Below are 70,319 nucleotides of genomic sequence, written 5' to 3'. Positions count from 1 at the left end.
AAAGATTCCCGGCATCCCCTATAGTCCCCAAAGCCAGACAGCAGTAATCCCTGAGTGCCATCTGGGTGTGACCCCCCAAAAAAAAGGAGTTGAATAAAGCCCAGGACAGAAGTGGCCCCTCCTTCACCCCCCACAGGACTTGAGGTTTCTGCAGGAAGCTGCAGGCGCTTCCTCTGGGACCCTGTACCCGTGGGAACGCTGAAGACCCTGGGGGACCAGCCCCAGCACGTCCAGTTCAGTCCAGCCCAGCCCAAGGGAGTGTGTTCAGAGCTCAGGAGGAAGGCAAAGGAAGCCAGGCCTTGGGGGCAGGAAGGAAGCTGAACTCCAAGATGGGGTGCTGCTGGTGGGGTCTAAAATTGGGGCTGGAAACCAAGCACCCCCCACCCTGAGGACAACCCAGTTCCACTCCCTCTGCACTGCATGACCCCCCCATGTTTGCACCATTGGTTATAAAAGATCTGGGGCACTTGGATGAAGGAGTGGGTGTGGGAAGGGGTGAACCTGCTTTCCTAGGAGGCTGGGAACAGGGGAAGGTAGAAGCATGAGCAGCAACTTGGGTTTTGGTGGGGGATTGTCTGTTTGGGGGCCACACAGGCCTAAGCTCAGGGTTTACTCCTGGCTGTGCTCGGGCTTCACTCCCAGTCGTTCTCAGGAGATCCTATGTGCAAGGCAAGTGCCCTCCCCGCCCTGTGATCGCTCTAGCCCCCAACATCAGCGTGGAAGAGGCCAGCCCTGCTCTGTTCCTCATCCCCTTTTCCAGGTGAATAAGCAAACTCTTGGAGACAGTGGGGGGCACGTAGTCGTGAGAAGTCCTTGTATGTGTGGGGGGAGGGGGTTGGGACCCTCCTCAGAACAAATGGGAGGTGGGGACCTGGTTGTCTCTCAGCTGCTGACAAAGGGGTGCTTCAATATAGGGGTTCCCTTTCCCACTCCAGGGGCTTTGGACTAGGGAAGTTTCCCTAGTTTGGGGGGCAAGCTGCACCAGGGTCACTCCCCGCTGAGTGGGGTTTGCCTTGCAGAGCAGTAGAAACTCCAAGAGTTGGCACATGACCCCCCCCAGTATCAACATAACAGACCAAGCACCTCACTTTTCCTGTCCCTCCCCATTCTGAGTCCCCTCCAAAAGCTTCTAAAGCCCCCCCAAAAATCCCAGATGTTTTTCCACATGTAAGACACTAGGAACCCGTTCTGGACCCCAGCATGGGCCTCATTCTCCCCCCATAAGCCGGTCCCCAACAGATGTTGGGGAGCAGCGACCTTTCCCCAAATTTGGGGTCCCCTTCTAGAAAGCGCTTGTGCCAGACCCGTAAGGGGGTCCCCCCTTCGCTCTAGTGGCCGCCGTCCCCAATTCCCCAGTGTCGCCCTGTGCCAAGGAGCATCTCTAGCCACTACATGACCCACGCACGGACCACGGACCCCGCACCCCGCAGCCCCCCAGCGCCCCACTTGCCTGCAACCGCCGGGGCGCGCCAAACGGGCAGACTCCAAGTTCCACCGGACCAGCCACCGCTGGGGCCACCCCCCCCGCTTAAAAGGCGGTAACTTGACCCCACCAAGACGCCTCCCGATTAACCCCTTCGGACCCAGGACTGCCGCACCGCCCCCCAGCCCTAGGAGCACCCCCAGGGCTGGGTGGCACCTCCGATTCCCCCGCGAGGCCCTTTCCCTCTCCAGACCGCCGCCCCGGGGACCCCGACACATCTGGACGTCCACTTCTGGACGTCCACATCTGGACTGCGCGGACCAGCTCTGGGAATGGGGTGCAGGGAAAGGGTCCCCCTTTTTGATCCGAAAAAAAAAAAAAGAAGTCACCTACGTGTGTCCCCAAGTGAAGGTCCTGGGAAACTGGCGCTGGAACTGGGCTCAAGGATTTACAGTTAGCCCAGAGGGCATCCCAGCTCGGGGATGGGCCAGATTGCTTCTTCCCTTGCTTCTGGGCTCTGGGTCCCCCTGCCTTCCACTTTTGGGGGCCCTCTAAGGCATCCCCAGTCTCCGGGGGAGGGGGAAATTCCCACCGCCCACCTTCCCTTCCCCTTGGAAACTCCTTACTAAAAATTCCTATATGGAACTTAAACTCCCTTTGGTAGCAGCACCTCATAGGATCTGGGGGAGGGGAGGACTCACTCTTTGGAGGAGGGGGTTGTTCTTGGGGGTCCCCTCCCGTAGCTGCTTCCAGAATCCCAAGTTGTGAAAGTACCTTAGGGGTTACTCTCCCTTTCTAGAACCAGGCCCAGTTCAGCTCTGTCCTGCCCCGTCTAGCCGGCTGGCTTTGGACTCTGCGTTCTTAATTTGAAGCTTCTTTCAAACTTCATTCTTTCATTTTCTTTCTTTTCTGCTTTGCCAGACTGGAACCCGGGGCCTCAGAGTAGCAAGAGAGGCTGCTGAGATGGTCGCCTTTTCGGCCAGGGCACTCTGGGTTTATTACTCAACCAGTACGGGGGGGGGGGGGGGGGGCAGCACCTCAGTAGCTTCTTAATTATGCTCTCTAATTTTCCTCTGATCTTCTGAAACAGGTAGTCATTGAAATGGCCAATTGTGTGCAGAGTAAGAGAAGGAGGAGCTGGGAGTCAGTTCCTCAAAGCTGGAAGGGTGGTTTCCCTCCCTCCCTCCCTCCTCCTGGTTGGCCTCCCTAAGGCTGACCCTCAGGCCAGGAACAAGCCTTCCAGAATCTTCCATCTAAGATTGTGGAAAGAGCTGGGGCTAGGAATGAAGGTCATTCTCTAGATCCATGAATGGGCTGGAAAGATAGCATGGAGGTAGGGTGTTTGCCTTGCATGAAGAAGGCCGGTGATTTAAATCCCGGCCTTCCATATGGTGTCCCCCCACAGCCTGCTAGGAGCCATTTCTGAGCATATAACTAGGGGTAACCCCTGAGCCTGAGCGCTGCCGGTGTGACCCAAAACAAACAAACAAACAAACAAAGGACCTCATTAATTCTGGCTGGTCCAGAAAATTAGTCATGGTGATAGTTGGAATAAGTGATGGTGGACCAGAGAGAGAGAGAGAGAGAGAGAGAGAACACAGGAGTTAAGGTGCTTACCTGCCAAGACACCTGCTTCAGTAGGCTTGTAAGGTCCCCAGAGCACCGTCAGGAGTGAGTTCTGAATGCTGAAGCAGAAGTTGAGCTCAGAGTAATGCTGGGTGTGGCTTCCTAAAAACCCAAAACAAATAATGTAAAACCAAACATCACTTAAGTAAAAGCTGGTCTTCCTGTAGGATAATACATATTACTCTGCTACCAAAAAATGCATATGTGAATGAAACCTTGGAAAGGTTTTCAGAAAATAAAATTCATCCTAGGGGGCTGGAGTAATAGAGTAATAGTCCAGTGGGAAGGGCATTTGCCTAACACACAGCAGACCAGGCAGGGTTGGATCCCTGCCATTCCAGAGAGTTCCCTGAGCACTGCCAGGAGTGATCACTGAGTGCAGAGGCAAGAGTCAGCCCTGAGTGCGAGGGAGCAAAAGAGAGAGAGAGAGTGAGGAAGCAAGAGAAAAAGAGAGATTGTCTCAAGAAAGAGAAAAGAGGGACCAGAGAGATAGCATGGAGGTAGGGCATTTGCCTTACATGCAGAAGGACAGTGGTTCGAATCTCGGCATCCCATATGGTCCCCCGAGCCTGCCAGGAGCGATTTCTGAGTGTAGAGCCAGGAGTAACCCCTGAGCACTGCCGGGTATGACCCAAAAACCAAAAAAAAGAAAGATAAAAGAAAGCTGTCTTCCACTATTATGGTGAAGGGCTGCAGTTTGGCTGGCTCCCTGGCGGCTAAAGAGAACCTGTTTGTCCACCAATAAAAGCCCTGCCAGGGAGGATGTGGCCAAGGGAAGGATCCCAGGTGTACTGCAGGCCCTGTTCAAAAATAAGCTGCTCTGGGCGGTGCTCGCTGTCAGACTTTATCTGTCTTCGGAAGCAAAAAGCAGTGGCCAGAATTATGCCCCACAGTGTGGGACAGGTATTGCATGTAGGGGCCCTAGGCTCACCCCACACCACAGAGAGAGATCCTTCAATAGAGCCCCACACATACTTACACACACACACACACACACACACACACACACACACACACACACACACACACACACACACGCAAAAAGAAAGGGGAAGAGGCCTGAACCATAGCACAGAGGTAGGGCGTTTGCCTTGCAAGCGGCTGACCCAGGGCAGACCTGGCTTCAATCTCCGGCATCCCATATGATCCCCTGAGCCTGCCTAGAGAGATTTCTGAACGCCGAAGGGTGTGACCCAAAAACCAAAGAAAAAGGGGGGAAGGAATAAATAATAATAAGAAGCGGAGCCAGAATGATAGCACATTTGCCTTGCATGTGGCAGAACCGGGTTCGACCCCTGGCATCCCATAGGTTTCCCCCCCCAACACCACCTGAGCACTGCTAGGTGCAGACCCCCCCAAAAAAATTAATAAAAGTAGTGCTAAGGAGCTGGCTCAGAGGACTGGGGCATTTTGTGGAAGCCCAGATTTGACCCCTGGTATTGGGTGATCCCCTGAGCACTCCCGAGAGAATCAGGAGTTTGGGGGGGGGGGGTTTTGGGTCACACCCAGTGGCGCTCAGGGGTTACTTCTGGCTCTGCACTCAGAAATTGCTCCTGGCAGGCATGGGGTCCATATGGAATGTCAAGATTCGAACCACAGTCTGTCCTGGATTCGCTGCACACAAGGCAAATGCCCTACCACTGTGCTATCGCGCTCGAGCTCCCAGAGTTATTTTAGATTGGGGTCAGGGGCACACCCAGGTCCTAGATCAGACTTAACCCTTAACCAACTCGACTCTAGACATCGCATGCACCCTGAGTGCTGCCACTTTTAGCCCCTCTGCTCCCCAAAAAGGTTTTCCAAGAAAGTGGGTGTTTCCCAAGAAGAACATGGGGCCCTTGGAGAAGGTTCCAGGAGAGCCCATAGACCCACGGATGAGTGTTTTTCCCTTGCAGAGGGGGATGGAGCCCAGGGCCTGGTTTCGACTGGCTCTAACCCAGAGTGGCTGGAGAAGGTTCCCTCCAAGGTCAGGGTAGAAAGGACACACCACCTCGTGTTACCCGCCTGGACCCAGAAGCTGGTGCTAAGGCATCTCTGAGGAACTGGGTGAGGCTGGGAGAAACCAAAAATGCACCCCAAAGTCTCAGGAGCTTTGAAGAAGAGGCTCTGGAGGCTGGTGTGGCCTTAAAATGTTCATTTACATGAGAAGAGATGGTTCAGAAAGTGCCAGAAGAGCCGAGCCTTCCCTCAGGAATAAAGCAGTGACCAACATCTGCATAACAAACCACCACCCCCATCCGCCTGCCCCCACTTTCTGCAGCTGCAGTCACTCAGCAGGCCACCGGACTGGCTATTTCAGCTCTTGTTTTAGCTCCCTTTGGGTTTGTTTGTTCTTGGCTTTTGGTTTGGGGCCACACTTGGCAGCCCTCGGGTTACTCCTGGCTTTGTGCTCAGAAATCACTCCTGGGGCCAGGGAGAGAGCATGGAGGTAAGGCATTTGCCTTGCATGCAGAAGGTTGGTGGTTCGAATCCCGGCATCCCATATGGTCCCCTGAGTCTGTCAGGGGCAATTTCTGAGCATAGAGCCAGGAGGAACATCTGAGCGCTTCCGGGTGTGACCCCGCAAAAATAAAAAAGAAAGAAATCACTCCTGGCAGGCTCAGGGTTCAAATGGGGTGCCAAAATTTGAACCAGACTTGGCCACGAGCAAAGCAAATGCCCTAGCCTAGCCCCTGTGCTATCGATTTAGCCCTTGCTTTTGTTTATACAGCATCCTTCAGGGGTCACTCCTGGTGATGTTTGGGGACCTGTATGGGTGGTTGGGTGGGGTTCTGCAGAATCTGGTGCCCCAGGAAGCAAAGCCCAGGTTCCTGCACTTTGAATGATAGTGGGGGCCTTTGCCTGGTATTAAAAAAAATATCATAGAAGGCCAGAGAGATTGCACAGTGGTAGGGTGTTTGCCTTGCATGTGGCCAACCCAGGAGGGACCTGGTTCAATTCCTGGTATCCCATAAAAATCCCCCAGCCTGCCAGGGACAATTTCTGAGCACAGAGCCAGGAGTAACCCCTGAGCACCGCTCTACTGGGTGTGGCCCAAAAAAACAACCAATAAATAAATCAATAAATAAAGTTAAAAAATATTTTAGGGGAGCCAGAGCAGTAGCGCAGAAGTAGGGCATTTGCCTTACATGCAGCTGACCTAGGACAGACCGGGGTTCGATCCCTGGCGTCCCATATGGTTCCCCAAGCCAGGAGCGATTTCTGAGTGCATAGCCAGGAGTAACCCTTGAGTGCCACTGAGTGTGGCTCAAAGACTAAAAAATAAAAAAATTAGGCCGGGCGGTGGCCCTAAAGGTAAGGTGCCTGCCTTGCCTGCGCTAGCCTTGGACGGACCGCGGTTCGATCCCCCGGTGTCCCATATGGTCCCCCAAGTCAGGAGCAACTTCTGAGTGCATAGCCAGGAGTAACCCCTGAGCGTTACTGGGTGTGGCCCCCCCCCCCAAAAAAATTCTAGGGTCCTTCATGGAAAACTGTGGAAAAAAATATTACGTTACCACTGAATCGAATGTTACCAATGAATCATTCAGACTAAGGCTTTAGAAATACTAGAGGTGTTAGAGTTATCATCTCTGAGTGGGAAGAACTTTTATTTTTGTTTTGTTTTGGGGCCATACCCAGAAGTGCTCATGGGTTACTCCTGGCTCTGCACTCAGAAATTCCTCCTGGCAGGCTCAGAGGACCCTATGGAATGCTAGGGTTGAACAAAGGCCCCTCCCAGGTCGGCCAAGTGCAAGGCAAAGGTCCTATTACTGTGCTATCAGTCCTATCACTCTGACTCCTGGGAAGAACTTTCTAAGCATTACATAAAAGGAGCCATGGGGCCAGAGAGATAGCACAGGGGTAGGGCATTTGCCTGGCATGAGGCCGACCCTGGAGCCACCCGGTTGGATTCGCAGCATCCCATATGGTTCCACAGCCTGCCAGGGGCAATTTCTGAGTGCCAAAGCCAGGAGTAACCCCAGAGCACTGCTGGTTGTGGCCCCAAAATCTATTAATCAATCTATTAATTGTTTTGTTTTTTAAAAAGGAAGGGGCCAAGGCCGGAGAGATAGCATGGAGGCAAGGCGTTTGCCTTTCATGCAGGAGGTCATCGGTTCATCCCGTTGTCCCATATGGTCCCCCGTGCCTGCCAGGAGCAATTTCTGAGCCTGGAGCCAGGAATAATCCCTGAGCACTGCCGGGTGTGACCCAAAAACCACAAAAAAAAAAAAAAAAAAAAAAAAAAAAAAAAAGGAAGGGGCCATAAAACTACTTAAAAACAAAAATCTTTGGCTCAGGAAAACCCACCCTAGGCAAAGCTAAAATAAAAAGTTTATACTGCAGGACTAGGCCCTATCTTGGTCTGATCTTTGTCCTTGTTTCTGAGCTGCATGCATTCCTCAAGTTCACTACACTGTTAACACTCCTGGCAGAAAAGAAATAGCCAGTAATTTTAAAGTATATGAGGCCGGTCAGAAAGATAGACAAAGGATAATGGGTGGTAGGATGTTTGCCTTACCTGCCACTTACCTGGGTTCGAACTCAGGCACCCTATGGACCCCTGAGCACTAACCAAGAGGAATTCCTGAGTGCGGAGCTAGGAATAAGCCTTGAGCATGCCCAGATATGGCCCCTTCCAGCACAAAAGATCAATATTAATAATGCCCACAGAGTGGGGGTCGGAGAGACAGCACAGCAGTAGGGTGTTTGCCTTGCATGCGGCCGATCCAGGACAGACGGTGGTTCAATTCCCAACATCCCATATGGTCCCCAGAGCCTGCCAGGAGCGATTTCTGAGTGCAGAGTCAGGCATAACCCCTGAATGCTATCAAGTGTGACCCAAAAACAAAAAAGAAACAAACAAAAAATAATGCTCACAAACGTTCGATGGGCGGGAGAAGAGACCAAGAAGCTGGAGAAGGGCTTTATGTGCAAGGAATTCTGGTTCGATCTCCAGCACCCCAGGATCTTCTGAAAACCTCAGGGAGCTATGGATCAAGGCTCAGGGTTGAAGAAGGCTTGGGGCGTGGCTACAAAACAAATCAAGCAAAAAAGCCCCAGCAATGTGATTATATTTTTAAGATAGAAAACAGTGCCAAGGATTAGATAAAAATTTAACAGAACAGGAAATCAGAAGAATCTCCTGCCTGTAAGAAACCAGGCATGGGCCCGGAGAGATAGCACAGCGCACAGCGGCGTTTGCCTTGCAAGCAGCCGATCCAGGACCAAAGGTGGTTGGTTCGAATCCCGGTGTCCCATATGGTCCCCTGTGCCTGCCAGGAGCTATTTCTGAGCAGACAGCCAGAAGTAACCCCTGAGCACCGCCGGGTGTGACCCAAAAAAAACAAAAACAAAACAAGAAACCAGGCACCCCTTGCTGCATTCTGGGATAAGATTTTGACACTGTGAGAGGCCAGAGTTGGCCCAGACACTGGCCAAGGGCCTGGGCAAGGAATTTTGTTGTTTGTTTTGGGGCACTGCTCTCGGGGCTTACTGTTGTCTCTGCACTCAAGAATCACTCAAGCATGGGATCTAACTCAGGTCAACTGCATGCAAGAAAAATGCCCTTCTCGCTGTGCTATTGCTCCAGCCCTGGGAAGGAAGATGAAGAGACCAATTCACAACTTAACCAAGGGGGTGCCAGAGACAAAAGCCCACACTTGAACCAAATTGGGGGAGGCCACACCCGGGGGCACTCAGGGATTACTCCTGGCTCTGCACTCAGAAGTCATTCCTGGCAGGCTCAGGGGATCATATGGGATGCCAGGGATCAAACCCAGGTCTGTCCTGGGTTGGCCACAAGCAAGACAAACGCTCTACCCCTGGGCTATCTCTCCAGCTCCTTGAACCAGATTTAATGTCACATTATGGTACCCCATGTCCTCTAGAAGTGATTTCTTTTTTTTTTTTTTGGTTTTTGGGCCACACCCGGTGACGCTCAGGGGTTACTCCTGGCTATGCACTCAGAAGTTGCCCCTGGCCTGGGGGGCCATATGGGATGCCGGGGGATCTAACTGCGGTCCATTCTAGGCTAGTGCAGGCAAGGCAGACACCTTACTTCTAGCGCCACCGCCCGGCCCCGTGATTTCTTTTTTTTAATTTTAGGGTCTGGAGCAATAGCACAGTAAGTTTAAAAAAAAATTGTTTGTTTTCTGGGTCACACCCGGCGGCACTCAGGGGTTAGTCCTAGCTCTGAGCTCAGAATGTACTCTTGGCAAGCAGGGAGGCCATAGGCATAGGGGATGCCGGGAGATCTAATCCAGGTTGGCTACATGCAAGGCAAATGCCCTACCCTCTGTGCTATCACTCAGGCTTCACTAGGAGTGATTTCTGAACACAGAGCCAAGAGTAAACCCTGGGGCCTGAGAGACAGCATGGAGGTAAGGCGTTTGCCTTGCATGCAGAAGGACAGTGGTTCGAATCCCAGCATCCCATACGGTCCCCTGAGCCTGCCAGGAGCGATTTCTGAGCATAGAACCAAACACACACACACACACACACACACACACACACACACACACACCCCAGGGACCAAGTTACAGTGCAGCAAGGAGGGTACTTGCTTTATAAGCAGCTACCCAGATTTGATACCTGGTACCCTGGATCCCTAGAGTGCCCCGAGTACTGCAAGGAGTAATCCCAAAGTACTGCTTGTCTGACCCCAAAACCAAACACACACATAGAGTTTTCTAAACTCTTCATTATTCCCTTCCTGAAATTCACTTTAAAGTCCAGCTCAGATCTGGAGCGATAGCACAGCGGTTTGCCCTGCATGCAGCTGACCTGGAACAAACCCAGGTTCGATCCCCAGCATCCCATATGGTCCCCCGAGCCTGCCAGGAGCGATTTCCGAGTGCAGAGCCAGGAATAACCCGAATGCCACCAGGTGTGGGCCCCCCTCCAAAAAACACAAATAACATCCAGCTCACCTACTTCCCAAGGGCCAGCTATCTACAGCAACCGGGAGCTTCCCTTGCATGGACTGGAAACCCCAGTGACAAAAGACACCCCAAGAAGGCGCTGAGGAGACCACACAGTCTTGAGGCCCTGCTGTGACAGCATTCCCTTGTATTCCCTTGTTTCTGGAGGAATTCTTATCACCCCAACTCTGGGACCCTGGAAGTGTCCTGGGGGGAGACAGGGAGGGAAGATGGGGGTGAAAGGACTGCGGGTGGAACTCAGGGGGGGCCTCCCCACTTCCTGCAGCTGAGGCCACTCGCTCTTTCATTACTTCTCACTGCTGTTGTTTTCCAGAAATGAGTTTGGGTTTTGTTATAAAAAACTGATTAAAAACACATTTTTGGAAAAGAGAAATAAAGCAGCAGAGGACAAAGAGCAACTTGGAGAGCAAAACGGTACTGGAGAGGCAGGAAGTAGGCCTGTGGATGTGAAGCTGGCTCAGCGGGGTCCTGTGCCCCCCCCTCCAGTAGGGACAGCTGGACTCGGTGCCCAGCGATGGAATGAGCAAGCAGGCCATGGTGGAAGCTGAGCTGGGCTGACCGCTGACTTGGGCCAATCCAGACAGTCTGTCCCATTGCTCCCCTGAACCTCACCTTCTTTTTGTTGTTGTTGTTGTTGCTTTTGTTTTGGGGCCACACCCGGCGGTGCTCAGGGGCTACTCCTGGCTGTCTGCTCAGAAATAGCTCCTGGCAGGCACGGGGGACCCTATGGGACACCGGGATTCGAACCAACCCCCTTTGGTCCTGGATGGGCTGCTTGCAAGGCAAACGCTGCTGTGCTATCTCTCCGGGCCCGAACCTCACCTTCTGTACCTGCAAATGGGCTGAGTTTGCCCCATGCTCTCAGGGAGCCCCACTGCCACATGTAGGAATTATAGGGGGACCCACAGGTTCCTGGACACCATTGAGCTGTGAGCCGAGCAGAGAGCCAGAAGTCAGCCCTGAGCAACGCCAGGTGTTATCCCCCCCCAAACCAAAAGGCTTTCGGTTACTGACAACGGACAGACAGTGAAAGCTCCACGTCTGGTCACTGAGCAAGTCAAGCAGGTCAAGTTCCCAAGCCTCCCGGGGCCGACTAGGAGAAGTGCCAGGATTTTTATGTTTGTTTAGGAGCTGCACCAGGCGGTGCTCAGGGCTGACTCCTGCCTCTGTATTCAGGAATTATTCCAGTGGGTCCACAGGGACCATATGTGGAACCGGGGATGAAACCCGGGTCAGCCATGGGCAGGACAAGTTTGTACCCGCTTGTACCAATGCTCGGGCCTATGGTTATAGAGTTCTTGCTTTGCATGTGCTGAAAGTAAGGAGAGAGAGAGAGAGAGAGAGAGAGAGAGAGAGAGAGAGAGAGAGAGAGAGAGAGAGTGTAAAAGGGAGGGAGGGACGGAAGGAAGGAAGGAAGGAAGGAAGGAAGGAAGGAAGGAAGGAAGGAAGGAAGGAAGGAAGGAAGGAAGGAAGGAAGGAAGGAAGGAAGGAAGGAAGAAGGAAGGAAGGAAGGAAGGAAGGAAGGAAGGAAGGAAGGAGGAGAGAGGAGAGAGGAGAAAAAAAGGAAGAGAAAGAAAAAAAAGGAAAAAGTGGGCCAGGTGATAGCACAGTGGTAGGGCATTTGCCTTGCACACGGTCGACCCAGGATGGACCTGGGTTCAATCCCCAGCATCCCACGTGGTCCCCCACACCTGTCAGGAGCTATTTATGAGAGCAGAGCCAGAAATAACCCCTGAGCACCACTGGGTGTGGCCCAAAAAAAAAAAAAAAAGAAAAGAAGGAAGAAAGGAAGGAAGGGAGAGAACAAAAGAGCAAAGTTATAAAGGGAGGGAGGAAGGAAGAATGGAAAAACCAGAAAAAAATTGCAATTTGCATAAGGTTACTAGTCCCTGGTACCACACTGCAGCTGCCTACATTCCCTCATTCCTCAAACAGGCCAGGACCCACCCAGGGACCCCCAGTATCCCATAGGGCACCCCGCCAAGCCCTCTAGGAGTGGCTGTGATTCCGTAGACCTCTATGACAGGACTGGGGTGCAGGCCCAGGACACTAAGTGGGGAGGGCTAGGAGCTGGGGTTTTGGGAGTTCATGGATCAGGACCAACAGAAACCCGGATCCTGGGCATGCCTTGGGCCACTGTGCCTGTGACAGGAGCGTGGCAGTGACCCCGGCATGATTTCCTCCTGACTGGTTCTGACTGGCATCTGTGTGGGCTGCCAGGGCCAGTGGAGAGAGTAGGAAACTGGCTGTGGAGGGCCTTAGCACAGCCGGCCTTCAGACAGGAGTGGGCCCCCTCTACCTCCAGGCCACACTAAGAAAGTTCAAGAAAAGCTTAGTTTACTACTTGGCAGCTCCCATTCTGGCTTCCCAGCAAGAACAGGATTTGGTCCAGAGTGTGTAGACAATCAGTGGGGGTGCAGGGCCTGGATGGGGACCGGAATATGTCCACTGCCAGGTATTTGAAGCAGGGTCACCCCCACACAGCCTGGCATCTGCTCTGATGCCCAGAGCTCGAGCTTCACCAGTGGGTGGATATTTTTTGGTTTGTTTGTGTTTTGGTTTGGTTTTTAGGGCCACACCCAGCGGCACCCAGGGGTTACTTCTGGCTCTGTGCTCAGGGATCACTTCTGGTGGGTTCGGGGGACCCTATGGGGTGCCAGGGATCAAACCCAGGTAGGTTTCGTGTAAGACCAACGCCATCTCTGCTGTGCTGTGGCTCCAGCCCGAGTGGATATTTTGTCTTCATCTGGGGGACTCATCCCTGATAGTCCCAATAGGTCCTGCCTCTTCCTAGGTGTGGGGGAGTCCTCCTTGGCTGTCCTGTCCCCCATCTCTCTCCAGGCTGCTCCGATGGAGGCGGTGGGAGGCTGCCGTGGCCTGGAACAAAGGCTGAGTCACTGTGCCACAACTGGTGTGGGCAGCTGACCGTGTCATCCATGGGGGCTGTCTCCAAAAGGATGCACTTGGGTCTGGGGGGTCGTGAGGTTGGAATGAGTCACGTAGTACCCTGAGAAGAGGGGATGACCCCAGGAACGCTCACTGTGCCCTGCAAGAAACAGGAAGTGGGTCATCCCCAGGCCCCCTGACACTGACTGGATGCCGTGAATGTGGCAAGAAGCATAGCCTGGCCATTATGGCCACTCCCTAGATGTGGCTCGCTCGGGGCAGGCAGATAAAGGGATGTCTGGAATCTTTTTTTTTTGTTTTGTTTTTTTGGTCACACCCGGCGGTGCTCAGGGGTTACTCCTGGCCGTCTGCTCAGAAATAGTTCCTGGCAGGCACGGGGGACCATATGGGACACCGGGATTCGAACCAACCACCTTTGGTCCTGGATCGGCTGCTTGCAAGGCAAACACCGCTGTGCTATCTCTCTGGGCCCGGATGTCTGGAATCTTTTGTAAAGCTCCTTCAGCCCCACAGACCAGGTGCTGAGCTGAGCCCATCCTATGTGGAGTCCCGTGGGGATGGGGTTTTCACCTGTGATCTGAGGCAGTGAGGTCGAAGCCCCAGGAATCTGCTCCTCACTCAGGAAGTCCTCAGTAGAAAACTCCAGGGCCAAGGACCAGCCCCTACCCAAAACCCAGACCCTATCTAAATCCATTTCCCCTAAAAACAAAGAGGACTTCCTTATTATTATTATTATTATTATTATTATTATTTTCTTTTTTACTTTTTCGGGTCACACCCTGTGGCGCTCAGGGATTATTCCTGACTCTGCATTCAGAAATCACTCCTGGCAGGCTCAAGGGACCATATGGTATGGTGGGGATCCAATCCAGGTCCATTCCAGGTAGTCTACATGCAAGGCAAATGCCCTACTGCTGAGTTATTATTCTGGCCCCAGTGAGACCCCTTCTTATCTCTCAAGTGCCACATATCTGTTACTGGTGAGATTTCCGGGCTTGGTATCTGGGCAGCTAAGGACCAGGGGCTGATTGAGTTTACAAAAAATCAGGGGGGCCCCACAGAGTGATAGCACAGCTGAAGGGCATTTGTCTAGCATGGGGCCAACTTGAATTAATCTCCAGCATTCCATAGGGTCCCCAGGGCCTGCTAGAAGTGATTCTTGAGTGCAGAGCCAGGAGTAAGCCCTGAAGGTCTCAGTAAGAACCTGAGAATCGGGTGTGACCCAAAAAGAAAAAAAAGACTAGCAGGGCTGGGAGACAGTATAGAGGTGAAGGTGCCAGATCCACATCCATGGCCCCTGATCCCCTGGGTCCTGGGAGCTACCCCAGGAATGATCCTTGAGTGCAAAGCCAGGAATTCGCCCTGAACACTGCAGGTTGTGGCCTCAAACAAACCCAAAAGCCAAAAGCAAAGACAGATTCATGAGGTGCAAACATTTATACGTCGTCTCTCCAACTCTGGGAGAAACCCCCCAGGGCCTCCCACACTGTCGGGGTGTCCCGGGTCCCCAAGCTTAGACTCTCAGGCCGTTGGGCCCTGAACACAGTTCCCGGGAGCACCCACAAATAGAGAGGCAGGACGGCCCTTAGCAGCCTGCAAGCTCTTCTGTGCCCCGCACCAGTTTGGTCCCTGCAGGCATAGAGAAAGGGCACCCAGTGCTCCCTAATTTGGGGACTCAGGGTGCTGGACCCCAGGCTCAACTATTCTGAGGCTCTGGCTGGGCTGGAGTGGCGAAGATGGGGTGGGGTGGGGACTCCAGGGCGGTGCCCCATCTTCAGTCCTCAGACAAACTGTGACAGGTTGGGGACCTTGATGTTGAGGTCCCCAAGGTTGAGGTTTCGAGGGATGTCGGGCAGGTTGATGTTCTTCACGGCCGACACAGCACGCGCAGGCGCAGCTGAGAGACCACCCTGTGGGAAGAAGGGGTGTGAGAAAAATGAGGCGTTCAGAGAGATGACACAGTGAGGAGGGCATTTGCCTTGCATGAGGCCAATCAGGTTCAATCCCTGGCGTCCTAGAGAGTCCCCTGAGCACACCAGGTGTGGCCCAAAAACAAAAAATAAAACAAAACCCAAGGGGAGCAGAGTGGAGAAGGGAGGAAAAAGGGAAGGGTCTTTTTAAAAAAAAAAAAAAAAGAAGGCAGGGGCCGGCGAGGTGGCGCTAGAGGTAAGGTGTCTGCCTTGCAAGCGCTAGCCAAGGAAGGACAGTGATTTGATCCCCCAGCGACCCATATGGGCCCCCAAGCCAGGGGCAATTTCTGAGCACTTAGCCAGGAGTAACCCCTGGGCATCAAACGGGTGTGGCCTGAAAAACAAAATAAAAAAGAAGGGATATGGGGCTGGAGAGATAACACAGCGGTAGGGCATTGGCCTTGCATGCAGCCAATCCAGGATGGACAGTGGTTCGATTCCAGCAACTCATATGGTCCCCATGCCTGCCAGGAGCAATTTCTGAGCGCAGAGCCAGGAGTAACCCCTGAGCACCACTGGATATGACTCAAAAAAAAAAACAAAAAATAATTAAACAAATGAATAAATAAAAATGGGGGAGAGGAGAAAGGGGAAAAGAGAAAAAAGGGAAGCGAGGGAAAGGAAGGGAGTTAGGGGGAGAAGAGCCCATCCCTGTCCTGCTTCCTTCTGTGCGGCCACATGCCCACCTGATTGTGGTCCAGTCTGGGGCACGCAGGGCATGAGCTCTGAGCCCCGAATGGGGCAGGTGCCAACCCAGTTGCACAGCCCATCCCCAGAAGTGCCTGGGACACTGAATGCCAGGAGTTCCCTGCAGGGTCAACCTTAACCCAGGCCCAGTGCTGCCTCGGCCTCCCCACTCGGCCTTCGGTCCCACCACGCACCTCCGATTTCTCCAGGCGGTTCTGTGCCTCCATCTGCGCGACTATCTCGTTCATGTTGGTCTCCAGCACCATGCCCCCCATGACCAGCTCCTGCAGGATGTAGTGCACCTAGGGGGCAGGGAGGGCACCTTGGGATCAAGGACACCCCACCAGCTGCCAGTACCGCCTGCTATCCTGCCCAGGGAACACCAGCTTCCTGCCGGTTTGGAAGCCCCGGACCTGGGCGCACTTGGCTTTGCTTGGGCTCTGAGGTGTGAAGCAATGGCTGGTGCCCTCCATGCCAGCCTATGATGTTGGCCCTGGTTTCCTTACTCATTTATTCAACCACACCAGCATCCCTCAGAGAGTATAATTCCTCCTGGTGGTGCTTGGGGGACTCTATAGAATGCCCGGGAATGGTCGCATGCAAGGCCAGCGCCTTCCCCACTGTGCTATTGCTCTGGCCTCATGACTTCTGCTTTCAATTCTGCATCATGATGATAAAGGAGAAATCAATAAGTACAAAAAATCAAACTCCACTGTAGGTGGGGTCAGAAGATATGCCGAGGCCCGGGAGGACAAGGTCAGAAGTGGGGAGTGGAATGTTGATTACCATGGGTCACAATTATAGATGTGTGAACTTCTGGTAAGTCTGTTCTTTTCTTTGTTTTGTTTTTGTTTTTGGATCACACCCGGCAGCGCTCAGGGGTTACTTCTGGCAGGCTTGGGGGACCCTATGGGATGTCAGGATTTGAACCCACCGTCCCTTCTGCATGCAAGGCAAATGCCCTACCCTCCGTGCTATCTCTCTGGCCCCCTTTTTTCCCCTTTTTGGGTCAAACCCGCGGTGCTCAGGCCTTACTCCCTGGCTCTGCATTCATCATTACTGCTGGCAGGCTCGGTGGACCATTATGGGATGCAGGGATTCAAACCACTATCTGATCCTGGATCGGCTGTGTGCGAAGCAAATGCCCTACTGTTTGTGTTATCTCTCCAGCCCCAGTGGGTCTGTTCTTACATGAGTTTTTCCCTGGACCTGGCAGGAGGGAGCAATAGTCTCTGTCTCTGTCTCTGTCTCTGTCTCTCTCTCTCTCTCACAAGATGCATCTGCAGCCCAGTAGGTCTACCAAGCCCACCTCTACAAAGTGCAGAAAAGAGGGTGCACTAAACTCTGGGGTCCCTTAACAATGAATAACAGCAGCTGGAGCACACTCAGTAGTGAACAGGGACTGACTCCTGGTTCTGCGCTCAGGGATCACTCCTGGCAATGCTTGGAGGACCAGCCGGATGCTGAGGATCAAACCCAGACTGACTGACTGCGTGCAAGACAGCACCCTCCCCTCTGCGCTCTCGCTCCGTTCCGTTCCCACATTATGCCTTTACACAAATTTGCTTTTCTTGAGAAGACATTTATTCCCTGTCATTTCCCTGGCTCGGTCCTCCCTCTTCACCTCATTCTCTGTGCACGTTATCACCTGCATGACATGAGCCCGCGCCCGTGTCAGGGCACAGGTAGCCCCGGCATCCTCACATCTGATCTTTGGCAAACACAGTGACTCACAAGGGGTGAGCAAAGGTGCCTGGGAGCAGCGGGCCTCACCAGTTGTTCCCTGGAAACCAGAAGGAAAGATGGCCTCTCAGGAGCCAGAGAGATAGCAGAGCGGTGGGGCGTTTACCTTGCATACAGCTGATCTGGGAAAGATGGCCTCTCCTTCTCCCACTGACTGCAATACTGTTTGGGCCTTTGCTTGTTTGGGGGCACAACATCCTGTTGGCATTGGGGGGTGTCTACTCCCAGTGTTAGAAGGCGACTCTGCAGTGCTCAGGGTCCAGAGGTGCTGGGGATAGTCAGGTCTCCTGCCAATGAAGCAATTACTCCAGCAGTGTGAACCAGTTCCCAGCCACAATTCATTCATTTATTCATTCATTATTTCCTTCCTTCCTTTTTTTTTTTTTTTTTTTGGAGGGGGGAAAACCCAGTGGTGCACTGAGTTAGTCAGGGGTTACTCCTAGCTTTATGCTCCAAAATTATTCCTGGCAGGTTTTGGCGATCCTATGGGATGTTGGGGATTGAACCTGGGTAGGCCACGTGCAAGGCAAGTGCCCTCCACCCTGTACTAATCTCCAGCCTACAACCTATCTCCTCTTCTTTTTTTTTTTTTTTTTTTTGATTTCTGGGCTACACCCCAAAACCCACACCAAAAATGTTAATGCTCAGGGGTTACTCCTGGCTATGAGCTCAGAAACCACCCCCTTGGGAGATTGAACCTGCTGTCCGTCCTAAGTCAGCCAACATGCAAGGCAAAAGCCCTACCATTGGTGCCCACCGGCCCCTGTCTTCCTTTTTTTTTTTTTTTTTTTTTTTTAAATTTTTGGGTGCACTCCCTGTAGTACTCAAAGGATTCCCACCTGGTTCTGTGCCTCAAGGCTCACTCCTGGCAGTGCTTAGGGGACCCTCTGGGGATGCCAGAAATCAACACCTGGGTGGGCGTGTGCAAGGCATACAAATTCCCCACTTTGCTCTCCTTCTGGCCCCAGTGCAGACAACTTTTTCTAGTCCTCCTCCACCAGGCCTGGTTCTGGGTGTGTGGATAAGGAGTGGGGGTGGGGAATGGGGCCTAGTGGGGCCTCAAGACAGGTAGGTGCCAAACTCCAGAGGTGGGGAAGTGAATTCACCTGTTAGTCATCTCGCCCTGGCCCTCAGTTTTCACCTTCCCACTTCAATCATTCTGGAAAGAAGTAGAAGAGGGCATGTGTGGCTGCTCCAGCCCCAAAGTTCAGGGTCTTATCGAGGTTTGAAGCACAGGACTGCGGGGGTCTGTCCCAAGCCTCTGTCCATCCCTCATGGTGGTTAAAGCTATAAGGGAGCTGCAGAAGCCGGGTCCATGCACTCACCATGAAACCACGGAGTGGGCACTTCGCCAGGGGCCCTGCATGCCAGAGCCATCAGGATTTGTTTTGTTTTGTTTTTGATCTGTTTTGTTTGCTCTTTGGTTTGGGGCCACACCCAGCAGTATTCAGAGGTCATTCCTGGCTCTGTACACTCAGAATCATTCCTGCTGATGCTCAGGAACCTTACTCCTGGCTCTGCACTCAGAAAGCATTCCCTGGCAGGCTCAGAGGGATCCTCTGGGATGCTGGGGGATCAAACCCCAGTGTGAACTGTTGTGCTAAGCAAACGCCCCTCTCCCTTGTGCTGTCGCTCGGACCCCAGTACTGGCTGTTTTGGACCAACTTCCCCTTTGCTTTGCCCTGTTCAATGGAAGGCTGAGCTGCCCTAGCTGAGCCCACACAGAGGAAGTAAAGAGACTGGCCGTTCCCAGAAAGTTCCTCTGCCCCTGCTCTCCTCCCTATTGGCATCTCAGCCCCACACTGGTGGCCCTCCCCAGGGTGCTCCTGACTTCTTTCCTTCAGGCTCCTTCCTTCTGGGGACCAAGTGTTCCTTGGCTGACAGACCTGGTTGAGGCCTAACAGAGTGGGGGCCATCAGGACTCAACCCTACCCCCCGCCCCCAGAACTGAACGAAACGGGCAGCATCTGAAGAATTCCACCAAGCACCAGATCAAGTGGAAATCTGTCCCCCGAGAACCCCCAGTCACTTGACACCCCCAGCACCACGGAGACTGATGAGAGACTCATGACAGACGTGTGGGGGCAGCCAAGAAGGCTGAGTCAGCTCACGCCTGCGCTTCACCTGGGCCTTCCCCTCTGCCCAGTGTCTGCGGACAACCCCATCCCCGCATGCACAGAAGTGACACCCAGGGTCCAGAATGCGCCTCATCTTTTTTTTTGGGGGGGGGGGGGATTTGGGTCACACCCAGCAGCGCTCAGGGGTTCCTTCTGGCTCTTCACTCAGAAATCGCTCCTGGCAGGTTTGGGGGACAGTGGGATTTGACCTGCTGTCCTTCTGCTGTGCAAGGCAAATGCCCCTACTTCCATGATATCTCTCCAGCCCCTAGGTTCACCTCATCTTATTGTCAACACAAACCCCTTTTCTGGCTGGAGAGATAGCACAGCGGTAGGGCATTTGCCTTGCATGCAGCCAACCCAGGAGGGACCCAGGTTCAATTCCCGGCATCCTATATAGTCCCCCAAGCCAGCCAGAGTGATCCCCTGAACACTGCCAGGTGTGGCCAAAAAAAAAAAAAATCCCACATTTTGGGGGGAGAGGCCACACCTGACAAGACTCCAGGTTTACTCCTGGTTTTGTGCTCAGAGACGGACCCCTCCCCCTGGCAGGCGAGGTGGAGGGGGGTGGTGCTGGGGATGGCATCGGGGCTGGCCTGTCAGTCAGGCAAGCGCCTTAACCCCTGACACCCTCTCCGGTGCTTTCCCCAATAGACTTAGGAGTCACAAGAGTGTTCTGCACTAGGAGGAGGAAAACAGATAAGACGTGGACCCTGCCTCGTGGTGAGCATCATAAAGCACTATTAAATGATCCCTAATCAAAGGCCAGCCAGGTCCAGGCAACATGACCCAAGTACAAAAATGCCAGAAAGTTCAGATGAGGTTAGAATTTGAGTTGGGGTGTAGGGGGAGATGGTCCGAGGGGTCTTGGCAAGGGTCTGAGCAGGGAGGGGTACTGCCTTCACACGGCTGATCGGGGTCGATCCCCAGCATCCCGCAGGGTCCCCCCAAGCATCTGCCAGGTGTGGCCTGCCAAGCAAAAAGTCAGGAGTCCACCCCTGAGTATCACTGGGGCTAGGCCCCAAATTAAAAACAAAAACAAGGAGATAAAATCTCCTGACTCTGTCTAATAGAGTCAGCAAAGTTTAATCTGTTGCACCTCGTGTCTTCCTCAAGTTGTTGTTGCCCCACCCAGCCTGTGCTTGCTCCTGGTCTCTAGGCTAGGGGATCACCCCTGGCAGGATTGTTATGGGGGATCACATGGGGTGTTTGGGGAGTGAACCCAGGTCAGCTGTGTGCAAAAGCAAGCATCTTTTCCTCCTGTACTGTTGCTCTGGCTGTGTAAAACAAGTTTTTAAAACATGTTCTCATAGGACTATCCCTTCTGGGCTCCTGTTTCCTCAGTCTCATTTCCTGGAACCACCTAGAAGCTTGGCTTATGCTGGGTACACAGGAGCCAAGCCTTGTCCCTTAATGATGTCCTCCAGTTTGGTTTCCACCACCCTGTCAGCCCCAAAGACGGAGGTGGGTGTGGAAAGAAGAGGGTATTCCGGAGGTGCTGTGAGGAGCCCCAGACTCTGTTTACTAGTTAGATAATTTGGAAGAGACCCAGATGCCTACTTCGAAACTGCCGCTTCTTCCTCTAAAAGGCCAGAAATGTCAGTTTTACAGACCTGATGAGCTAGTTAGTCTAAGGAACAAATACAGAAACATGTCCAGGGCTGGGCCAGGTGTGGCCCCAAATCCCAAGCCCAATTGGTAAAAATAAAAGCCTTTTTTATCCAGACACAAACTCTAATCATAAATAATCAGGGATGGGCCCTGAGTTCTTTTTTTAAATCCAAGTAAACCATGAAATGCCATGAATGATAGATAAGGTAGAAAGAACGTAACCTGAGACGATGAAATCACAAGTATTACCAACAGCGGGAATCTAAGATATAATACAGTCCCATCCCACCACAAAGAGCCTCTGAAGTCACACATTAAAGTCCCTGGGGACCCTCTGCGCCCCAACAGAAACCCCCACCCAAAGGGGCAAAAGCATGTTGAGGGGTTCCCACCCCACAGCGAGCAGCAGAGGAACAAGTAGAAGACAAGGCTAAGACAGCTCCTCTGAGGTGGGCACTCCCAATGCCCTTACACAGCTTCAGGGCACACACTTCGAGCTGAGCAGGGAGGAAGGAGTCCTTAACAGGAACTGAGCCTGGAGGGGGTCTAGAAATGGGATGGAGGCAGGGGAGGGGCTCTGGATTCCACAGGCAGAGGGGAGGATGGAAATGGTAGGGCAAAGCAGAGAGGGATGTCCTGGGCAGATGAAGGGAGATGGGCCACCCTATACCCTATAGCCAGGCCCTGACCAGAACAGGAAGGCCCAAAACAGGATGAGGGACAGGGCAAAATGGCGGACAGGAAATCCTCCTTCCAGGATTGTCCACTCAGGACAGAGTGTCTAAGATAGAGTGCAGAGCTCTTGGGAGGAGGAGGAAAAGGGGGAGGTAGAAATAACTGAGGATTTATCAGCTCCCAGTGTAGAACCTGAAGCAGCAGACAGGGCAATCTCAGTGTTTACTGTGCCAGGCAATAAAACCACCACCCCTGGGCTCAGCGCTACCTCCCACGGCAAATGCAGTTCTCGCCAGCCTCCCTGAGCCCCTCTGTGCCACCATCTGGCCCTGTTCTGTCCTGGGCTCTGCTGACAGGCCTCAGCCGACTCTGTCCCTCGGACTCCAGCACTAGGGCATCCCACTGGGCTCAGGCTATGGCATGATAGGCCCTTGGACTAGGCCCCACACTTTTTTTTTTATTATCTTTATTTAAACACCGTGGTTGCAAATATGATTATAGTTGTATGATTACAGTCATGTAAAGAACGCCCCCCTTCACCAGTGCAACATTCCCACCACCAATTTCCCAGATCTCCCTCCTCCCCACCCCCCCACCCCTGTACTCGAGACAGACTTTCTACTTTCCTCATTCATTCACATTGTTATAAATTTCAGTGTAGTCATCTCTCCAACTGCACTCATCACTCTATGTGATGAGCTTCATGTCATGAGGTGCACCTACCAGCCCTCATCTCTCTTTCTCTGACATACTGTTAAAAATGTCTTTCATTTTTCTTAAAGCCCATAGTTGAGTGAAACCATTCTGCATCTTTCTCTCTCCCTCTGACTTACTTCACTCAGCATAACAGATTCCATGTACATCCATGTATAGGAAAATTTCATGACTTCATCTCTCCTGATGGCTGCATAGTATTCCATTGTGTATATGTACCACATTTTCTTTAGCCACTCATCTGTTGAAGGGCATCTTGGTTGTTTCTAGTCTGGCTATTGTAAATAGCGCTGCAATGAATATAGGTGTAAGGAAGGGATTTTTGTATTGTATTTTTGTGTTCCTCGGGTATATTCCTAGGAGTGGTATAGCTGGATTATATGGAAGCTTAATTTCCAGTTTGTGAAAGAATCTCCATATCGCTTTCCATAAAGGTTGTACTAGATGGCATTCCCACCAACAGTGAAAGAGTTCCTTTCTCTCCACATCCCCACGAGCACTGCTTGTTTTCCTTTTTTGTGATGTGTGCCGATCTCAGTGGCGTGAGGTGGTACCTCATAGTAGTTTTGATTTTTATCTCCCTGACGATTAGTGATGTTGAGCATCTTTTCATGTGCCTTTTGGCCATTTGCCTTTCTTCTTTTTCAAAGTGTCTGTTCATTTCTTCTCCCCATTTTTTGATGGGGTTAGTTGTTTTTTTCTTGTATAGTTCTGTCAGTACCTTGTAAATTTTGGATATTAGTCCTTTATCTGATGAGTATTGGGTGAATAATTTCTCCCACTCAGTGGGTGGCCTTTGTATTCTGGGCACTATCTCCTTTGAGATGCAGAAGCTTCTCAGCTTAATATAGTCCCATCTGTTTATCTCTGCTTCCACTTGTTTGGAGAGTGCTGTCTCCTTAAAGATGCCTTTAGTCTCAATGTCCTGGAGTGTTTCACCTACATGTTGTTCTATATACCTTAGAATTTCAGATCTGATATCAAGGTCTTTAATCCATTTGCATTTTACCTTTGTACATGGTGTTAGCTGAGGGTCTGTGTTCGCTTTTTTGCAAGTGGCTAACCAGTTGTGCCAACACCACTTGCTGAATAGGCTTTCCTTGCTCCATTTAGGATTTCTTGCTCCTTTATCAAAAACTAGGTGGTTATATGTCTGAGAAACCTTCTCTGAGTACTCAAGCCTATACCACTGGTCTGAGGGTCTGTGTTTATTCCAATACCATGCTGTTTTTATAACTATTGCTTTGTAACACAGCTTAAAATTGGGGAAAGTAATGCCTCCCATATTCCTTTTCCCAAGGAGTGCTTTAGCTATTCGAGGTTGTTTATTGTTCCAAATGAATTTCAGAAGTGTATGATCCACTTCTTTGAAGAATGTCATGGGTATCTTTAGAGGAATCGCATTAAATCTGTACAATGTTTTTGGAAGTATTGCCATTTTAATGATGTTGATCCTGCCAATCCATGAGCAGGGCATGTGTTTCCATTTCTGCGTGTCCTCTCTTATTACTTGGAGCAGTGTTTTATAGTTTTCTTTGTATAGATCCTTCACATCTTTAGTCAGGTTGACTCCTAGATATTTGAGTTTGTGTGGCACTAATGTGAATGGGATTGTTCTCTTAATGTCCATTTCTTCCCTATCATTATTAGTGTATAAAAAGGCCATTGATTTTTGTGTGTTAATTTTGTAGCCTGCCACTTTGCTATATGAATCTATTATTTTTAGAAGCTTTTTGGTAGAATCTTTTTTTTTTTTTTTTTGGTTTTTGGGCCACACCCGTTTGACGCTCAGGGGTTACTCCTGGCTATGTGCTCAGAAATCGCCCCTGGCTTGGGGGGACCATATGGGACGCCGGGGGATCGAACCGCGGTCCTTCCTTGGCTAGCGCTTGCAAGGCAGACACCTTACCTCCAGCGCCACCTACCCGGCCCCTTTGGTAGAATCTTTAGGGTTTTCTAAGTAGAGTATCATGTCATCTGCAAACAGTGAGAGCTTGACTTCTTCCTTTCCTATCTGGATTCCCTTGATATCTTTTTCTTGCCTAATCACTATAGCAAGTACTTCCAGTACTATGTTGAATAGGAGTGGTGAGAGAGGACAGCCTTGTCTTGTACCAGAATTTAGAGGGAAGGCTTTTAGTTTTTCTCCATTGAGGATAATATTTGCCACTGGCTTGTGGTAGATGGCTTTAACTATATTGAGAAAGGTTCTTTTTATTCCTATCTTGCTGAGAGTTTTCTTCAAGAATGGGTGTTGAACCTTATCAAATGCTTTCTCTGCATCTATTGATATGACCATGTGATTTTTATTTTTCTTGTTGTTTATGTTGTGTATTATGTTGATAGATTTATGGATGTTAAACCATTCTTGCATTCCTGGGATGAAACCTACTTGATCAAAGTGAATGATCTTCTTGATGAGGCACTGGATCCTGTTCACCAGGATTTTGTTGAGGATCTTTGCATCTGTGTTCATCAGGGATATTGGTCTGTAATTTTCTTTTTTGGCAGCATCTCTATCTGGTTTTGGTATTAAGGTGATATTGGCTTCATAAAAGCTATTTGGAAGTGTTCCTGTTTTCGATTTCATAAAAGAGCCTGGCCAGGATTGGTAGTAGTTCCTCTTGAAAGGTTTGAAAGAACTCATCCGTGAATCCATCAGGGCCTGAGCTTTTGTTTTTGGGCAAATTTTTGATTATGGTTTTAATTTCCTCAATAGTGATGGGGGTGTTTAGATATGCTACAGGCCCCACACTTTTAGCCTGAAACCCACCCTGGATAGCACCCTCTGCCTCAGGACCGGCTAGTCCAATGCCTCGCTCACCTTCCCATCTCTAGGCAAATGTCACCCCACGACAAGGCTGGTCAGCCTCTCTGGACTCATTTCTACGCGCTTTTGCTTCTAGGACATTGAACATGTGGTCAGGCTATGTCTGACATGCTGTCTGAGAAGCAGAAGCAGTGGTCAGGGCATGCCCAGGTTTGAGCCCCGGTACCCCACAAGTAAAAATAGGGTACTGCTGAAACTGTTTCACTCTGGATGCCACTTTTTGTTATTGTTATTTTGGGGCCACACTCAGGGGGCTCCTATGCAGTGCTGGGGACTGAACACAGGTACATTACAGGCAAGAACCCTACCCACTGTCCTCTCTCTCCAGCCCTTTTCTTCCTTTTTAAACAAGATGCAGAAGGGCCAGAGTGATAGCACAGCAATAGGGAGTTTGCCTTGCATGCTGCCGACATGGGACAGATCCTAGTTCGATCACTGGCATCCCTTATGGTCCCCTGAGCCTGCCAGAAGTCATTTCGGTTTTTTTGTTTTGTTTTCATTTTTGGGCCACACCCGGTGATGCTCAGGGGTTTCTCCTGGCTATGCACTCAGAAATCGCTCCTGGCTCAGTGGACCATATGGAATCCAGGGCTCAAACCCAGGTCATTCCTGAGCAGCTGTGCGCAAGGCAAATGCCCTATCACTGTGCTGTTGCTCCCAGCCCTGCCAGGACTCATTTCTGAGGGCAGAGTCAGGAGTAACCTCTGAGCACCAACAGGTGTGGCATAAATAAACAAACAAACAAGTTGCTAAGATATCAGAAATAGTGGGAAATCAGCATTATTAGTCTCAGCCAGTTTTCCTGAGTGAGGCAACAGCAGCTTTGGAAACATTCTGCCACAAATTTCTCACCTACCAAAAGGCTCATCAGAGCAGGATGGGGGAAGTGATAGAACAAGATGTGGGCCTGGCCACCCTGTCTCGAAAGAATTAAACCTCAAGGACAGCGTCTCATTCATCCGGGCCCAAACTGCTCCCACTGGGCCACCAAAAATGCAATGAAAATAGGGCCTTGGGGCCAGAGAGATAGCATGGAGGTAAAGCGTTTGCCTTGCATGCAGAGGGACAGTAGGTAGTTCGAATCCCGACATCCCATATGATCCCCCGAGCCTGCCAGGAGTGATTTCTGAGCATAGAGCCAAGAGTAACTCCTGAGTACTGCCGGGTTAACCCCCTCTCCCCTCCCAAAAAAAAGAGAAAACACAGCCTCACTGCAGCCCATTCCCAGAGATGAGGGAGTGGAATGCTGAGGGGTGTGGTGGGCTCTCAGGTCTCCCTCTCTATCTTGGAGGGACCCCAATGACAAGCACTGCTGGCCAGACATGCGTGCCCCAGCTCACCTCACCCTTCAGCTGGCATGTTCCCAGTTCAGTAGCATCTACTTAGCGGGGAAAAACTCATGCTGGGAGGACTTGCGGGCTCCGGTCCAGTCCAGAGCATATGTTCTGACTCTCCCAAGACAGTCCTCTGGCTCAGCAAAATCCATGAAAAGAAGGGAGCCACCTCCCAACACCACCAGCGAGTGGGGACTCAGGACCAGTTCTGAAATTCAGTTTGTGCCTAGCCCTGCCTTCAAAACTCTGGGTAGTCCCACTTCATGTGGGCAAAAACTCAACTCACCCCAATCAATACGACCCCAAATTCAGCCAGGAGCGGGAGCTGTCTTTGAGGGTATCGAGGCAAAAGGGAGCAGGGGGAGCCTGTTTGATCTGAGTGGGAACAGAGAATCTCCAAACGGTCCTGCCTGGAAAGCAACATCCCAGACCAGAGCCAGCAAGTATGGAGTAGTTCTTATTGCCTGCCCGAGCACCCATGTGCAGCAGAGTAAAAGGCTGCAGTAAAATATTACCATACTAGGAGGCCTGAGAGCACAGCAGTAGGGTGTTTGCCTTGCACACAGCCGACCCAAGGCGAATGGTGGTTTCGAAACCCGGCATCCCATAGGGTCTCCCGTGCCTGCCAGGAGCGATTTCTGAGCGCAGAGCCAGGAATAACTCCTGAGCACCACCGGGTGTGAGCCAAAAATAAAAAATCAAATCAAATATTAGTGTACTAGAGTGTGGCAGATTATCAGAGCTGGTGCACTTTTGCGCACTGTGGAGCATGCACCTAGTCCTACACATTCAACCCTCTGTGTGTGGACTGAAGGACTACAAGCACACGGCTGACAAACCTTCTAAACCACAGAAAGGCTTCCTGGTTCCTGCCATAGTTGTGGCCACGTTTCAGAATGCTCAAGGCCAGGAATTCTGGACAGAGGCGTCCTGAGGCTGCAAGAGCTAAAAATAGTTTTATCGAGCGCAGGCGAAATGAGTCAAAGTAGCTCAAAGGACTTGCTGCATCTTCATGTCAGAACCAATGAGAAGGAATATGCGTTTATGATCTTTTATCTGCGATGAAAGCTAAGCCCAATAAAATCGAGGGGACGAGAATGACTTTACTGCCTCAGTTGGTTACATGCAAATATTTGGAGAGCAATAATAGATGACGAGGCAAAAAGTCAGCAATTACCTCTGGATGTGGAGAAAAACTTTGGGTCCATTAAAAACCTTTGCCTGGGGATCAGAGCGATAGTACAGCAGTAGGGCATTTGCCTTGCACGAGGTCAACCTGGGACGGACCCGGGTTCGATCCCCTGCATCCCCTATTCTCCCCCAAGCCTGCCAGGAGTGATTTCTGAGCACAGAGCCAGGAGTAGCCAGGAGTAACCCCTGAGCACTGCCAGGTGTGGCTCCCAAACAAACAAACAACAACAACAAATAAAAACCCTCAGCCTAATGGGAAAAAAAAAGAAACGTCCCCCATCTCATTGGCTTTTGGGCCATACCCAGCAGCGTTCAGGAGTGACTCAGGGCTCTGTGTTTAGGAATTAATCCAGTAGTGCTCAGCGGATCCTACAGGATGCTGGGGATTAAACCTGGGTCAGTGCGTGTAAGAAGGCCAGCACTCTCCCACGTCCTACGGCTCCGGCCCCAAAGTGGAAAGCCAAATCTGGCATCACATATGCCATCCCACTCCCACCCCAGAGAAGGACCAAGTGTATCCACCCCACCAACCTGCTGCTGCATGGTCTGGGTCTGACCTTCCTCAAGGTCTTCATTCCCCCCTAAATGTTGGGGTGTTGGGCAGCTGCATTCCCAGCTATGTGCCACACAGCAGGCACCAAGATGGACTGGCCATATCCAAGTGCCATTAGTTGCCAGGTGAAGGAGCGTCCCTTCAGCCGAGGCTATTCTACAGAGTCATAAGCTAAAGGAAAACCACGACTGGGATCAGAGAAATAGCATTCATTTTGCACGTGGCCAACCAGGTTCAATCCCCGGCATCCCATAAGGTCCCCTGTTCCTACTGGGAGTGATTTCTGAGCACGGAGCCAAGAGGAACCCCTGAGCATCACTGCATGTGCCCACTCCCCAAAAAAAGAAAAGAAAAGGCGTGACTGAGCAGGGCTGAGCTACAGTGGGCTCCCCAGGGCGCATTCTAGGTGCCACCTATCTCCACGGGGGAGAATGAGAAGCGGGTGTTGTCATTCAGAGCAGGTTAGGCCAGAGGTCATGCCAGTTATGCTGGCAATACACATGAGAGTGTGGACTCTGGCCCGCTGCAGCCTGGCTATGATGGATGGAGCCTGTAAGTCTCAGACCGCCTTCTGCTCCATCCCCTCCTGTTGCTCTGAGATCCTGTGGAATAAATATGAATTTCCCTAGTGAAGCGAAAGCTCTGGGGTCAGACTTGCCTCAAAGACCCTCCCTACCACTAAAACAGGCCTCAGAAATTCATGATAGAACTGACATGAGTTGGGGCTGGAGTGATAGATAGCACAGCGGTAGGGCATTTGCCTTGCAAGTAGTGATCCGGAATGGACGGTGGTTTGAATCCCAGAATCCCATATAGTCCACCAAGCCTGCCAGGAGCGATTTCTGAGTGCAGAATAACTCAGGAAACTCAGTAACTCAGGAGTAACCCCTGAGCACCACTGGGTGAGGGCCCACCCCCAAAAAAACAACTGACATGAGTCTATGGGCTTCGCTTTCCCAAACAGTCTGTTGAAAGATGAACTATGAGGGTCAGAGTGACAGTAGAGGGGAGGGCTCTTGCCTTACATGTAGCTATCCTGGGTACAATCTCCAGCACCCATAGGTCTCCGCTAAGCACTACAGGGTGTACCCCTCAAAAAAAAAATTCTAGGTGTGGGTCAATCTTGTGTGAGGAAGAAAGGGAACAGGTTCTTAGCAAGATACCCTGAACTCTTTATGTAGGGAGTCTGAACCATACTTGGCTATGCTCAGGGGTTACTCCTGGCTCTGCAATCAGGGTTCACTCCTAGCAAGGCTCGGGGGACTGTATGGGGTGGGAGTGATTGAAGCCAGGTCAACCGCATGCACAGTCAACGCCGTACTACAAATCCGGTCCTAACTCCCAGAACTGGGAAAAATCAGGTGAAGAACCATGCCCGGAGAGAAAAGACAGGAAGGAGGCAGGAAAGGCTTGGTTCGGAGTCAGCTGGGGGCGAGAAAAAGTACCTTGTCCATATGGAAGATCAGATCCAACTCGCAGACATTTTCGAAACACTTGTCCAGGGTCTCTACAAACACCTAAGAAATAAGCAGAAACATTTATTGGAGATACAATAATTTTCACAAATATACTTGCTACTGAAACTTTTAAAAATATAAAATAGGGGCTGGAGCGATAGCATAGCGGTAACGTATTTTACCTTGCACACGGCCAACACAGGACAGACCCCGGTTCGAATCCCAGCATCCCATATGGTTCCCCCGACCCTGCCAGGAGTAACTCCTGAAAGCTGCTGGGTGTGACCCAAAAACCATGTGTGTGTGTGTGTGTGTGTGTGTGTGTGTGTGTGTGTACATATATATATTTATATATATAAATTCCATATCTAAAAAAATAGAAATAAGCAGAAATGGGCCCATGTGACATCTTCATGAAGGTCAGAACAGAACAGAAAGGAGCAGTCAGGGAACAACTTACTTTATGACAAATTTAGTTACAATAAAAGGCCAGGAGACGTTAGCTCAGTGCTAGAGTCTTTGCAGCACGTGTGTGAGGGCCTGGATTTGAGTCCTACTAGCATTAGCCTATCTCCTCTCTGAATCCAACATAAAGGGGCCACAGAAATCAGATAAACCTTGCACAAGGCTAGAGATGCTGGCATTTTTCTAGTCCCCTTTATAAGGTGCTAAATTCTACAAAACAGCAAGCTGGAATATCTACTGGCTCCTAACTGGTAATCCAACTTATTTTGTATATGAGGGTTAACAAGGACAAAAAATTTTTTTAGGTTTTTTTTTTTTTTTTGGTGGGGGACAAACCAGCATTGCTCTGGGGCCACACCTAACAATGCTGGGGTATAATGACAAATAAAAACCCACTACCCTAAAAGTACAGAATAAATAGCCAAATTTTAGTACCTGCATTGGCAAACAAGGAAATCATGTTAAGATGGGAAAGAAACAAGGAAGGGAGAGAAAGCTGTATTTCTGGTTACCTCTCATAAGATACTTCAAAATTGGCCCAAATGTACTCTTGTAACAATGTAGAGAGGCTGTTTATGTCAACGTGCTACTTTTTTTGTTTTGTTTTGTTTTGGTTTGGTTTGGTTTTTGGATCACACCTGGCAGAGCTCAGGGGTTACTCCTGGCTCCAAGCTCAGAAATTGCTCCCGGCAGGTTCAGAGGACCATATGGGATGCCGGGATTCAAACCACTGACCTTCTGCATACAAGGCAAACACCTTGCCTCCATGCTATCTCTCTGGACCCAGCGTGCTACTTTTAATGTCAGCAAACAGTTCTGATTACTTTACTGTGTAGATAGAATGTTTATGTGGAAGTGTTACTACCTCTCAAGTGTTTTTTATTTTATTTATTTTTTTGGTTCTTGGGTCACACCCGGCAGTGCTCAGGGGTTACTCCTGGTTCTACACTCAGAAATCGCTCCTGGCAGGCCCGGAGCACCATATGGGATGCCGGGATTTGAACCACCAACCTTCTGCATGCAAGGCAAATGCCTTACCTCCATGCTATCTCTCTGGCCCAATCAAGTGTTATTTTTAAATTTTATTTATTTATTTTTTTGGTTTTTGGGTCACACCGGGCAGCGCTCAGGGGATACTTCTGGCTCTATGCTCAGAAATCACTCCTGGCAGGCTCAAGGACCATATGGGACCCCGGGACTCGAACCACTGATCTTCTACATGCAAGGCAAACACCTCATCTCCATGCCATTTCTCCAGCCCCCTTTTTTTTTTAAAGCCAGTCAAATTGAGCAGTGTGTGTGTGTGGGGTTATATACCAACTTTTGTGATTCTAACGTTAATAAGTTCTGATAAACCACTGCCATCGGACCAGCCAAGTGTTATTTTTTAATCTCACAGCACAAAGGTTCAATCTAATTCAACAGTATGAGATATCCTAGATTTCACTAATTCCCACAAAGCTTCTGGTTCTTGGCTTATTTTGGAGGGGGCTAGTGTTCTGTAGAGCTTACTCCTGGCTCTGGGCTTCGGGATCATTTCTGGTGGGGTGCAGGGAATCCTATGCATTTCTGGGGATTAATTTATTCATCTGTTTAGTCTGATTTTTGGGCCACAGCTGATGGTACTCAGGGATCACTCCTGGCAGGCTCAGGGATCATTGTGGGTTCTAGGAATTGAACCCAGATTGGCCATGTGTAAGCCAAGTGCCCTTATCAGCCCCAGTGCCAGATTTCTGAACCACCGGGTATGACCCAAAAGACAACAACAGCAATAACAACAACAAAAGCTACAACTGACTGCTTCTAGATACATCAGCCAGGTTCCTAGGACAACATGAAGTGTAGAAAGTTTTCACTCTGGGCCCGGAGAGATAGCACAGCAGCGTTTGCCTTGCAAGCAGCCAATGCAGGACTAAAGGTGGTTGGTTCGAATCCCGGTGTCCCATATGGCCCCTCGTGCTTGCCAGGAGCTATTTCTGAGCAGACAGCCAGGAGTAACCCCTGAGCACTGCCGGGTGTGGCCCAAAAACCAAAAAAAAAAAAAAAGAAAGTTTTCACTCTGTATTCCTGGCGTGGCTTCTCCTCCAAGAAGGTTTATGCCAAATAAACAAATGAAATAATCAAACACCAGCTCTTCCTACCCAGTAAAAAAGCATTTCAGGAATAAAAGCTGGCTTGCCGCTTCCCTCAACCTCTAGCCACTAAACCAACCTTGCTGCTTTCCCCTATTATTTCTCTTGGTAATTCTGAAAGACTCTTGAAAGTTTTTTCCTTGTTCTGTGCACTCACATTCTTGAGATAAAGCCTGCTAGGACACAATGAATAATTCCTCTAGTATGCAGTATTCCTGAGAGGCAAGCTTCAGGGCGAGCACAGAACATCTGGTACTCTTCTAAATCAACCACATCCAGAGAGAAGAGCCACGTCACAAAATAAAAACACAAGGGCAACACAACTTAAAGATTTGTTTAAGGCGACAGAGCTGGTTAACGAGACACTGGGAACATGAAAGGTTCTGGCAATTCCTTGGTTCAATGGGCTTTAGTAAGTAATTCTGTACCAATGCTAATCTGCAATCTGGGGAACATTATCTTTCTTTCTATTTTATTTTATTTTATTTTTTGGTTTGGGATCATACCCAGCTGTGCTCAGGGGTTACTCCTGGCTCTACACTCAGAAATCACTCCTGGCAGGCTCAGGAGACCATATGGAATGCCGGGATTCGAACCATCGTCCTTCTGCATGCAAGGCAAATGCCCTACTCCATACTATCCGGCCCTTATTTTATTTATTTGAGGGGGCACATCCAGCTGTGCTCAGTGCTTACTCTAGGGTCTTTGCTTAGGGATCACTCCTGGCAGAACTCTTGGGGGACCATATGGGGTGCTGGGGATCATCCACAAGTCAGCGAGGCCAGTGTCCTATCGCTTGATCCCTGGTGTTAAGTTTTTACTGCAAATGCAGGCCAGGATGAGGTTAGGCAATAATGTGCCTCTTGCTTTCATGAGACCTAGATTCAGCCCCTGGAACTGCAAGTAAAAAAGACATTTCGGGCCTTAGAGATAGCACAGCAGTAAGGCGATCCCATAAGGTCCCCCGAGCCTGCTGGGGACGATTTCTGAGCATAGAGCCAGGAGTAGCCCCTGATCACTGCCAGGTGTGACCCCAAAACAAAAACAAACAAACAAACAAAAAAAAAAACATTCCTAGGGCCAGCTCTGGGAGAAGGAAACCCACGCCCTGCATGTTTGAGGCTCGAACCACATGGTCCTCTGAGCACCACTGGATGTGGCTCCTCCCCACAGAATTTTTAATCCAAACTCTTTAAATGCTGACTTGTTCAAATCATCTTTTTTTTATTTTTTATTTTTGGGCCACACCCAGCAGCTCTCTCAGGGATTACTCCTGGCTCTGCGCTCAAAAATCACTCCTGGCAGGCTTGGGGGACCATATGGGATGCTGGGATTTGAACCACCGTCCATCTTGGATCGGCTGCATGCAAGGCAAATGCTTACCACTGTGCTATCTCACTGACCCTGTTCAAATCACCTTAAAGAAGCCCACTAAGGGCCTGGAATAGTAGGATAGAGGGAAGGTCGCTGGCCTTGCAAGCGGCTGACCCAGGTTCAATCCTCTACATCCTTTAGGGACCCTGGAGGAGTCTATCAGGAGTGATTCCTGAGTGCAGAGCCAGGAGTAACCCCTGAGTGCCACCGGGTGGGGGCCCCCCCCCCAAAAAAAAAAAAACCGAGGGCCGGAGAGATAGCATGGAGGTAAGGCATTTGCCTTTCATGCAGAAGGTCATCAGTTTGAATCCCGGCGTCCCATATGGTCCCCCGAGCCTGCCAGGAGCGAATTCTGAGCGTGGAGCCAGGAGTAACCCCTGAGCACTGCTGGGTGTGACCAAAAAAAAAAAAAAAAAAACAAAACAATGAAGAACTTCACTGAGAATTTCATGTATAAACAGTAACCAGCAGTAGCACAGCAATAGTGTTTGCCTTGCACGTGGCTGACCCAGGACGGACCTTGGTTTGATCCTGGGCGTCCCATATGGTCCCCTACGCCAGGAGCAATTTCTGAGCACATAGCCAGGAGTAACCCCTGAGCATCACCGGGTGTGATCCAAAACAAACAAACAAACAAAAAAAAAAAAAACAGTAATGAATAGTCAAGTCATGATACCAAGATAGGGTTCCCATGCACCTCAGATTCTATGAAAGGAATGAAAAGAATCTGTAAGCCATTCTGAAATTTGGAAATGCTGGCCTGGGGCCAGAGATCCAGGGCCACTGATAGCTCCCTCCCTGAGGTCAAGCCTGAGCACTGACAGGTATGGCCCAAAATCCAAAGCCAAACCAACCAAAAATTTTTTTTGGCTTTACAAGCAAAAACACAAAGTCTAAGTTTCAGAATTGTCACTTTACCTGAGAACTAGAATTGGAAAATATTTGGAAAATGCAACTTTGGTTCATGTGAAACGTATGTTGGCAACCAACCAACGTCTGTCTGTCTGTATATATCCTGTTTCTTGGTTTCTGGCAGCAATGCTGAAACCTTGGGAATTTCCAAAGTGACAAAGGCGTCTTTTGTCTGCTCTGAGAGGATAACTTCTAGAAACCTCTGTGTGTGGCGGTGTGTGTGTGTATACTGGAAGCGGCAGAACCATTCGGGTCATTCAAGACTGGACCTTGGCCTACCCTTGGCGGTGAGGGGTGGGGTGGGGTGGGCTGGAGGCCAAAGCAATAGCACAGTGGCTGACCCAGGACGGGCCTGGGTTTTATCCCTGGCATCCCATATAGTCCCCTGAGTCTGTCAGGAGCGATTTCTGAATGCAGAGCCAGGAGTGACATCTGAGCACATCTGGGTGTAGCCCCAAAACACACACACACACACACAACACACACACACACCCCAAAACACACACACACCAAAACACACACACACCAAAACACACACGCCAAAACACACACGCCAAAACACACACACCAAAACACACACACACACACACACACACACACACCCTACAACATTTCTGGGCCACCTTCAGGGGTCTCTGTCTCAGTCTCTCTCCACCAACGGGTGGTCAGAATTGAGTTGGGGTTGGGAAACATCTAGTCACTGAGGCTGATGAAGTTAACGACCAACTGGAAGGCAGTGGGGAGCCATGCAAGGGAGCCCCAGAATCTTGGGACTCCCCAAGAAAAACCAGGGCGGAGAAAGTGGTCCAGGCGCTTTCCCACAGCGCCACCTGGCGGACACACACGGCAGCTCCCCCAGAGCAAGGCTGGCACAGGAGGGTTGGTCCACGATGGGACCCCACGTACCTGGATGAGGTCCAAGATGCCAAGTTCGCTTTCGGAGGAGTCCACGCAGAACACGAAGTAGAGGGTCGCGTAGTGGCGGTAGATGAGTTTGTAGTCAGAGCCGCCCATTAAGCTAAGGGACATGAGAGACACTCAAAAGACATGGCAGAGAGGAGCAGTGAGAAGGGCCCAGAAGAAAGGGCAGGAGGCCAGTCCTGGGGGTTGGGAGAGCATGCACGAGGCTATAGAACCCCCCTTTCATCTACTGAGATGCCCAGAAACTGAACCTCGTAATAAGGAATGTCTATAACACAAGTACCACAGCTTCCAAAACAGAAGTGGGTGCCCCCTAAATTCAGGCCCTGAATGCCCATGGAAGTAGCAGGAGTGATATGGAACCCCCAGCAAAAAAGTGGCCATTCTGAGGGTCATAGCGATGGTCCAGTGGTAGGGTGTTTGCCTTGCAAGCAGCCAATCCAGGACAGAAGGTAGTTTGAATCCTGGCATCCCATATGGTCCCCCAGCCAGCCAGGAGCGATTTCTAAGCACAGAGCCAGGAGTAACCCCTGAAGACCAAAGGGTATGACCCAACCCCCCAAAAAAAGTGGCCATTCTGGGGGGACCCTAGGGGAAAACTGTTTTGTTTACCTCCCGCCCTCCAAGAAGTTACAGATGTTGTCATCTCGCTTGAGAACAAGGTGGAAGGTCTCCCGCACAATCTGCTGTTGGATCTCTTCGGGCTGTGGAGTGAAGCAAAAATCAATCAGACAATCACCAAGGGGGAGGCCAGAGAAGCGATGCCCATGGGTGCCGGAGCAGTTAAGACAGCTATAAGGCACTTGCCTTGCATGCAGCCAACCTTGGATGTGCTCCCCAACATCCCTTAGGGTCCCCTGCTAGGAGGGATTCCTGAGTGCAGAGCTAGGAGGAAGCCCTGGGCACCAGGGGTGTGGCTAATTCCCCAAACGAAAAAGAGAAGATGCTGCGTTACTCATCAATGGAACATCAGAGAGAAAAGAAAAATACTAAATTCACAGAACAGTCACGGAGCTATTGTTCTTTTCCACTGATGTACTTCAAACATGGAAAAGTTCAACTGTGAAGAAATCTTTTGGTAAAACACTTTTTTTGTGGGTGGACCACACCTGTAGGTGCTCAGGAGTTGCTCAGAAATCGCTCCTGCAGGCTTGGGGGACCATATGGGATGTAGAGAATCAAACCAGAGTCCTTCCCAGGTCAGCCACATGCAAGGCAAATACCCTACCGCTGTGCTATCTCTCCAGTCCTTACACTCTGACTTTTTTTTTTGGTTTTTGGGTCACACCCGGCAGCGCTCAGGCTCCTGGCTCTATGCTCAGAAATCGCTCCTGGCAGGCTCGGGGAGGACCACATGGGATGCCAGAATTCGAACCAACTGTCCTTCTGCATTTAAGGCAAACACCCTACCTCCATTATCTCTCTGGCCCTACACTCTGACGTGTGTGTGTGTGTGTGTGTGTGTGTGTGTGTGTGTGTGTGTGTGTGTGTGTGTGTATGTATGGTTTTTGGGTCACACCCGGCAGTGCTCAGGGGTTATTCCTGGCTCCAGGCTCAGAAATTGCTCCTGGCAGGCACAGGGGACCATATGGGATGCCGGGACTCGAACCGATGACCTCCTGCATGAAAGGCAAACGCCTTACCTCCATGCTATCTCTCCGGCCCCCACTCTTTTTTTTTTTTTTTTTTGTGGTTTTTGGGTCACACCCGGCAGTGCTCAGGGGTTATTCCTGGCTCCAGGCTCAGAAATTGCTCCTGGCAGGCACAGGGGACCATATGGGGCGCCGGGATTCGAACCGATGACCTTCTGCATGAAAGGCAAACGCCTTACCTCCATGCTATCTCTCCAGCCCCCACTCTGACTTTTTAATTATTCATTTTCTTGTTTCTGGGCGACCCCTGGTGGTGCTCAAGCCTTGCTCCTGGCTCTGTAGTGGGAGGTCATTCCTAGTTGTGGCTGAGGGGCCCTGCATTACCAGGGATCCAGCAATATGCCAGGCTAGTGCCATCCCTGCCATGCCATATTCAGTTTAATACCCCAAACCCCACTGGGAATGACCCCAAGCACCAAGCTGGAAGTAACTCTGGAAAGGACCCCCCAAACCAAAATAAAATATAATGTCTCACTGGACTTAGGCAAAAATAAGATGTATAACATGTCTTACTAACAGGCACAAAGGAGATTTTCACACACCATGCACAAATACAATTGAAAAATGCTAAGAGAGATGACGGGCCCCATCGCAGAGCCAAATAAAACCCACTAACCTGGGAGGCCCCTAAGGGCATCTGAGCACCTAAGGAATGTCATTTTACCTTCCCTAAGGAATTTCAGTCATAACCTCTGTCCCCGCAACAAGATGAGGTTATCTGTTCAGGGACCCCTCCATGCCCCAGAGAAAGGCTCCCTACATCTTAAAAAAGCCCTTGGGGTGTTTGCTCTTTTTTTGGGGGGGGGTTTGGGCCACACCCTGTGGTGCTCAGGGGTTACTCCTGGCTGTCTGCTCAGAAATAGCTCCTGGCAGGCACAGGGGACCATATGGGACACCGGGATTCGAACCAACCACCTTTGGTCCTGGAGCGCTGCTTGCAAGGCAAACGCCGCTGTGCTACTCTCCGGGTCCTGCTCTATATTTTTTGAGGAGTGGCCCCCCTCTAATAAATGCTCAGTGTCCAGGAATTACTTCTGGTCAGACTTGGCTGTTCAGGTTTCACAGTTTAATGCTTCCTTCACCCCATGGTGCTGCTCAGACCCTAAAGTGGGAGTCTTCCAGGGCTCTAGCTGTTAGCTGTTGGTGCTGGGTGAGGGGCATGTGGTACTGGGGAGCAAACCTGGGGCCTTGAGTATGGGTGGAAGACATAAAGATCAGTCCTTTGATCTACACACCAAACCTTTGAGAATTTCTGGTTTGGGGTTTATTTCTTTTTTTTTTAATATATATATTTTTTATTTCTTTGGGTTATACCCAGCTGTGCTCAGGGGTTTCTCCTGGCTCTACACTCAGAAATTGCTCCTGGAAGTCTTGAGGGACCATATGGGAATATGGGATGCCGGGATTCAAACCACCATCCTTTTGCATGAAAGGCAAAAGCCTTACCTCCATGCGATCCACCCCCTTTTTTTTTTATCTTTGAGCAACACCTGGTGGGCCTCAGGGGTTACTCCTGGCTCTCTGCTCAGAAATTGTTCCTGGCAGGCACAAGGGACCACATGGGATGCCGGGATTCAAACCAGCATTGGTCCTGGTTTGACAGCTTGCAAGGCATATGCTCTACCGCTGTGCATCTCTCTGGCCCCAGGATTTCTGTTTTGTTTTGGTTTTGTTTTGTGTTTTTTTTTGTTTGTTTGTTTTGTAACACCTGGCTGCACTCAGGGATTCTGAGGCTCTGCGCTCAGAAATTACTCCTGGCTGGTTTGGGGGAGCATATATGATGCAAGGAATCGAACCGTCAGGGGTCGGACACATGCAAGGCAAATGCCCTACCACAGTGCTATCGCTCCAGCCACACCTTTGAGGATTTTTGTTTGGAACTTCCTTTTTCTCTCTCTTTTTCTTTTTCTTTTTTCTTTTTTTTTACTTTTAGGACCACACCCTGTCACTCAGGGGTTACTCCTGGCTATACGCTCAGAAATCACTGCTGGCTTGGGGACCATATGGGATGCCAGGGGATTGAACCAAGGCAATCCCAGATGAGCCAATTGCAAGGCAAACACCCTATCACTGTGCTATTGCTCCGGCCCCTCCTTTCTTTTTCTTTTTCCTTTCGACTATTACTTTATTTATATTATGATGCTTAAGTTAGATGCAAAAGACAACCAAACAGTTCTGCCCCACCTCAGGAAAAGTTTCCAATCAATACCATAATATTTATTATTATTTAGACATAATATAATATTATAAAGACATACAAAATAAAATAAAAATAAAAAGAATATTATAAAGACATAAATTATAAATACATAAAGACATCTTTGGGTCAAGACTAACAAGAAGGATAGGCTCTGGTGCTGATATTCTTCTCCCATAAGAATATGGCACAATATCTATGGGTTTTGTTTGTTTGTTTGTTCTTTGGTTATTGGTTTGTGGTTCACACCTGGCAATGCTCAGGGGTTCCTCCTGGCTCTATGCTCAGAAATCGCTCCTGGCAGGCACGGGGGACCATATGGGATGCCGGGAGTAGAACCACCATCCTTCTGCATGCAAGACAAACACACAACCTTCATGCTATCTCTTGGCCCCCACATCTATGGGTTTTAAGAAAAATAAAAGACATTCTTGGAATAATTTTCAGAGACAAAAGAGAGAGGGCTGAAAGTTCCAGCTCACTACATGAAGCTCACCACAAAGAGTGATGAGAAATCACTTGGCTGGCTGGGGGACCATATGGGATGCCAGGATTCGAACTACCTTCTGTCCTGGATTGGCTGGTTGCAAGGGGCCAGAGAGATAGCATGAAAGTAAGGCATTTGCCTTGCATGCAGAAGGATGATGGTTCGAATCCTGGCATCCCATATGGTCCCCTGAGCCTGCCAGGAGCAATTTCTGAGCATAGAGCCAGGAGTAACCCGAGTGCTGCCAGGTGTGACTGAAAAACCAAAAAAAAAAAAGAAGAAGAAGAAAAAGAATGATGATGAATGCAGTTAGAGAAATAACTACATTGAGAACTATCATAACAATGTGAATGAATGAGGGAAGTAGAAAGCCTGTCTAGAGTACAGGTGGGGGGGTGGGGAGGAGGGAGATTTGGGACAATGGGGATGTGCATGTTGCACTGGTGAAGGGGGGTGTTCTCTACATGACTGAAACCCAATCACAATCATGTTTGTAATCAAGGTGTTTAAATAAAGATATTAATTTTAAAAAAAAAGAATATGGCACAAGGGGCCAGAGATAGCACAGTGGTAGGGCATTTGCCTTGCATGTGGCCGACCTGGGACGACCACTTCAATTCTCGGCATCCCATATGGTCACCTGAGCCTACCAGGAGTGATTTCTGAGTGCAGAGCCAGGAGTAACCCTTGAGCACTGCCTGGTGTAACAAAAAAGAAAAAAATAAATAAAAGGGCCTGGAGAGATAGCACAGCAGTATTTGCCTTGCAAGCAGCCGATCCAGGACCAAAGGTGGTTGGTTCGAATCCCAGTGTCCCATATGGTCCCCTGTGCCTGCCAGGAGAGCTATTTCTGAGCAGACAGCCAGGAATAATCCCTGAGCACCGCTGGGTGTGGCCCAAAAAAACAAACAAACAAAAAAACAGGTTGGCCCAAAAAAAAAAGAAAGAAAGGAAGGTTCCATCTTGGATTTCTTTTTTTTCTTCCTCTTCCTCTTCCTCCTCCTCCTCCTCCTCTTCTCATTCTTCTTCTCCTCCTCCTTCTCCTGCTCCTCCTCCTTCTTCTTCTTCTCCTCCTCCTCCTCCTCTTCTTCTTCTCCTGCTCCTTCTCCTTCTCCTCCTCCTCTTCTTCTCCTTCTCCTTCTCCTCCTCTTCTTCTTCCTTCTTTCTTTCTTCTTCCTCTTCCTCTTCTTCTTCCTCCTCTTCCTCTTCTCTTCTTCTTCCTCTTCTTCTTCCTCCTTCTCTTCCTCTTCTCTTCTCTCTCTTCCTCCCTCCTCTCTTCTACCTCCTCTTCCTCTTCCTCCTCCTCCTTCTTCTTCTTCATCTTCCTCTTCCTCCTCTTCCTCCTCCTCCTCCTCCTTCTTTTCTTCTTCTTCTTCTTCTTAGACCATTTCCACTCTGTCTTCTTAATTTTTATTTATTTTTTGGTTTTTGGGTCATACCTGGCAGCACTCGGAGTTACTCCTGACTCTATGCTCAGAAATAGCTCCTGGCAAAATCGGGGGATCATATGGGATGCCGGGATTCAAAGCACTGTCCTGCATGCAAGGCAAATGCCCTACCTTGATGCTATCTCTCCAGCCCCCAATATTCTCACAATTTCTTGTTGTTCAGTTCATGAATCCAACTCTGATGCAAAGGTGACAGTGTATATAAGTAGATTTTTGTTTTCAGTGAAGGAGATCTGGGAAAAGATGGTGTCCTCTCTTTTTTTCTTCAAGAGTCATCAAACAGTACATGCTCCTCAAAGTCTCATGAACCAGGGCCCATCCTAGTATCAACAGCTTTCCCTGGAATGCTGGCTGCTTCAGTGGAAAACTCATAGATCCGGCTCAGTTTCCTATTGCAGTTTTTGCAGCTCATGTCTGAACCATGTGTCAGTCAGTGAACATGACCCGGTCTTGCACTTCACTGTACTGCATATTAACTACCTTATTAAAAAGAAATGCTTGTCCAGTGGCTCTGGTAAACAGTGTGGAGATGAACTCTGGGGTTACTCTCAGGGGTTACTCCTAGCTTTGCACTCCAAAATCACTCCTGGCAGGCTCAGGGGACCATATGGGATGCTGGGGATCAAACCCAGATCAGTCCCAGGTCAGTCATGTGCAAAGCAAATACCCTACCGCTATTGTATCACTCCAGCCCCTGAATTTCTGAAAACCTCTGTAATTAATAATCCAGTACAGATTCAATTCTGGAATTCACCAAAGGAACCCTCTGCAGTCCCAAGCACTGGCCAAGCTCTGTGGCTGCCAGCAGATCCTGGGATGCTGCATTGAAACTCCTTTCAATATCTTTTGGAAAAAAAAAAAAAGTATTTTGGTTTGGTGGTGACACTCACTTAAGCTCAGAGATCACTCCTGGTGGTGCTTGGGTGATCATAAGGGGCACGGCGAATCAAACCTAGATCTGCCATGTGCAAAGCCATTGTCCTCCCTGCAGTATCATTACTCTAGCCCCAAAGTGGGTAGTTTGGATGTGAGTGAAGAGACCAGAGAAACTCCTCAAACTCCCCCAAACCCTCCCTGATCTGCAAGATCAACCACTGTACCACAGCACACTAGTGTGCTGTGATACTGTCTGGTGTGCCGTGGGAAAAATTCCAATTTCATCCATAACATGAGGCTTTGGTTCATAAATAGACCAAACAGGCTCAGGTTTTGCATTAAGTAAATAAAAATATGAACAATTATAAAGTAATTATAAAATAATTTCTTTTGTATTTATTTGACTTCTGTTCAAGAGAACTACTTTATATATAGTCAATAAAGGCAGAGTTTAATTTTTTTTTAACTCTAATGATGGTGTGCCTCGTGATTTATTTTTTCATGAAAAACGTGTCCCTTTGCACATAAAAAGCTTGAAAAACACTGTGCTAGAGGAATTCTTCTGCTCATTCTTTTTCTTTTTTTCTGACTCACACCTGTGGAGTGCTCAGGGATAACACCTGGCTTCGTGCTCAGGGATCACTCGTGGTGGGATTCATGAGGCAGGCCATATGGGGTACAGAGGATGGAACCTGAATCAGCCATTTGCGAGGAAAACACCCATCCCATTGTGCTAGCTCCCTGGCTTCTCTTTGCAACGCCTTTTAAAAAAAACCTTCCCCATAGGTCTGGACTCTGGAGCAATAATAGCACAGCGGGCAAGGCCTTTGCTTTGCAAGACACCACTTGAGTTGGATCCCCAGCATTCCATAGGCCTCCCCCACTCCTAGCTGCCAGGAGTGCAGTCAGGAGTAACCCCTGAAATACTGCCAGATGTGGCCCAAAGCCTCCCCCTAATAAACAATAACCCTTCCTACTTCTGTAACACTTTGGGGGGTTCTCTACTTGCAATGTGGGGAGCTGTCCATGCACAAAGCACTCAATCCCAGTGAGATTTTTTCCCATCTACAGGGTTGGAGTTACTGAACTCTAGTTGGACTGAACCCCCAACTAGCCCCAAAGCAAAAATAAGCCCGAGAGGGACCGTCCCAGGCCCCTCCAAAGATGCAAAAACACCTGCCCCTGGTGCTCCCTGCTTTGACCCGGGGCCAAATGCTCGTGCACCGAGTGGCCAGCGACAGGCCCGAAGCCCCGCCCAGGAAGGTCAAGGAGCCGGGCCGCACTCACGAAGCGCTGGTAGAAGCGGACGAGCCGCGGCTTGCCGTGGTTGTTGAACACCAAGATGGCCTGGATCATCGTGGAGGTCCGCGCTGCTTTCAACACCAGCAGCGCCCAGAAAGCGTCCTCTTCTTCCGCCACACTCCTCCACTTCCGGCGGAAGCGGAAGTGGGCGCCCTGGGTCCGCCCACCGACTTCCGGCCTGCTTCTGCACGGGCCTAGGATGAAAGGTTCCGGCCTGATTTAGAGCTCAGTATTGCAGAAGGAAGGGAATGAAGGAGGCTTGTTGCTCAAGCCTTCCCCTCTGGTCCTGTGCTATCCCCAGTTGAAGGGATGCTGCCCAGGCGCTGTCTCCCCGCTCTGCAGGGCTTAAAGAGCTGGTTTTCTGAATGCACAGCTAGGAGTAACCACTGAGCACTGCAGGGTGTGACCCCAAAATTAAAAAAAATAAAATAATTGTGGAAAGAAGGCTGTGAAAGTGATAGTAGAGTAGGGAGGGTATTTGCCTTGCAACAGCCGACCTGTTTCATCTATGGTTTTTTATAGAGTCCCTTGAGCCCAGCAGGATTAATTCCTAATTGCAGAGCCTTGAGTATTGCTGAATAGGGACCAAAAACAAAGCAAAAAATAGTACAGTAGGTAAGACTCATGCGTGGCTGACAGCTTTGGCAACAGTTTTCCTAGGCTGGGTCAAATAATTCTTCGGCCCAGGAAACTGAGATTTCAATGCCCACGATTTTTACACACCTGGTTTTGGATGCAACTCCATGCAAGCAATTGCCAGAATAAAAGAGAAAGATTTCCTTCTTTTTGGGGAAGGATGCTCATCCAGCACATGTGGCCCATACAATGCTGGAAACTGAACTCAGAGCTTCCCCATGTAAAACCTGTGCTATGCCCTCTGACCTGTCCCCCCCAGCATGAAACAGCTTCCCACTTACAGGGACACAGGATGAATGGCCAAGCCAAGGAGAATTGTTTTTTGATGATTTTATTTATAGAAAGTCTCACAGTATGTACATATACAAAAAAAAAAAAAAGGCGTAGTCAGGGCCAGGGGGATAGTACAAATAAAAAGTTTGTGAGTGGTGGCACAAGTGGTAAGGCATTTGCCTTGCACATACACATGCTAACCTAGGACCGACCATGGTTCAATCCCCCTGGCATCCCATATGGTCCCCCAAGCCAGGAGTGATTTCTGAGCGCATAGCCAAGAGTAACCCCTGAGCATCATCGAGTGTGGCCCAAAAACCAAAAAAAATAGTTTGTGGGGGCCAGCGAGGTGGCGCTAGAGGTAAGGTGTCTGCCTTGCAAGCGCTAGCCAAGGAAGGACTGCGGTTCAATCCCCCTGGCATCCCATATGGTCCCCCAAGCCAGGGGCAATTTCTGAGCACTTAGCCAGGAGTAACCCCTGAGCATCAAACGGGTGTGGCCCAAAAACAAAAATCAAAACAAAGCAAAAAAAATAGTTTGTGATCTGAAAAGGGGCCTGGCAGTGAGGCTAAGTGGGGACCTGGTCAACCACAGCTTGCAAGTCTGGGGTTCCCCAGAGCAGCAGCCACTGGAAAGCAGTGAGCCTGATGGGGAAGTGACAAGGATAAGAGAAGCACACTAGGGAAGACATAAGAAGACTCAGGTGGGCCAAGATGGGGGATGCGGGATATAAGAACAAGGGGAAGGAGCTCCAGACAGCTCCTTTGAGCCCTTCTGCATCTGGAAGAGGGCTGATCCCAACTCCCTCAGGGACCTTTCACCTGCCTCCTCTCCTCCAGCACCCAGGCTTTCCCGGGTCAAGGCCCTGCTGGAAGTCTCTGAGAAGGTGGCACTGAATTCCAGCTCCACCCAGCCTGTCCTGCAGAGCTTGCAGTCTTGAGAAGCTGTTCCAGGGTGGGTGACTGAAGTTGGCAGCAGCCAGCCCAGTGACTTTGGTGGTCTTGAATGGAAGTAGGTGGAAGAGGCTCCATCCATGATGGGATCAGTCATCCTGGGGGAAGCCGTAAGGAAGAAGAGTGAGTGAAGAGAAGAGAAGGGTTGGAGTGATAGTACAACAGGGATCGCAATTCATCAAGGTGCTGTTCTTGTATTTTTTTCATCTTTTTATTTGTTTGGTTTGGTTTGGCTTGGGGCCACACCCAGCAGTGCTCAGGGGTTACTCCTGGCTCTGCATTCAGAAGTTACTCCTGGCAGGCTCGGGGGACCATATGAGATGCTGGGGATCGAACCCAGGTTGGCCACGTTTAAGGCAAACACCCTACAAGCTGCGCTATCACTCCGGTCCTCAAGATGCTGTTCTGATGACTGCATCAGTCATCTATCTATCTATCTATCTATCTATCTATCTATATATATATATATATATATATATATATATATTTCTATATATATATATATATATATATATATATGTCCTCTACTTACCCACTCAGCATCCTCTGCCCCATCTCCCTGCTCTCGGGTCTCTGATGTGGTCCCCTGGACAGCCTTCTGAGCCATGATGTTGTCGGTCCAAGATGCTCCAGTCTTCCCATCACCCACGAAGTTGCACTTGGTCACTGTGCCAGCTTCGAGTTTGGCTAATGAATCTAGAAGGGAAGAAGGCGTGTGGCCTACTCCACCATAGAGGCCTGCTCATCTCCTAGGGTTCCCTCTGGCCTCCCCTGGCCAGTGTGTGGTCGAAAGGTCTGAGGTTGATCAGCATTCTCAATTCTAGGGTATCCATGCTCACAGCCCAGGGGGTGCCTCTCTGGTGACCCAGGGACAAATCTGCAGGTGCTACAGGAGCCAAGGAGCTCTGGACAGGCCAGAGGCACCACAGACGGCACAGGAAATCATGGGGCTGCTTACCCACGAAGGGGCCATCGCCCCGAGTTTTCAACCGGACCCCGGCTCCCAGCTCCAGCTCTATTGCCTCCATCTCCAACTCTGGCATCCAGAAGGCCAAGGTGTTCTCTGGCGTGAGGCTGTCTGTCAGTGCAAGCAGCTCCGGCTTCTCCACTATCCCCTTGAGCATTTCAGCTGTGAGTCGGTCCGTGTCCCCTTTGGCTTCCACCTCTGTGGGCACACGGCACAGAAATCACCTTCACAGCAAACCTGCTGGCTGGGGCCGGAGCGATGGTGCAAGCAGTAGGACGTTTGCCTTGCACACGCTAACCTAGGATGGGCTTCTATTTGATCTCCCAGCATCCCACATGGTCCCCCAAGCCAGGAGTGATTTCTGAGGGCATAGCCAGGAGTAATCCCTGAGCATCACCAGGTGTGCACTCCCCCCCCCCAAAAAAAAAACAAACTGGGGCCGGGCGGTGGCGCTGGAGGTAAGGTGCCTGCCTTACCTGCGCTAGCCTAGGAGACGGACCGCGGTTCGATCCCCCGGCGTCCCATATGGTCCCCCAAGCCAGGAGCGACTTCTGAGCGCATAGCCAGGAGTAACCCCTGAGCGTTACCGGGTGTGGCCCAAAAACCAAAAAAAAAAAAAAAAAAAACAAACTGCTGTGTTGACTCCTGTGTCCTCACAGCCCCACAGTGTCCCCCATACAACTCCTTCCCTCCTGCCCATTAGGCACCCTATGAGGCTTTCAGGACTGAGAACAGAAATACCAGTGGGGAACCTCCAAGAGAAGAGGGGCCAGGAGGGATAACTTGGGCCTTGAGGCCAGCTCTGAGAACTGAACACTTCCCAGATGCCAGGACCCCGAGTGACCACCCAGGCATAGCAGGGGACACCTACTGTAGGATGACATGAGGAAGCCGGTGTTCACCTTCTTGGTGGCACTGAAGTTGGGTTCGATTTCATTTCCCTTCAGGTCAAACTTTCGGCGATGGATACAACTGGGCCGGATATACAACACATAGTAGCGTTCCTGGGATCAGAAAGAGAAGGAATGAGGCAATCTGTGTCCTGACACCTCAGTGATCACAGTCTTAGCGGGGGTCTAAACCCCTCATCATACCCCAACTTCACTCTACCCAGGAACTCAGAGGATATTCAAGCTGGGTAGATGCAGTCACCCTAATAATTCTATTTTTTGGGGAGTGGAATGACACCTGGCAATGTTCAGGGGTTATTCCTGGCTCTATGCTCAGAAATTGCTCCTGGCAGGCTCGGGGGACCATATTGGATGACAGGATTTGAACCACCATCCATCCTGATCTGCTGTGTGCTGTGCTATCCTTCTGGCTCCCACCCTAATAATTCTTTTTTCTGTTTGTTTGTTTTTTGTTTTTGAGTCACACCCGGCAACGCTCAGGGGTTCCTCCTGGCTCTGTGCTCAAAAATCACTCCTGGCAGGCTTGGGGGACCATATGGAATACCGGGATTTGAACCACCAACCTTCTGCATGCAAGGCAAATGCTGTATCTCCATGCTATCTCTCCGGCCCCTAATAATTCCTATATCTTTAGTAATCACCCCCTTATGAATCACGCTAGGAGTCCAACTGAGGGTGGGCACAAAGCCTGACCCCTCTGTTTTTAAATAGCCAGACAGGAAGTACACTCACAAAAAATACATAATCCATGCCCACAACCCCACAAATACAGTGACCAGTGAAGGAAGCTAGCTATCAGGGTGTTTCAGTAAGTGTGCTAAAAGAAAGTTGTTTTTTTTCTTGGTCACATCCAGTGGTGCTCAGGGGTTACTCCTGGCTCTGTGCTCAGAAATCGCTCCTGGCAGGCACAGGGCACCATATGGGATGTTGAGATTTGAACCACTGTCCATCCTGGATCGACTGCTTGCAAGGCAAACGCTTTACTACTGTGCTATCTCTCTGACCCCAAGAAAATTATTTACAGCGCTCAGGGGTTACTCCTGGCTCTATGCTCAGAAATCGCTCCTGGCGGGGCTGGCGCAGTGGCGCTAGAGGTAAGGTGCCTGCCTTGCCTGCGCTAGCCTAGGACGGACCTAGGTTCAATCCCCCGACGTTCCATATGGTCTCCCAAGCCAGGCGCGATTTCTGAGCTCATAGCCAGGAGTAACCCCTGAGCGTCACCGGGTGTGGCCCCAAAACCAAAAAAAAAAATCGCTCCTGGCAGGCTCGGGGGACCCTATGGGATGCTGGGATTCGAACCACCATCCGTCCTTCTGCATGCAAGGCAAATGCCTTACCTCCATGCTATCTCTCTGGCCCTGAAAGAAAGTTCTTGAAGATGGTAACACTCTGCCTGTTGCCAGACACAGAGGCAGTTTTCCCTCATGTAGAGGCAACAATGTGGTGTGAGTTGTGAAGTTAAGTTGTAAAAATTCCAGAGGCAGGATCAGGCCGGTGTAAGGGGAGCGTCCACCATGATCTAAAGCTCAGTTGATCAACAGCTGGATGGAACGCTGAGATGGAGGAAGAGATTAGCACCCCAAGAAATAGGGAAGGGCAGGCCTGGGGGGGACAGAGAGAACTGCAATTGGAAGATGTGTGTGAAGTAGCAGTAGTCTATTACAAGACTGTGACAGGTGCCCAAAGTAAATGTCAGTGTCTAGTACGTCAGGGAAGGTGTTTGCCTCACATATGGCTGCCCCAGGTTCAATCTCGAACATCCCAGGGGTCCCCTGAGCACCATCAGGAGTGATCTCTGAGTGCAGAATTAGGATTAACCCCAAAGCATCACTGAATGTAGCCCCCCTCCAGAATAAAACTTTTTGTTTTGTTTTGTTTTTGTTTTTTGGGCCACACCCGGCGGCACTCAGGAGTTACTCTTTTTTTTTTTTTTTTTTTTGGTTTTTTGGGCCACACCCGGTAACGCTCAGGGGTTACTCCTGGCTATGCGCTCAGAAGTCGCTCCTGGCTTGGGGGACCATATGGGACGCCGGGGGATCGAACCTCGGTCCGTCTCCTAGGCTAGCGCAGGTAAGGCAGGCACCTTACCTCCAGCGCCACCGCCCGGCCCAGGAGTTACTCTTGACTATCCACTCAGAAATAGCTCCTGGCAGGCTCGGGACCATATGGGATGCTGGGATTTCGAACCAACCACCTCTAGGTCCTGGATCAGCTGCTTGCAAGGGCAAAACACCTCTGTGCTATCTCTCGGCCCCATTAAAACTATTTTTAAGTAAATCTCAAGAGTCCCTGTAAAATCCCCACAGTTTGTGAGATTACCCCATGCACTACTATTTTCTATCCCCAGGCACATAGATGGGTCTAAAGAAGCAGGTAGTGGCAATGAATGAATAAACCAAGCCAGTTAGGAATCATGGAGTCAGTGGCTTCTTCCTCATGGTGTCTCACAGCATGCCAAGCCAAAACTCTTTATTAAACCAATACCCTGGGCCAGAGCAATAGCACAGCATAGGGCGTTTGCCTTGCACGCTGCTGATCTGGACGGGACCTGGATTCGATCCCAACATCCCATATGGTTTGAGCCTGTCAGGAATAACCCCTAAGTGCCACCGGGTATGGTCCAAATACAAAAACAAACAAACAAAAAACAAGAGCCATTCACCAGGAGGATAAAGATGGAGTGATCCAGATGGGCTTTTACATATCAAAGGGAAAATTTAAAGAAGAGGAAAATGGGGGACCACTTTTATATTGTGCTCATTTCTGGGTGTCATCTTAAAAGTCCCCCTTCCATATTTGAGGAAGCAGGGGTCCTCTGGGAAAAAGCTGGGCGGAAGCACAGTGACTGCGATGGACCTTAAGTCCCTGGGCAAGGTTCTGAGGTGTCCTGTAAAGCTCTGCAGTAAACTTTAGGAAACAGAAGGGTAGGAGGGCAGAACAGGCCATCAGGGTTCAGCTGGGGGCAGCCTGGGGTAGGTTATGCCAGGCAAGTCAGAAGTGAGGCTGGCCATCACCCCATAGTTGTAGGGCACCATGACAGCTGGGAGCACCTGCCTGGCATGTATGTGCGTGCCATGATTTCCAGTGTGGCAACTTCCGTTTCCAGGCTGAGGGACAGGGCCAAAGCTGGGGATGTGATGTAAACACAGAGACTCTGGCAGGTGCCATTTCCTGTGCTTCAGACATGTAGACTGGCTAGCCCCCCAAGTTCCGAGAAAGGACTGCGCTGATCCCAAACTAAGAAGCATGGAGGGGAACTTCATGTCTTTGTGCTAGGGTTAGCTTTCCAGTGGACAACACGGTTTTGTCCTTCCATTTAGCAGCTCTGAGGCATTTCCCAGGACAGTAATCATGAACATCCAGAACCTTCTCCAGATGCCCCCCTTTCTGGGTTTATCTCCAGCAGACTCTGGCTGGACATTGGAGCTCCCAGGCTGGCCAACACCCTCAAGTGCTACTTCCCCTGTGTTAAAAAATCCTGAGACCGGGGCCGGGCAGTGGCGCTGGAGGTAAGGTGCCTGCCTTGCCTGCGCTAGCCTAGGACGGACCACGGTTCGATCCCTCGGCATCCCATATGGTTCCCCAAGAAGCCAGGAGCAACTTCTGAGCGCATAGCCAGGAGTAACCCCTGAGCGTCACAGGGTGTGGCCCAAAAACCAAAAAAACCAAAAAAAAAAAAAAAAAAAAAAATCCTGAGACCTAGGAAGGCACCAAGTTTAAAAAGGCCCTAAATGCCCAAGGGAGGGATTTTTTTTTTTTTTTTTGGTGTTTGGGCCACACCCCGGTAACGCTCAGGGGTTACTCCTGGCTATGTGCTCAGAAGTTGCTCCTGGCTTGGGGGACCATATGGGACACCGGGGGATCGAACCGCGGTCCGTCCAAGGCTAGCGCAGGCAAGGCAGGCACCTTACCTTTAGCGCCACCCCCCCCCCCCCCCGGCCCAAAGGGAGGGATTTTTAAAAGCTGTCTGCTATTATAGGAACTTTTCAAAGCAGTCTGTACTAGCAGAGAGGATATTGAAAAAGTAGCACCTGGGCCGGGAAGGTGGCGCTAGAGCTAAGGTGTCTGCCTTACAAGCGCTAGCCAAGGAACGGACGGCGGTTCGATCCCCCGGCGTCCCATATGGTCCCCCCCAAGCCAGGGGCGATTTCTGAGCACATAGCCAGGAGTAACCCCTGAGCGTCAAACGGGTGTGGCCCAAAAACCAAAAAAAAAAAAAAAAGAAAAAGTAGCACCTGTAAAAAAAGATGCTTAAGGGCCCGGAGAGATAGCACAGCGGTATTTGCCTTGCAAGCAGCCGATCCAGGACCTAAGGTGGTTGGTTCGAATCCCGGTGTCCCACATGGTCCCCCGTGCCTGCCAGGAGCTATTTCTGAGCAGACAGCCAGGAGTAACCCCTGAGCACCGCCGGGTGTGATCCAAAAACCAAAAAAAAAAAAAAAAAAAAAAAAAGATGCTTGAAAAAATAACCTGTACTCATGGGTATTAAAGCCCTGAAGAAACCTTGGTTGCCTGTCCATGAGGCATTCGGGAAATATAGGGATGTAGCATAAATATTAGTTGAGACATAATTTAGCTGACTTTTTTTTTTTTTGGTTTTTGGTTTTTGGGTCACACCCGGCAGCGCTCAGGGGTTACCCTTGCTGTCCGCTCAGAAATAGCTCCTGGCAGGCACGGGGGACCATATGGGACACCAGGATTCGAACCAACCACCTTTGGTCCTGGATCAAAACACCACTGTGCTATCTCTTTGGGGCCAAAAAAAAATTCTTAACTGGCCTTGCTACTGAGAAACTACTGATAGCAAGAAGCAGCTTCAAAAGTGAAACTATGAAACTATTCTGCGTCAGAAATATGCCTTGAACAATTTGCTCCTGTGCCTTTCTTTTTTTTTTTATTTTATATATAAATTAACCTTATGATTTGTCAAGAAACTGAGTATAAATATTCCACCTTTTGCTTTGAATAAATGGAACAGACCTTCAATCCAATCTGACTCCTTGGCTTCTGTTTCCCATTCACCAACCCCGGCTTCACACCTTTTAAGGGACCCCAGAAGATTCCTTTGTGTCAAGACCAATTAATCTGTGACACCTGGGTGCCCCTTCCCTGAGGAGACACCTTGATTCCAGCTTCCAGGAATCCCCAGAATAGAAAATAAAAACAGAGGGCCCGGAGAGATAGCACAGTGGCGTTTGCCTTGCAAGCAGCCAATCCAGGACCAAAGGTGGTTGGTTCGAATCCCGGTGTCCCATATGGTCCCCCGTGCCTGCAAGGAGCTATTTCTGAGTAGACAGCCAGGAGTAACCCCTGAGCATCGCCGGGTGTGACCCAAAAAAAAACAAAAAAAACAAAAAAAAAAAAAAAAAGAAAATAAAAACAGAAGGATGGTGCAGGCCAGGTGTTTCCCCAACATTCTCCCACCACCACCGCTAAGGAAAGAAAAGGGGAGAAACACATCTGAGTGGACATTTCCAGCTATGCAAATGGGACAAGGACACCAGTTTCTGGGGAACAGAGCTGGCACCCAGAAAGTGGCCCTGCCACCCACCATTGACTATGACAGCTCTGGCTTAGCCCTTCACACTCAGGACCATGGGAAGCACCACTGCTAAGAGCAGGACTCAGGACTCGGGGTGGGGCTTCCTAAGGAGCCCCTGATTGCTGTATCCCCCCCCCCCCAAGGCTCCAGGCATTAGCTTGTTCCATCGGGAGGGAGGTGACAAGGCATCTTCAGTGACACCCACCTGGGTCCTGAACCCATTTTGTTTTGTTTTGTTTTGTTTTTGTTTTGTTTTGGGGCCACACCCAGCAGTGCTCAGGGGTCACTCCTGGCTGGCTGCTCAGAAATAGCTCCTGGCAGGCACGGGGGACCATATGGAACACCGGGATTTGAACCAACCACCTTTGGTCCTGGATCGGCTGCTTGCAAGGCAAACGCCGATGTGCTATCTCTCCGGGCCCTGAACCCATTTCTTGCCTTTCCTGATGCAAACCTAATCCTGACCCCAAAGTGCTTTAGGATTTAGGGGTCCTGACTCTCGGGATCCCAAGGCAGCAGTCCCCACCTGACTGTGACCACAACAGCCAGACCTCTACCACCAAGGTACTGTCCTGACCTGCTTCAAACCTGCTCCATAAGCACCCAGGAAGGAAAGGGACCTCACAGAACCCCCCCCCCTCCACAGTTCAGCACAGCACCCTGGCCCTCACCTTCCTGCCGTTGACATCGGAGATGCTATGCCGGGACACGTCCACCAGCTCCCCCTCCAGCAGGACGCCTGCTCCCCTGCAGAGAGAGATGCAGGGGTGAGTCCCACAGAGCTGTGACTGTGCCCCACTTCTGTGTCAGGGCCCAGGGAGATGCCCCCAAATCCCTAGGTTCTGCAACTTCAAGGTTGTTTTCCCCCTGGCTTCACACACAGCATGGTGGATTCCTGTTCTCACAGCTGATACCCCAATGCCATGGGATGTACCCCCTCCAAAGAACTGGATCACCGGACCCCAGTTTTAGCTCTCAGCAACGCTGAAACTGGGGTGGTGTTCACTCCTTTTTCTCCAATTGCTCCCAGCATGAGCCACTATGTCCCCAGTTTGGATAGCCAGGACTGGATCTTAGATCCAACCCGCCTCCACCTCCGAGCGGGCTTGTCCCCCAAAATCCTGATCCCCCAAAATCCCATCCCTATCTGGAGTGGGGCACCAGAGCAGAGAGGCCTGAGGCTCCAGGGGTGATGATGACATTAAGGGGGAGGTCTGGGGCCGGAGAGATAGCATGGAGGTAAGGCGTTTGCCTTACATGCAGGAGGTCATCGGTTCGAATCCCGGCGTCCCATATGGTCCCCCGTGCCTGCCAGGAACAATTTCTGAGCCTGGAGCCAGGAATAATCCCTGAACACTGCCGGGTGTGACCCAAAAACCACAAACAAAAAAAAAAAAAAAAAAGGGGGGGGGGGAGGACTTTAATGCCACCAGGGCCAGGGAGGGGCCGGAGGTGGAACCAGACTCCCCCCCCAACACATCTGTACTTTAGTCGGTGCACCCCAGCTGCAGGGGGGCTGTTGGTAGGCCAGCCTTCCCCCCACTGGCCCTGGCGGGCACTGCCAGCCTTACCCCTGGTGGGCAGCAGGGTCCCAGGCCCCCGGCAGCCGCGTGCTGTGCACCCCCTTGCTCTGCAGGGCACTGTCATGGTAGATTCGACTCATTCTGGAGCCTGGGGGGATCCCCACCACATCCAGAAATCGCCTTCCTGGCAGGAAGTGGGGGCAAGACCCAACCACAGCTTCCAGGAAGCCCTGGCAGAGGCCCCTCCTCCTCCCTGGCCTCTTCCTGTTCTGCAAAGGGGAGGTCTGACCCCTGGGAGCCCAGGCAGAATATTTCCTGGGGTCATGGATGGAGAACAGGAAACAGCTCTCGGGGTCCCCCAGTGGTGGTTATGAGGAGGTGTCAGGGCTTGGGCTCAGATGGCACATTGCAAACTGCATTGCAGCCTTCTGAGCATACATGGGCCACTCTGAGCCCGCCTGGGCCCCAATTCCTATATATACCTTGTACCCCAGGTCTGTCTGGGGCAGGCGGGAAGATTTGGTCAACACTGCCTGCCTCCATGTCCTCCCACATGACTTTGGGCCCCTTTGCATAAGGCCTTTAAGAGCCTGGATGCCAGTGGTCTGTTGTCACCCCAGGATTGGAGAGAGTCTGGGTTTCTTAGTTCCACTCCACTTCCTGGGCAGAACCCCCCCTCAAATGTAACCTCCTGGGGAACATTCACCAGAAACAAGGAGTCCAGGTGTGAGTGGAGAAGATCCTCTCCTCTACATTCATGATTCTAATTTTTGGGGGGGGCCACATCTGACAGCACTCAGGAGTTACTCCTGGCTCTGCACTCAGAAATCACTCCTGGCAGGCTTGGGGGACCATATGGGATGCCAGGGATCAAATCCAGGTAATCCTGGGTTGGCAGAGTGCAAGGCAAATGCTCTTAACGCTGTGCTATCACTCTGGCCCCTTGATTCAATTTTTTTTTGTTTTTGGGTCACACCCGGCAGCATTCAGGGATTCCTCCTGGCTCTATACTCAGAAATCTCTCCTGGCAGGTTTGGGGGACCATATCGGGATTCAAACCACCACCATCCTTCTGCAAACAAGGCAAATGCCCTACCTCCATAAAATCTCTCCAGCCCTCTAATTTTTTTTATTTGTTTTTGGGCCACACCCAGTGACGCTCAGGGGTTACTCCTGGCTATGTGCTCAGAAATCGCTTCTGGCTTGGGGACCATATGAGACGCCGGGGGATCGAACCTTGGTCCATCCTGGGTCAGCCGCCTGCAAGACAGATGCCCTACCACTGTGCCACCGCTTCTGATTCTAATGATTTTTGTCCTTGAGGTCACACCTGGCAGTGCTCAGGGATCACTCCTGGCATGACTCAGGGGATCCTCCAGGAATGCCTGAGCTCAAACCCAGATCAGCTGTATACCAGACAAGCACCCTTTCTACTGTGCTATTGCTCCAATCCCTTAGCACATCTCCTACTTAGCATGTCTGATATTTCGCCTCGCTGCTAAGTCTGGCAGTTCCGGAAGAAATAAGCAGCCATGCCAAATTGCCATACTGCGGTGAGATCACCTGAGGAAAACACACAGAAGATGCAAACAAAGGCCGCTCTGGGGTGGAGTGAAGAGGGGGAGCAGAAGGGAGGGAGGGAGGGAGGGAGCAGAAGGGAGGGAGGGAGACACTGCAGCAGCCAGAAGGAGGAGTAAGCCATCCATCACCAGCTCAGTGACTGCAGATAGGGAAGAGCCAGACCTGTCAGGCTCCCACTCCAGGCCTCCTCTGAGGCCCTCATCTCAGAGACCCTCCCCACACCCCCTCACTGCATCACACACACACACACACACACCCGCCACACCCCATCATGTGCCCTCTCAGATGGTGGTCCCAGGTGGTATCTGAAAGGCACCTCAGGATGGGCCTGTGAAATTGGAAATTGGGTGACTGTTGAGACACTGCTGCAGTAAATGTGTCGCCATGACCCTGGCAGGCAGTGACTCTAGCTGTCAACTGTGGTAACTGAAGTGGGGTACAGATGGCAGGTAAAATGGAGCTGGGAGAGATAACATGGAGGTAGGGTGTTTGCCTTGCATGCAGAAGGACGGTGGTTCGAATCCCGGCATCCCCTATGGTCCCCTGAGCCTGCCAGGAGTGATTTCTGAGCGTAGAGCCAGGAGTACTGCCAGGTGTGAACCAAAAAAAAAACAACAACAACAACAAAAATGGAGCTGAGAAATGGAATGCCCACTGTACTGACAGTATAGTGATGCCAGGAAGGGAGAAGAGGTTGGCTTCCATGAGCAGTATTAGAGATTTAGGGAGAAGATGAAGTGGTGGCCTCCAAGTTTATGTGGGGTTCTCAGGTGCCTCCTCCGCTGAAGCTCCCACTCTCAGGCCAGCATGTTCTGAGCAGGGTCAACAGGCCCAGGAAAGCACAGTGTGTGGCCTTGGCAACTCTCCTTCAAGGTGGTGCCCAGGACAATGAATACAACCCTTGACATGGGAAACTCCCTCGGGTTCCTCCTGTCTGGAACCCCTGCAGAACTCACCAGAAGCAAATAGTCTGCAAAGCTGTCATGCGTTTTTCTTTTCCTTGCTTTTTTGTTTTAGGGGCCTCTCCTGCCAGTGCTCAGGGCTTACACGTGGCTCTGTGCTCAGTGGCTTTCATCTTTGCAAAACAGGCAAGGGACAAAGATCACAGAGCTGCAGAGCAAGTTGGGGGGGGGGGGGTCCCCAGAGCTCATTTGCATTCTAGCCAGCCTGGGTGCAGAGGTCTCCTTGAATACTTGCCACTTCTTGTTTGTTTGTTTGTTTGCTTGTCCACACCTGGTGTTATTTAGGGCTTAATTTCTGGCTCTGCACGGAGAAAATACTACTGGTGGACCATTTGGGGTGCCAGAGATTGAACCTGGGTCAGCTGCATGCTCCATCACTCTGGCACCCTACTCAGCATTTCTTGAAAAGTCTCAAAAGACCATATAAATAACTAAAAAGCCATAACAATAACTCTGAATATCCCTATATATATGTGTGTGTGTATATATATATATTATATATTGGTTTTTGGGTCACACCCGGCAGCACTAGGGATTACTCCTGGCTCTACGCTCAGAAATCGCCCCTGGCAGGCTCGGGGCACCATATGGGATGCCGGGATTCAAACCACCGTCCTTCTACATGTAAGGCAAACACTTTATCTCCATGATATCTCTCCGGCCCCTGAATATCCCTATATTAATTAAAATCAATAGTTTGTCATTTAAAAACACAATCTTCACAAATGCACCTACATATCCCTAAGGCAGATTTCTGAGAAGGAAATTCATGAATTCATGGCTGTGCAATATTTGTCTCAGATTTCTTTTTTTTTTTTTTTTTTTTTGGGGCCACACCCGGCGTTGCTTAGGAGTTACTCCTGGCTATCTGCTCAGAAATAGCTCCTGGCAGGCATGGGAAACTATATGGGACACCAGGATTTGAACCAACCACCTTAGGTCCTGAATCGGCTGCTTTCTTTTTTTTTTGGGGGGGGGGTTTTGGTTTTTGGTTTTGGGGCCACATCCAGCAGTGCTCAGGGGTTACTCCTGGCTGTCTGCTCAGAAATAGCTCCTGCCAGGCTAGGGGGACCATATGGGACACTGGAATTCGAACCAACCACCTTTGGTCCTGGGTTGGCCGCTTTCAAAGCAAACACCGCTGTGCTATCTCTCCAACCCCAGCTGTGCAATATTTGTGTTAAAAAAAGGAAGAAATCTCTAAAATCAACCTTCCACCTCAAGTAACTATAGAAAATGAACAAATTAAACTCCAAAGAAGTAGAGGGAAAGAAATAAGAGTGAAAAATCAATAAAATAGGAAACAGCAAACATTATAGATAAAAATCAATGAGACCACGCTGGTTCTCTGAAAAGATCAATAGAATTGATAAATCTTTAGGTAGATTGGTCCAAAGAAAAGAAAGGAAGATCCAAGTTGTCAATATAGCTTTATTTAAATTTATTTTTGTTAGGGGGAGAAAAAAATTAATTTGTTTTCTTCAAATGTTGACACGCACAGGATTCTAAAGTGTGATTTGCAAAGAATATTTGGAGACATATAGCTCCAACTAGATTTCTTTTTGTTGTTGTTGTTGTTGTTGTATTTTTGGATTTTGGGTCTCACCCAGCAGTGCTCAGGAGTTCCTCCTGGCTCTACGCTCAGAAATCGCTCCAGGCAGGCTCAGGGAACCCTATGGGATGCTGGGATTCGAACCACCATTCTTCTGCATGCAAGGTAAATGCCCTACCTCTATGCTATCTCTCCGACCCTCCAACTAGATTTCTTCCTCTCCTGTATTTAGCTTTGTTTGTTTGTTTTGGGCCACACCCAGTGTGCTCAGGGCTTACTCCTGGTTCTGCACTCAGGAATCACTCCTGCCAGTGCTCAAGAAATTATGGGAATCAGGAAATCATGCCAGGAATCAAACTCAGCTCAGCCATGTGCAAGGCAAGCAACCTTTCTCTGCTATACTGTTGCTCTGGGCCCTTTCCAAAATTATTAAACTGTGCTTTTTAAAAAAAAAAATACAGTTTAAAGTTTTGTTGAACATTATGGGGTTTATTTTTGTTTTGGTTTGTTTTTTCTTTTCCACTCTGAAACTGTTTTTATTGTTGTTTACTATTTTGAATGAAGTGCTGTGCTTTAAATTACTGTCAGTCCTACTTTTATTTTATTTTGGGGGGAGGGGTTTTGGGCCACACCCGGCAGCACTCAGGGGTTACTCATGGCTTCTAGTCAAAAATCACTCCTGGCAGGCTTGGGGGAGCCTATGGGATGGCGAGAATCAAACCCAGGTCTGTCCTGGTCTGCCATGAGCAAGGCAAATGCCCTACCACTGTGCTATCTGTCTGGCTCCCTGTTTCATTTTATTTTTTGGTTTGGGGGCCACACCCTGAGGCGCTCAGGGGTTACTCCTGGCTCTGCACTCAGAAATCACTCCTGGCTGGCTTGGGGAACCATATGGGATGCTGGGGCTCGAACCCAGGTTGGCTGTGTGCAAGGCAAAACAACCTACCCACTATGCTATCAGTCCAGCCCCTGTCATGCATGTGTCTGCCTTAACTACTCAAGGATTCCTAGTACCCGCCTGCTGTCAGGCAGGCTTTCGTCTGTCTCCAGAATCCTTCTCATCTCGCCAAGCTGAAGCACTCTACCCACCAAAGAGCAGCTCTCCTTTCCGCTTCCTCCAAGCCCCTGCCTGCCACCATTTCTCCTTTGTTCCCTGGTTAGCTACTCTAGCCCCCTTTCCTTGCACCAGTGGAGTCAGGGAGCATTTGTCTTCTTGTAATTGACTTATTTCACTTAGCATAATGTGTTGAAGGTACATCCATGTTGAATCATGCATCAGAATTCCACTCCCTTCGCAGGCTGATTAATATTCTCTGCGTATATGCCACATCCATCTCGCCGTTGTTCATCAGTTGATGGGCTTCTGGGTTCGTTCCACCTTTGTGAATGCTGCTGCTGGCACATGGTGTGCGGATCACCCATCTCTCTCCCTTAGTTCCTGTTTTCAATTTTTTTTTTTCATCTCAGGGATTCAGCCCAGGTTCTCATACATGGAAGGCAAGTGTTCGACTACAGAGCCACATCTCTGACCTGTTCTTCTGAACATCTACCCAGAAGTAGACTTGTTTGATCATATAGTCTATTTATGTATCAAAATAGTTCTGTTGGGAGCCCGGAGCAGTGGCACAAGCAGTAGGGCATTTGCCTTGCATGCACTAACCTAGGATGGACCACAGTTTGATCCCCCGGCGTCCATATGGTCCCCCAAACCAGGAGCAATTTCTGAGCACATAGCCAGGAGTAACCCCTGAGCGTCACCGGGTATGGCCCCAAAACAAAACAAAACAAAACAAAACAAACAGGGGCCAGAGAGATAGCATGGAGGTAAGGCGTTTGCTTTTCATCCGAATCCTGGTGTCCCATATGGTCCCCTGAGTTTGCCAGGAGCGATTTCTGAGCGTGGAGCCAGGAGTAACCCTGAGCACTGCCAGATGTGACCCAAAAAACAAACAAACAAAAAAACTAAACAAAACAAAAATAGTTCTGTTGGTAGGGACAGGATTTGGACCACATCTAGCAGTGCTCAGAGGTTACTCCTGGCTCTTCACTCAAGAATTATAATTGGTGGCTCTGGGATCTTGTGGGGTGCTGGGGATGAACCTAGAGTAGCCACAAGCAGGGCAAATGCTCTATCTGCTGTGCTATTGCTTTGATCTCCCCCACCCCCCAATCTATTTTAAGTACTTGAGTGCAAAATGAACCTACCTGAAATTCTAAACAAAGCTATTCCCCTGACTTCCAATTTCTGGTAACATCTTTCTTTGATATGTAAAAACTCGCCTGGATTACAGGACCTTCCCCCACTCTGGTGGATTTGGATCTGAAGAATAAAGAGAGGGCAATTCTGGCTTTGACAATCACATAGGCAACACATGGCAGAGAGGCCATGAGGCAAAAAGCAGGCTGGCTCTAATAAATTATATTTTTGGTTTTTGGGCCATACCAGGTGAAGCTCAGGGGTTACTCCTGGCTATGCACTCAGAAATAGCTCTGGCTAGGGGGACCATATAGGATGACGGGGATCAAACCCAGGTCTGTCCTGGATCTGCCGCGTACAAGGCAAACACGCTACTGTTGTGCTATTGCTTTAACTCCAATGAATCTTGTCCTTATTGGCTTGATATTATTTCTCTGTCACTACCCTGCTTCAACAGACCGATCCACCTAAGGGGTTAGAAATACGGCATCTGAATTTTGTTTTGTTTTGTTTTTGTTTTGTTTACTTGGGTCATACCTAGTGGCGCTCAGGGGTTACTCCTGGCTTTGCACTCAGAAGTCACTGCTGGCCGACTTGGGGGATCATAGAGGAGAATCAAACTTCGGTCTGTCCAGGGTTGGACACATGCAAGTCAAAATGCCCTACTGCTGTGCTATCTCTCCGGCCCCAATCTTAGATATTGTTGTTGTTGTTGTTTGGGGGGGTCACACCCAGCAGCGCTCAGGGGTTCCTCCTGGCTCTTCGCTCAGAAATTGCTCCTAGCAGGCTCGGGGGACCATATGGAATGCCGGGATTTGAACCATTGTCCTTCTGCATTCAAGGCAAATGCCCTACCTCCATGCTAGCTCTCCAGCTCCACTCTTGGATATTTTTATTTATATCTTTATTTTACACTTGTGGACTTGTCATACTAGTTTTCTTTTTTCTTTTGCATTTGGTTTTTGGACCAGAGCACACCAGGCAGTGCTCAGGTCATACTCCTGACAGTACTCAGGGATTCACTCTTGGCAGTACACAGTCAACCATATGGGATACTAGGAATCAACCTGTGTTGGCTGCATGCGTCCTCCTATCCTATCCTCATATTTTACGAATATATTTTGATAAAGCCTGATCCTAGTGGATGTGAAGTGTTTTGATCTGTATTTCCTTGGTGTTTGCTGATGTGGAGCTTCTTTTATGCGCTTTTTTTTGGGGGGGGGCCATTTGTAAAACTCAACATGTTAGTGTCTTTTCGTCCTGGCATTTTGCAATATCTTATTACTTTTCAAAGTTGTCTAAGTTCCTAGTAGCATGGAAGTGAATCTTTTCCTGTTTTTTTTTTCTTTTCTTTTTTTTTTTTTTGGTTTTTGGGTCACACCCAGCAGTGCTCAGGGGTTATTCCTGGTTCCAGGCTCAGAAATTGCTCCTGGCAGGCACGGGGGACCATATGGGGTGCCGAGATTCGAACCGATGACCTCCTGCATGAAAGGCAAACGCCTTACCTCCATGCTATCTCTCCGGTCCCCTCCTGTTTTCTTTTTCTTTCTCCTATATTACAGTGATATTTCCTTTGGAAAACAGAAGGAAGTTAAAGTCGCTTTACCCTGTAAAGTGACAGTCACGCTTGCCTCCCTCCCACACTGAGCAGCAGCCATTTGTAATGCCTGTCATCTTCCTCCTGCTATTTTCCCTGCCTCGCTAGCATTCGGGACACACGACCTTCACAGTGACACCTTGAGAGATGATGTATTATGAGTTAAAAAAATGTCCTGAAAACACCGGGAATATGAAGGTCAGTTCAAGCCCTGGCCTGAGACAGGTTAGATCACTCATGTGAAAGGTGCCCATTCCCAGGAGGGGAGCAGTGGCTATTGTGGAGGCCAGCCAGGGTCACCAGCCTGGTTTCTTTGTCTTCACCTCTTTACTTCACTTGGTTGTTTCTGTTTTAGAAGTAGAATGAGGGGCCCGGGCGGTGGCGCTAAAGGTAAGGTGCCTGCCTTGCCTGCGCTAGCCTAGGACGGACCTCGGTTCGATCCCCCGGTGTCCCATATGGTCCCCCAAGCCAGGAGCAACTTCTGAGCACATAGCCAGGAGTAACCCCTGAGCGTTACCGGGTGTGGCCCAAAAACCAAAAAAAAAAAAAAGAAGTAGAATGAGGGCCAGAGAGATAGCATGGAGGCAGGGCACTTGCCTTGCATGCTGAAGGACGGTGGTTTGAATCCCGGCATCCCATATGGTCCCCCAAGCCTGCCGGGAGCGATTTCTGAGCGTAGAGCCAGGAGTAACCCCTGAGCACCGCCGGGTGTGACCCAAAAAGAAAGAAGGAAGGAAGGAAGGAAGGAAGGAAGGAAGGAAGGAAGGAAGGAAGGAAGGGAGGGAGGGAGGGAGGGAGGAGGGAGGGAGGGAGGGAGGGAGGGGAGGGAGGGAGGGAAGGGAAGGGAGGAGGAAGGAAGGAAGAAGGAAGGAAGGAAGGAAGGAAGGAAGGAAGGAAGGAAGGAAGGAAGGAAGGAAGGAAGGGAGGGAGGGAGGGAGGGAGGAAGAAGGGGAGGGAGAGAGAGAAAGAAAGAAAGAAAGAAAGAAAGAAAGAAAGAAAGAAAGAAAGAAAGAAAGAAAGAAAGAAAGAAAGAAAGAAAGAAAGAAAGAAAGAAAGAAAGAAAGAAAGACAGACAGAAAGAAAGAAAGAAAGAAAGAAAGAAAGAAAGAAAGAAAGAAAGAAAGAAAGAAAGAAAGAAAGAAAGAAAGAAAGAAAGAAAGAAAGAAAGAAAGAAAGAAAGAAAGAAAGAAAGAAAGAAAGAATAGGGGGACACCAGAGTGGTGGCACAAGTGGTAGGGCATTTGCCTTGAACACACTGACCAAGAATGGACCGGGCCCAGAGAGATAGCACAGCGGTGTTTGCCTTGCAAGCAGCCGATCCAGGACCAAAGGTGGTTGGTTCAAATCCCGGTGTCCCATATGGTCCCCCGTGCCTGCCAGGAGCTATTTCTGAGCAGACAGCCAAGAGTAACCCCTGAGCACCGCCGGGTCTGGCCCAAAAAAAAAAAAAAAAAAATAGAATGGACCATAGTTCGATCCTCTGGTGTCCCAAACAGTCCCCCAAGCCAGGAGCGCTTTCTGAGCACATAGCCAGGAGTAACCCCTGAGCATCACCAGGTGTGGCCCAAAAACCAAAAAAAAGAAAAAAAGTAGAATAAACAGAAGGGTTAGAATGATAGCTCAGTGATAGGGCATTTGCCTTGCATGCTTCCAACCCAGAACAGACCCGAGTTCGGTTCCCAGTATTTCATACGATCCCCGAGCCTGCCAGGAGCGGTTTCTGAGCACAAAGCCAGGCGTAATCCCTGAGAGCCACTGGGTGTGACCCAAAAACAAAAAATAAAACAGTTCCCTGCTGTGTTCACTTTTCTTTTTCTTTCTTTTATTTTTATTTATTTATTTTTGTTTTTGGGGGGGCCACACCCGGTGACGCTCAGGGGTTACTCCTGGCTATGCGCTCAGAAGTCGTTCCTGGCTTGGGGAACCATATGGGACGCCGGGGGATGGAACCATGGTCAGTCCTAGGCTAGCACTGGCAAGGCTGACACCTTACCTCTAGCGTCACGACGCCGGCCCCCTGTGTTCACTTTTCTTTGGCATTGTTCCTTAGACATATCCAGTGGTTCTCAGGACTTATTCCTGGTTCTGTGTTTAGATATCACTCCTGCCAGTGCTGGTGGGATCCAATGGGTGTCCAGAATTCAATGGGGTCAGCAGCATGCTGTACTCACAGTACTAACTCTCCACCCTAGCAGAGCGAACAGTTCTGAATTTTGTCTCCTTTAGCCTGTTCCCAGATTTATTTGTTTATTATTTTGGTTTGTTTGGGTCATACCCAGCAGCGCTCAGGAGTTACTCTTGGCTCTGTGCTCAGAAACTGCTCCTGGCTCAGGGGACCATACGGGATGCCAGGGATCAAACAAGTGTCCGCCTGGGTCAGCCAAATGCAACGCAAATGCCCTACCACTGTGCTACCACTAAGCCCCTTTGTTCACAGATTTATTGCAAACAGAGGGTCAGTCCCTAGTGCTCTGCTGGGCAACTGATGGCATGCCCCTAAACATACAAGGCAGGAGCCAAGGATTCTAGGCTATGGGACTGCAATTGGGCCTGGCAGGCAGACCCTTGGCTGTCAGGCTGTGGGGGATAGAGGGCTTTCCCAGAACCACCCACCTTTAGCTTGGGTTCCAGTGAAAATATGCAGCAACTGGCCTGGATCTCCAAATTTCTACAAAGACACTTTTCTCCAGGATGTTTTGTTGTTTTTTTTTTTTTTTGGTGGGGGGGGGTTGGGTCACACCCGGTGACGCTCAGGGGTTACTCCTGGCTATGCACTCAGAAATCGCTCCTGGCTTGAGGGACCATATGGAACACCAGGGGATCAAACCACAGTCTGTCCTAGGTCAGTCAGTACATGCAAGGCAAATGCCCTACCGCTTGTGCCACCGCTCCGGCCTCTCTCCAGGATTCCTTTAGTTGGGCTCTCTCCAGGATTCTTTTAGTTGGGCTGTAATGGCCCCTGGGCTCCTTTTCACTAACACTGCCATGTAGAAGCCTCCCTTGAGACATTCACAAGCTGAGATTCTTTTGTGGGCTCCACAACCATCCCAGGCTTGCTTCATTTCTGTTATGGTGTTCTGAGCTCAGTGTTCCTCTTTGGGTTTCTTAGAATTTCCATTTTCCTGTTTACATTGCCCATCTGTTCTTGCGTGCTGTCTCTCCATCCATTAGAGCCCTAATATCCATTAGCTTATTAGTCATGATTGTTTTAAATTTCTCATCTGGCCTTTCCAATATTCCTGCTATAACTGAATCTGGATCAGAAATCTGATTCTCGATAATTCTTTTAAATCCTCAGTATGTTTTATAATAAATTAAAAGAATTAGTCTTGATGTTGTGGGGCTGGAGAGATAATACAGAGGTTAGGGTGCTTGCCTTGTACATGGCCGATCCACGTTTGACCCCCATCATCCCATAGGATACCTTGAGCATCACCAGGAGTGATTCTTGAGTGCAGAGCCAGAAGTAACCCCAGAGCACCACCAGGTGTGGTTCCCCCCAAATAATAATAATTTCTTTGCATTGACTCACATGCAAGTTTGTCATGGACATATGTCCCTAATGTGTGGAGCATGAATATTTGGGCTAAAGGATAGTTACTTCTGATAAACAAACAACAGCAAACAGAGTTAGAAACTGAGGCTACGGGCCCCGAGAGATAGCACATCGGTGTTTGTCTTGCAAGTAGCCGATCAAAGGTGGTTGGCTCGAAACCCGGTGTCCCATATGGTCCCCCGTGCCTGCCAAGAGCTATTTCTGAGTAGACAGCCAGGAGTAACCCCTGAGCATCGCCGGGTGTGACCCAAAAATCAAAAACAAAAACAAAAAAAACTGAGGCTAGGGGCCGGAGAGATAGCATGAAGGTAAGGCATTTGCCTTTCATGCAGAAGGATGGTGGTTCGAATCCCGGCATCCCATATGGTCCCCTGTGCCTGCCAGGGGCAATTTCTGAGCCTCAAGTCAAGAGTAACCTCTGAGCACTGCTGGGTATGACCCCCCTCCCCCCCCAAAAAAAAGAGAGAAAGAAATGGAGGTTAGCAGTACTTATTCATAGATATAATCACAAGTGTTTTTGTTTGTTTCTGTTTATATTTTCAGATCTTCCTGCAGTAAACCTTTATTGCTTTTCTAATAAGAAATAACCAGGTAGCATTGGCCCAGGAATATACTAGTAGAACTAGTGGAACAGAATAAATATGAGAGAAACTGAGGGGCTGGAAATAGCACAGCGGTAGGGAGTTTGCCTTGCCCACAGCCGATCCAGAATGGACTGTGGTTCGAATCCCGGCATCCCATATGGTCCCCCGAGCCTGCCAGAAGTGAATTTTGAGTGCAGAGCCAGGAGTAACCCTGAACACTGCCAGGTGTGACCCCCCAAAAAAAATAAATGAGGGGGGGAGAGAGAAAGTGATTCAATAGATAGATTAGAAGGAAACAGAGACTCTTATGACCCCTGGCCAGCCATAAATGGGCTACTGTCCGGTTAAGGGTAAAGATCTCATATGCCCGCCCCTTGTAAATGCTGCAGGATGGCAGTGGGTGAGTGGGTGGGTGGGTGGGTAGTATATAAAGCCCAGGGCTGCAGTGCTAGGCGACTAGGAGACTCTGTCACCACTATGCCTGCCGGAGTGCTCCTGTTGGATGGTCGCTGCTGAATTGCTGGAGAAACTGTTTACCAAACTCCCAGCTCCTGCTACCTTTTGCCTCCTCTCCTGCTACTCTAGGCTTAAAATAGATTAATTTAATATATGATAAAGGGGTCGGAGAGATAGCACAGTGGTAGGGCATTTGCCTAGCACGTGGCTCATCCAGGACAGACGGTGGTTCGAATCCCGGCATCGTATATGGTCCCTTGAGCCTGCCAGAAGAGATTTCTGAGTATAAAGTCAGTAGTAACCCCTGAGGGTCATTGGGTGTGACCTAAAAAAACAACAATAACAACAAATGTGATAAAGGTGGAATTTCTACTCAGTGCTGGAGAAATTTCTACTCAGTGGTTAGATAAATTTTCTTATTTGGGGGCCCGGAGAGATAGCACAGAGGCGTTTGCCTTGCAAGCAGCTGATCCAGGACCAGAGGTGGTTGGTTCGAATCCCGGTGTCCCATATGGTCCCCCGTGCCTGCTAGGAGCTATTTCTGAGCAGACAGCCAGGAGTAACCCCTGAGCACTGCCGGGTGTGGCCCCCCCAAAAAAAAATTTCCTTAGTTGTACTGCCTAACAGTTTGAAAATAAAAATGAGGGCCCAGAGAGATAGCACAGCAGCGTTTTCCTTGCAAGCAGCCTATCCAGGACCAAAGGTGGTTGGTTCGAATCCCGGTGTCCTATATGGTCCCCCGTGCCTGCCAGGAGCTATTTCTGAGCAGGCAGCCAGGAGTAACCCCTGAGCACTGCCGCCGGGTGTGGCCCAAAAACCAAAAAAAAAAAAAAAAAGAAAAGAAAGAAAGAAAATAAAAATGAGATCTACCACACATCAAAGACTAAATAATCCCCTATATTATTTTTTGGGGTCCACACCCAGCAGCACTCACGGATTACTCCTGACTCTGCACTCAGAGATCCTTCCTGGCAGGCTCAGGGGACCATATGGGATGCCAGAATTCAACCCAGGTCTGCTCTTGGTTGGACACATGCAAGTAAAATGCTGTACCATTGTGCTATCTCCCCCTCTCCCATTATTTAAATGCAAGCAAATTGCCCTTCTTGCTTGCGCAGTTTTGGTTTTAGTGCCAGAGAGATACTTCTCACCAGACAAAGTATAGGATCCACTGAACACTGATGATGCTCAGCAGACCACAAAATCATGCCTGAGCACAGAGTAGAAAATAAAAGTCCTTGAGCACTGCCAGGTGTGGCCCTGAAAAGAGATTTTAGACGTTTGTGGGAAGCATTTTGGTGACCTCTGGTTGGGGACAGAGGTGTGGGCTTTCATTGTCTGGAGTGAATGAAGATTGTTTTTCAACAAGCAGACGGGGGTGGGGTGAGAGAATGCACAACACACACGGCAGACAAAGGGTTAAAGCAATATCTATGTTTATGGGCAAAAAAGGAGAGAATAGAATAAAACAACAGTGGTTATCCCCCTGAGAAGAGCATAATGGGCTATTTTAATTTTCTTCTTTAGATCCTCTCCTCTATTTTCAAACACTTAGCAATAAAAATACATTACACTCTCCTAGCCAGAAATATATGATTTTTTAAATTGAAGGGCAATATAACAATAAAACTAGATAATTAAAGAGAAGATATGAAAGGAAACCAGATGACTAACCAGGTTTGAAAGGAGAGAAGGTGAGAGTCGCTCACCAGAGAAGAAAAAAAATAGGAGGAACAGGGCAAAAATATTTGTGTCTGACGATCACAGCTGAACTGGGCTCTCAGAAACAATATTAAAAAATCAACATATGGGGGCCGGGAAGGTGGCGCTAGAGATAAGGTGTCTGCCTTGTAAGCGCTACCAAGGAACGGACCGCGGTTCGATCCCCCGGCGTCCCATATGGTCCCCCCAAGCCAGGGGCGATTTCTGAGCACATAGCCAGGAGTAACTCCTGAGCGTCAAACGGGTGTGGCCCAAAAACCTAAAAAAAAAAAAAAAAAATCAACATATGGGTTCGGAGCAATAGCACAGCAAGGAGACTGCTTGCCTTGCAAATGGCCAACCTGGGTTTAATCTCTGGCATCCCATAGGGTCCTTCGAGCACTGCCAGGAGTGAGTGATTCCTGAGTGCAGAGCCGGGAGTAACCCCTGAGCATCCCTGGGTGTGTCCCCTTCCCTACAAATATCATAAAAAAAAAAAAAAAAAAAAACAGATGAGAATGGAGTCATAGTACAGCAGGGAGGGCATTTGCCCTGCATGTGACTAACCTGGGTTTAATCCCCGGCATCCCATATAGTTCTCTGAGCCCACAGGAATAATTCCCAAGCTCAGGAATAAACCCTGAGCACCCTCAGGTGTGGCCCCAAAACAAACCAAACACATGAGCTAGAAACAGGCTGGAAGGGAATTCTGCAAAAAGGGTAGTGGAGGGGCCAGACCGATGGTGCAGTGGTAGGGTGTTTGCCTTGCACATGGCTGACCCAGGACGGATCCTGGTTCCATCTCCAGGCGTCCTATATGGCCCCCAAGCCAGGAGTGATTTCTGAGTGCAGAGCCAGGAGTAACCCCTGATTGTCACCGGGTGTCCCCCCCCCCCAAAAAAAAAAGGGCAGTGGAGAGTTCTGAGGCCTGGCCTAGTCCAGGAGTGTACAGGAGGTGGGGCTCCCCAGGCACCCCTGTGGTCCTCTAGCATCCAGGTTTTTCCTCAGGCCAGGACTCTCCTGGGTGGCTAGGCTCTTGCCTGCCTTGTCTCCATCTACCCTTTCCAATCCCAGACCTTCCTGCTCTGTGCCTGGCTATAGTGCAACTGCCCACAGAGCTAGGATGAGTCTTGTCACCCGGCCAGCCACCCTTGGGGCCCAGCTCCCAGCAGTGGCCCAGATAAATCAGAGGAAGTTTGCCAGATAAATTAAGGAAGTGAGGAAACTTGGTACTGCCCCCCAAGCCTTCCAGGTCATGGTGCACAAAACCTGAATACAGCCCTGATTTTTGGGCCTGTTGCTATCTCCCGGGAAAGCCAGATCCAGTGGCAGATGTGCCTGGCACATCCAAGAAAGCCCCAAACTGGCACCTCCAACCCCAGGCCTGCTGGGACACTAAAGAACCCCAGAGACTGTCTGTGAGGCCTTACACCCCTCCCAGACCATAGCCCCTGAGCTTCTAGGCCTCAGCACACACTTGTAATCCTGGTTAATTTTAGAGCGCTCTTCTCTGGATTAAAAGTAAATTCTTTAATCGGCTTGCTGCCGTCCACCCAGGACTAGTCTCTGCTGTAAGAGCAAAGAAGGCTTGGGGTGGAGGGGTTCGAATGGTGCTACTGGGCAAGTGACCTGAGGTTCTGGGATTTTATTTTATTTTATTTTTGGTTTTTGGGTCACGGCAGGCAGCGCTCAAGGGTTAGTCCTGGCTCTATGCTCAGAAATCGCTCCTGGCAGGCTCGGGGACCATATGGGATGCCGGGATTCGAACCACCATCTGTTCGAATTGGCTGCATGCAAGACAAAT

The 70,319-nt window shown here is 49.9% G+C and overlaps 2 protein-coding genes across 2 annotated transcripts; both read right to left on the bottom strand.

The window, feature by feature from the left end:
• Positions 1-14,441: 14,441 nt before the first annotated feature.
• On the bottom strand, positions 14,442-43,626 carry AP3S2 (adaptor related protein complex 3 subunit sigma 2). The gene is made up of 6 exons (XM_049783273.1): positions 43,510-43,626; positions 36,175-36,266; positions 35,548-35,659; positions 29,747-29,818; positions 15,728-15,835; positions 14,442-14,786 (listed from the first exon to the last, which is right to left on the bottom strand). Exons 1-6 carry the CDS (start codon positions 43,576-43,578, stop codon positions 14,658-14,660), a joined length of 582 nt encoding a protein of 193 aa, XP_049639230.1. The 5' UTR covers positions 43,579-43,626; the 3' UTR covers positions 14,442-14,657.
• Positions 43,627-45,001: 1,375 nt separating this feature from the next.
• ARPIN (actin related protein 2/3 complex inhibitor) lies at positions 45,002-54,588 on the bottom strand. The gene is made up of 7 exons (XM_049783933.1): positions 54,378-54,588; positions 53,478-53,553; positions 47,225-47,357; positions 46,345-46,551; positions 45,923-46,082; positions 45,255-45,484; positions 45,002-45,111 (listed from the first exon to the last, which is right to left on the bottom strand). The coding sequence occupies exons 1-7, from the start codon at positions 54,467-54,469 to the stop codon at positions 45,002-45,004; spliced, it is 1,008 nt and encodes a 335-aa protein (XP_049639890.1). The 5' UTR covers positions 54,470-54,588.
• Between the last annotated feature and the right edge of the window lie 15,731 nt (positions 54,589-70,319).

This window comes from Suncus etruscus, chromosome 11 (genome assembly GCF_024139225.1).
Source record: "Suncus etruscus isolate mSunEtr1 chromosome 11, mSunEtr1.pri.cur, whole genome shotgun sequence".
NCBI classification, from domain to species: Eukaryota; Metazoa; Chordata; class Mammalia; order Eulipotyphla; family Soricidae; genus Suncus; species Suncus etruscus.
This window is presented reverse-complemented; position numbering and strand designations above follow the sequence as displayed.

Excerpts from the sequence above, each read along its gene's own strand:
- ARPIN (XM_049783933.1), bottom strand. The coding sequence starts at position 54,469 with ATGAGTCGAATCTACCATGACAGTGCCCTGCAGAGCAAGGGGGTGCAC. Across the intron at positions 53,554-54,377 it reads GACCCTGCTGCCCACCAGGG|GGGAGCAGGCGTCCTGCTGG; the intron begins GTAAGGCTGGCA and ends CTCTCTCTGCAG. Across the intron at positions 45,485-45,922 it reads GATGGGGCAGAGGATGCTGA|GATGACTGATCCCATCATGG; the intron begins GTGGGTAAGTAG and ends GGCTTCCCCCAG.
- AP3S2 (XM_049783273.1), bottom strand. The coding sequence starts at position 43,578 with ATGATCCAGGCCATCTTGGTGTTCAACAACCACGGCAAGCCGCGGCTC. Across the intron at positions 35,660-36,174 it reads AACTTCTTGGAGGGCGGGAG|CTTAATGGGCGGCTCTGACT; the intron begins GTAAACAAAACA and ends CATGTCCCTTAG. Across the intron at positions 15,836-29,746 it reads TGATCTTCCATATGGACAAG|GTGCACTACATCCTGCAGGA; the intron begins GTACTTTTTCTC and ends CCTGCCCCCTAG.